At 42.6% G+C, this 67,500-nt stretch overlaps 2 protein-coding genes across 6 annotated transcripts in view; one reads left to right on the top strand and one right to left on the bottom strand.

The window, feature by feature from the left end:
- Positions 1–8,081: 8,081 nt before the first annotated feature.
- abcd3a (ATP-binding cassette, sub-family D (ALD), member 3a) lies at positions 8,082–37,578 on the bottom strand. Of its 4 annotated transcripts, none has more exons than XM_031307791.2 (23): positions 37,355–37,578; positions 36,316–36,352; positions 36,101–36,199; positions 32,640–32,728; positions 30,106–30,175; positions 26,865–26,962; positions 26,045–26,168; positions 23,194–23,250; positions 21,118–21,260; positions 20,958–21,027; positions 18,325–18,394; positions 17,602–17,699; positions 17,063–17,154; positions 16,216–16,304; positions 16,031–16,103; positions 15,871–15,934; positions 15,555–15,632; positions 13,653–13,718; positions 13,051–13,140; positions 12,833–12,952; positions 11,913–12,017; positions 11,097–11,153; positions 8,082–9,861 (listed from the first exon to the last, which is right to left on the bottom strand). In XM_031307791.2, exons 1-23 carry the CDS (start codon positions 37,462–37,464, stop codon positions 9,784–9,786), a joined length of 1,977 nt encoding a protein of 658 aa, XP_031163651.1. In that variant the 5' UTR covers positions 37,465–37,578; the 3' UTR covers positions 8,082–9,783. The 4 variants fall into 4 exon arrangements, with proteins under 4 accessions (XP_031163651.1, XP_031163650.1, XP_035853922.1 ...); XM_031307790.2 differs by lacking the exon at positions 30,106–30,175 and adding an exon at positions 27,922–27,991; XM_035998029.1 differs by lacking the exon at positions 30,106–30,175 and having other exon boundaries at positions 37,355–37,469.
- An 11,674-nt stretch (positions 37,579–49,252) lies between these two features.
- Positions 49,253–67,500, top strand: part of LOC116055780 (glycogen debranching enzyme-like) — a 75,101-nt gene continuing 56,853 nt past the window's right edge. For both annotated transcript variants that reach the window (XM_031307801.2, XM_031307800.2), the window contains exons 1-4: positions 49,253–49,348; positions 49,814–50,024; positions 57,051–57,220; positions 58,476–58,679. In XM_031307801.2, the coding sequence (XP_031163661.1) occupies positions 49,309–49,348; positions 49,814–50,024; positions 57,051–57,220; positions 58,476–58,679 (625 nt within the window). In that variant the 5' untranslated portion in view covers positions 49,253–49,308. The remainder of the gene's footprint in view (positions 49,349–49,813; positions 50,025–57,050; positions 57,221–58,475; positions 58,680–67,500) is intronic.

The raw sequence follows: 67,500 nt of genomic DNA, 5'->3' as shown, positions 1-67,500 counted from the left end.
AAATGTCTGTTATCTTCACATTGGATTACACTCTGCTGCTAGTCTGCATTGCTTTTGCATGGTGACATCTGAATAGTTAATACAATAGCAATTGTAGTTTTGCTTAAGCTCTTTTTGTGTTTGTTTCAGATCAATGGACAGCTTTGTCATTAACACTTTGACAGAGTGGCAGCTGACAGACCTTGTTGAAAGATTTAAAGGTAAGAAATATTTGTTTTCCCATCCACAGCATAGCTGAGCTAGTGACTCTACTATGAGGCTGCGGGGTGTGTTTGTTTGTGTGTGTGTGTGTGTGTGTGTGTGTGCGTGCGTGCGCAGCTCTGCTATTGTCATGTTAACATTGTCAGCCTTGAATATCTTGTACAACTCTGAATATAGCACGGTTAGTTAAGGGTGTGTGTGACACGTTTACTGTCACAGAAAAGCAGTGACTGTACTTAGGTATTCTTTTAAATAGGAGGATTATTTAAACTACAAACCAATCAGCTGCAGGGTGGGAATTAACTGCACGTAACAGCACGGGTTTTATTTTAGTTGGATATTGAATGACAAAATCACAGGTATGCCAGTCCACATCTTATTGGCACCTATGTCTTCCTACAGATGGCGTTGGGGAACTCGCCCTGAGGCAGCTGCCAGGCTTGCTTCCACCTTCAACTTAAAAAGTTGGCCGTGGCCGCGGTGCGAAAGTGGTTCGCCACACCATTCAGGAATGCAGCTTGGCCTTCATCGGCCATAAGCCTGTAAGTCCTCAAGCACGTCTAAATGGGAAACTTTATTCATTTTATCAACATATCTGAGCTCAAGAATGTGTGCACGCACACAAGCATATCCAGGTTTGTTATACTTTTGGGGACAGGGATCAAATATAGCCTGACAGTATTCAGAAAATAGCCGTTCTACAAGCTTACAACGCGTTGGTCACTATCAAAGCATCCTGGGCTCCTAGGACACCTCAGCAGTGCTACAGGCTGATTACCTCTGCACCACACCACACTGATGCAGTAATTTGTTCTAAAACAGGCACCAACAAAGTATTGAGTGCAGAAATTAACAGATTTATCAGAAGGTTGACACTTTTGTATTTTAACCCATTAAATCTACATAGTATTTGCAGCCCACTTATCAGACCACCTAACCTGGCTGCCTATCGGCCAGATAGCATAGTCAGATAGGTGGGCCGCACACATTTTCTGAGCATGTTTATTGTAATGATAGATCATCGATCGATTTATGGCTTTTTAGGTCAATTGAGGTCTGAATCCTTTTTTAAATTGTTTTCTGTAATGTGAGCTATATGCCATAACCATCAAGACTTAATCAAAAAAGGTTTGGAATATTTCGTTATGTGCAATGAAATGTAGACTAGTACAGTTCAACTTTTTGAATTAGAGATGCACTGAATCTTTTCCAAATTGTAAAGCTAACTAGACTTTATCATAAAACAATCATTTCTCTAGTGAGGACCAGGAAAATGGTCTTCACAATGTCTATATTTTAATTCTACTGTAGTAGTCGGTAGACATTTGGTCCTTACTCACTCGCACTCTCTCACTTGCTCTCTTGTATTCTGTCTTTTTTAGCCTGGAATAAACATGGTGGAGTACCTCCATGAGGCCAAGGCATGCAAATCATACCCCTACATCCTGACGCTGGGAAATGATCAGAGTGTATTTCAGGCCTTCGTCATAATAGCTGGACAGGCCCTGGAACAAGAAGCACTGCTTCAGGCCGTTGATGTCTGCTTCAAGGCATTCTTTGTCTTTGACATTAAATACCCGAAGCAGTGTGAACATGTGTGGGAATTCATACAGACTGTAATATATGAAATGCCAGGAGGGGAGTCTAAAATGGTAAAGTTTATTCAAAGTAGAATACTTGCTTGCAAGTAGAGCTAATGGCTCTTATTAACAGCTTTTTAATAGGAATTTGAATTTCTTGAATTTGTTCACTATAGACCTGTTGACTGTTGGCCTACTGAATGTTCAGCCAGTTCATTCGTAATTGTTGTTTTGCTCTGAATGTTTTCCTACCTGAGTGATATGAACTGCACCAGTTCCACTATATTGTTGATATTAATGTAATATAATAATTTTTTTCAAAGATTCCATTATGTTGTTTTGTTTGTGTATTGTTAAAGTGTTTATTGCATAATATATGCATACATCTAGCATGTATTCTGTTGTAGGTTTGTAGTTTAACAGTTTTATAGCTATGGGTAGTCTATTGCAATTTATTTTCTTAAATTGTACTGTAATGTGTTAGAATTAATCTGGCATATGGGTTAATTTTACCCAGAATTTGGGTACACTATATAACAAATATGTAGTTGAATCAACCCAGAATTATATTTAATTTGACCCAGCATTTGGGTAGAATATTTAACTCATCTGTTCGGTCAAAAATGACCAACCCATCTTGCTGGGTCAAATTAACTACTGCTGGTCCGGTGCAATATTGATCCAGCGGTTGGGTTATAAAACAACCCAAGTTGGGTTATTTTTAACCCATCATTTTTCTGTGTGTAGATATCACCAGCGGTGGAAGAAGTATTCAGATCCTTTACTTCAGCAGAAGTAATACTACCACTGTAAAAATACTCGGTTACAAGTAAAAGTCCTGCATTGAATATGTTACTCAAGTATGTATCATCAGGAAAATGTACTTAATGTATTAAAAGTAGTCAAAGCAGAACTCTCCTCCCATTGTAGAAAGTGTAAAGGATCAACCAGTTGTGTGTTTAATGGTCTAATCATCTCAGCTGGACTTGTAGCCGTTATATTATTGGCTAGTTTACTTTAGAATAAAACATCAGATTTTATAAACTACATGTGTTTTGTGTGCAGTAATCTTAATGTGTAAAGTAACTAGTAACTAAAGCTGTAACAGATGAATGTAGTGGAGTAAAAAGTACAATATTTCTCTCTGAAATGTAGTGGAGTAGAAGTAGAAAGTGGCATGAGAAGAAAAGACTCAAGTAAAGTACAAGTACCTCAACATTTGGACTGAAGTACAGTACTGATACGATCCGATGAGTATCACAAAAGTCTGATACCGCCTAAAATGCTGGTATCGGTAAGTACTGGAGTTTATGCACTGATCCGTTACTATGTAATGAAGGACTGAAGAAAATCTACTTTAAAGTAGTTTATTCATGTCCTGCTTCCGTTATGACTCGCTGTCCAACTGCATAGTAAAAGAAAGTTCTATGGCATCCATTGCTTGTGTTTGTTCATGTTTCACAAAAAGCTTAACCTGAGCCAGAACGAACAACAAAGACAGCAATCATATCCCATCCATACAGGGATAGTAGTATCATAGGTGTGATTGGCAAAGGACAAAAAAGCAAGAAAATATACGCCACACCCATGACGCTGCGACAGCACCCCCCCCCCATTTTTTTTTTTCAAATGCTATAAAATTGAATGAAACACCCCAAATTCAATGAAAGAAATCATTAATATTACTTGCATAGAACGTTGTATGCAGGGGTTAAATTGGGATTTGTTATGTGGGGGGGGGCTCTCCCTAGGGGGCACATTTTTTTGAAAAATAAACCATCAAATGGCACTTTCTGGAGAGTTTTGTACAAAGAAATGGAGAAATTGAGTCTTACATGTTATGTGCAAAACTGCAAGGTTAAGAGCCTATACTTTGCATTGTTGTAGTATCAACAGGTATTAGGTATTACTGTTAATCAGTCATCACTTGATTACACATTGCATTACCTTGTTATAATATAAATAATGTGGCACATGAAGAAACAGTGCAGCATATGACAGTAGCAATGGTCTGTGGTGACCAGGTTGCCCGTGTTTCTCTCTGTTGACACTGTACATATTGTCTGTCTGGTTCTCCATGTTTTCATCCGTTTTAACTAACTCTGCAATTTAAATGTTTTTTATGGCTGTCTGTGATGATACTTCAGGATTTTTTCTAGCTCAGAATTTGTCTTTGTGGGAAGACACAAAGCAGGAGGGGAGGGGGTCTGGGGGTCCTCCCCCTGGAAATTTTGAGGGTAAAAGACTTCAATTCCTGCATTCTGATACATTTTAAGCACCAATTTATAGTAAAAATGTCAATATTTATTGCAAGGAAGTAAAATCACAAAATATATATAATTTTTTTTATTTATTATTTTTTTTTTTTAAAAAGGAGCACCTTGTTCAATTGTATTTGTCTGTTCAAAAATATAAAACAATAAAAAGTTGATCTAAAAAAAAAAAAAAAAAAAAAAAAAAAAAAAAAGGCGCACAAAACGACAGTCGGCGTGTTTATTGCTAAAGCCACAGGGTCAAAATTATATGATTTATTAAAAATGTAACAACAATAACTTATTTCACCAGTAAATTCCTGTTAAACAACTACTAGATGGGAAAAGGGTATTTTACAACAACTTTGAATGCACCACGAGGCTGGCGAGGCGAGGCTGTGTTGTTTTTCAGACAGCGGCAGCAGCAGACTGTTGTTGGAGTCCTACACAGTGACATACAGACTAACTTTTACACCGTTTAGCTGTCAGCATTGTAACCGTGTTTACTCCAGCTGCTAGCTAACGGTAGGCTAACGTTAGCTGCTGTCGAGTGTACTGTTAACTAGCTAATGGTAGGCTAACGTTAGCTGCTGTAGAGTGTACTGTTAACTAGCTAACGGTAGGCTAACGTTAGCTGCTGTCGAGTGTAGCGTCCCGTGCGGCGATGTTTCAGTTGCCTCTAACGTCTGTTTGCGGAGCATCAGAGAGAAGCGCAGGCATTTAAGAGGCACCGAAATCCACGGTCCGGTAGATAACGGTCGTTAAGGCACAGAGGTCTCGGATCGGACCCACCCAAATAAAAACAACCTCTTCAGATCTACACGATTCACGTGGATGCCATTTTCCAATTCAAAACGGCGATTTGCGCCAAAAAGCTAGTTTGCAGGTATGCAAGAAGATAGTTCGCCCCCACACGTCCAAAATTCTTATTCAGATAACCTTCCGCAACGATTGCAGGCTCTTTAGTGGAGCTCTGCTCTGAATGAAGTTACATCGTGACAAATGAATGGACCACTTGCGGAGTGATATGAAGACATGAGTCAGAGGCACAAAAAACGTTGACAGCAGTGACTGGTTTTACCGATCGGTTTACCAATACCCCCGACCCGTGCCTTGCGACCCCCCCACACCTCAAAAAAAAAAAAAAAAAAAAAAAAAGTGTATTTGCATGATTTCCGAGAGCTTCATTTTCAGGTCGGAAAAAGCCGGATTTATCCGGAAGAATCACACTCCTGCAGTATACAGCTGGTAAAACATGATCAAATATATGACACACGGGGATCGGTACTCGGTATCGGAATCAGAATCAGGAAGCTAAAAATGGTATCGAACCATCTCTACTTGTAACATAGCATTTTTACAGTGATGTATTGGTACTTTTACTTAAGTAAAGGATCCGAATACTTTTTCGGATATGTGTAAAGTCTAGGTTCACTCACTCACTCAGTCACTCACTAGAAAGAAAGACCTTTTTTCATTACAGGTTATCATTTTAATGCAGAGTGAGATCATTACAGCTTTATTATCCATATAAAAACCTGGTTACAGCTGAGGTTGCTACTTTACAAAATAAAGTTACAGTAGATCAGAGCGAGAGAACAGAGAGGTGGGAGTTAAGGTGGAGGGAGGGGCTGGAGAAGGATCTGGTCTGCATATTCATGTACCAGGGACCAACAGACAGAAAGCAGCATTGCACTTTAGACCCAGTCCCCAGCTTCATAAAGCTTGTGTCGAATCAGTTATCAACAGAATGCTTCAAAATCCAAGAAAACCTTTGAATCCCACCTCCCAAGTCATATAAGATTTTAACCAAGTTCCATAAACGGAAAAGGTTAATAACAAGATTATAATTAGAAGAAAATGCCTAATAATTATAATAATTTGCCATTTGATCGGTGATTTCAGATAATATAATCAACAAGCCAGTTGGAAGAAGTGGAATGGAGCTTAGCAACCAGGGGATATTCTACATGGATGGATAACAACACCCATTCAGTTTTTCATGTGTTGCGTTTCCTTAGCGACTGCCTTGTGTTTTGTGAACTACAGGTATATCCCAGCAGCTACAACCGTACAGCTTTTATCTAAAACAACCTATGGGGAAAAGGCAAAAACAGATGTTTGCTGAACCATTTCATTAACTAATAACTAAGGGCCGGACCGAGTCAAGACCAAGACCAAGGCAGGGCCGGACAGCCAGAGCTTCTTCTGCGGTCTCTCGCATTCACTTTCTTGGGAGTGCGTGTCAAAGGGCCAGGGAGAAGGGATTAACAGCAACAGATTTTGAATTAAAAATAAGTCAAGTTATTGGTTGCATTTGAAGCAGGAAGTTTTACATCCAATTACAGTAACGCACAGACAATTTAGCGATATCCCTGCTGTTTGGGTCTTGAAATAAAATCCAGTTCTCTTTATCCGAGACCTAGACAAGACCAAGTAAATATGCGGTGGGCCTTTTTTTTTTTTTTTAAGAGGTCTAAAATAAGTTTAGCTGCTGCCCCGTCAGACACAGTACATTGCTTAGCTTCTGTATCGGCTTCTCCAAACTGGAGTTGTGCCGACCGCCATCTAGTCTAACTAACCTTTCAAGTCTGGCCTACCGGATGTACAGTGCTGGGATAAAGCCCGACATCCCTCCCCTTCCGCGCTCTCTTTTGCAAGGGTACCGTCACTTCATTCAGGGCTTAGCACCGCCCAGGACGGTTGTGTTTGGTTTCTAGAAATACAAACACTCCTATCTTCACAGCGCTGTATATAACGCAAGACAAGTAATACACTGACCATGGATAAGTATTTATACAACCCCCACTTCAAAAAAATCCAAACAAACAATCTCTTTAACATGAAGGCTTCCTACTTTCTGTATGCTCTGGCATACTTCTGTTCCCACAAATATGCACTTCTTCAACAGTGCCAATTCCCAAAAAGTATCTAACTTAAACTCCACTACAGTACAGTTGTAATATATGGGTTGACTGCCAAAAGCAGCACTAGCACTGACTGCAATGCTGATGAGCAACACTCTAAGTGCATGAGCAGAAAAGATCAGATTGCTTTTTTATGGGTCTCCCGGGAGACAGCCTTCTTTCCGATGACTTCATATTTTCAACACTCTTCTGAGGCTACATTTACATTGCTATGTTTTGGTTTTTAAGCAGAGTTTTGAGCCAAAAGTGATCTCCGTGCACACAAGTGTTTTTATCTCCAGTAGAAGAACTAATCTCTGTTTAAACTAACACGCCCAAACCAAAATATCTCATCAACATTCTGGTATACTGGGCATGCGCGTGCCGGTGTAAACAGGAGGCAGCAATATTTACTCTGCCCACTGCTGGTAGTTGCCATGGTAACGTTAGTAGCTTAGTCTCAGAGAACAAGACGTCATGACCCAATAAGGCGGCGAAACATTTGCGTCAGCGTCGGTGTTGCCAAAGGTCTCCGTTTGCGGCCGTTGCGACTGCAACACAACCCTGCAGATTCCAAACCAAAACGGGTCAGAAGGGTTTCCTAATGTCTCCAGTTTAGGGGCTCGGAAACGCCAGAGCAGGAGGAATGAGAGGGGGAAACGCCAGAGCAGGGGGAATGAGAGGGGGAAACACCAGAGCAGGGGGAATGAGAGGGGGAAACGCCAGAGCAGGGGGAATGAGAGGGGGAAACACCAGAGCAGGGGGAATGAGAGGGGGAAACGCCAGAGGAGGGGGAATGAGAGGGGGAAACACCAGAGCAGGGGGAATGAGAGGGGGAAACGCCAGAGCAGGGGGAATGAGAGGGGGAAACACCAGAGCAGGGGGAATGAGAGGGGGGAACATCAGAGCAGGGGGAATGAGAGGGGGGAACATCAGAGCAGGGGGAATGAGAGGGGGAAACGCCAGAGCAGGGGGAATGAGAGGGGGAAACACCAGAGCAGGGGGAATGAGAGGGGGAAACGCCAGAGCAGGGGGAATGAGAGGGGGAAACACCAGAGCAGGGGGAATGAGAGGGGGGAACATCAGAGCAGGGGGAATGAGAGGGGGAAACATAGCAAAAGATGTTTTTAAACCAAAACGTAGCAATGTAAATGAAGCCTGAAGGCCTGAGTGAATAAGATGTTCCTGTTCCCTCTCAGTCAGACAGAAAGCAGCTGCCCTTCCACCAGATTGCTGTCAGTTGCTGTCAGTTTACTCAAGAGACTTGCTGCCATGTTGTTATGTCAGCACTTGAAAAGCCCTCAAAACCAGCTGGGTCTGGAGTTGCCTCTGAAAAAGTTCATTCAGTTCTAGTGAGCACTGTTCTGTCCTGTAGCTACAGAAGCTGAGAACAGCAAGCAGTGGTTGACTTTTATGTTTTAGGCCCTTTAACATCACAGATGTGATCACAGCTTCATTATTACTTTATCTCGAGATAACCAATGGTGACTCATGTTAAGTCTTTTTAGTTTTAATTTAAAGCCAGTTTTCCCAACACTGATTTAAATTATTACTGGATATATCATACTTGTTTTCTAGATTCTTCTTTAGGCTTTCACTGCATTCGCCTCGAGAAAAAAAGCCAGGAATGAGCAGAGCTAAAATGACAGAGGAGGAAGCAATTAGGCCCCAATGACTAACTTTGGACTATGTTGTAACTGGGGCTTTAAATCAGCTTTTTTGATCACCAGCCAACACGGCTAGTAGATTTTTAAAGTTACCAGCCAATGAGATTTGCCACTAGCCACGTTGTTTTTTTCCTAACTGACTTCCCTTGAATTTCAGCTCCTTTGATTTGTTTGCCGTCGTTCCGTTCGTCTTGTCCTTTTCAACGTAGTTCGTAATGAATACCGCGTACGCTAGGCACGTAGCCAACGGTTTATTGACACGTCAGGACATGGTGTTCATGGGAAATGTAGGATTAGTTTTACAAGCAGTGTTGCCAGATAAAGATTTTCCAAGCCAAAGACACAGAAAGCAGCCCAAATTTCTTGTGGGAAAACATTTCTGCAGCCAGCCGATTCAAACAGACAGAGTTGTTCCCTTCATTCATCACCGGCCAAAATGGCTAGTAACTTTACAATCTTACCTGCCAAAATTAATTTGTACCCCGCATTTCGTGGATTGGCAGGTGTCAATGTAAAGCCCTGGTTGTAATCGTATGATAATAGCTTGATACTTGGAGGTGAGAAGATGATTAACAGTTTCCTTGGAAATAATTATATTTAATATAATTGGAATAATAAAAAAAAAAAAGCCAAAACTCACATTGTTATTTTAAGATATCAAGAGAACAGGCCTCCACCGCTCTTAGCTTCTGTCAGCTGTGGAGAGTTGAGCTACAGGACAGCCAGGAGCATCACGGTGTGCATACAACCCTCCGTTTTATTCTGTGCAGGACAGCTGACAGTGGGACACGCTGCCCCATAGTTCACTGTGGTACCTAGCTTATCTCTACAGGCTAACCTCTGTCACTGTTATAAGAGATGATAAAAACAGTATGGTATATTTCTACCTTCACTCAAACATGTCTTGTGTGTGTAAAACAACCTAGAAGTTGGCAATATAAATTACAAAATAGTTTTGTTTTTTCTTTTTACAATCGCACTGAACAAATAAATGATTAGACAGGACTAAGGTGGTGATTTAAATAACGGATAACATTGAGGAAACAAGGTGATAACGGAGACAAATGATTGAAAACATTATGTTCTAGTTTTAGCTATAACTTCTGTCTTGAGTGCAAAGAATTAGTCGACTGGTTTTTATCAGAGCAGTGCATTGGTGACTGACATCGGCAATCAGTTACGAGCCAAACTCCACCGTTTCCTCTGTGATAGGTTTGAACTCGTAGTTCCCTCTACCGTCCATGTGGAGGTAAAACTTCATGACCGAGATAAAAACATAAAAAAATACAAAGTCAGTCAGAAAGAAAGAAGACCTCTAAAGGCAGCAATGTTCTAACAAATAACAATCAAACAGAAATATGTCAATGCATAGAAATCTGTTGGACTGTCTTACTAACACAATTAACAGAAATTGTATTTGTCACATAGATAATTATACCAAACAATGAAATGTCATAGTCCCATAGAGTGTCTAGTGCAAGTAGATTAAATATACAGAAGCATTAAAGCAGGGGAGTCTGGCCAACCTGGCTAACATTCAGCAATAGAGCTGAGCACATTGAATAGTAAAGAAATTTGGATTAAGAAACAAGCAGTGCATTGTGCTACTCTGCCATGCTACAGTACCTACAACATCCATTTAGGGCGTCAGTATGCTTCAAATGAAGAGCTTGTCAGATATTCCAACGGTGTCCTAAACCAAAGTTTCATAAATTGTTGGATGACAATTTCTGTAACCTTCCGAAACAGACTCGACAATGTTCACTACTGATAATTTGAATAATAGACATTTAGTGGGCAGCCCTGTTGGAACCTAACATGTGTCTGATGATCAGTTGTAGTATGAGACAAAGTAGTGAAAAACCCTACACTTTAAAGGGTAACTACCGTTTTTTGTGTCTAAGTGACTGATGGGAACAAAATCTTTGACATTGGTCCAGTATTAAGAGAGATCGCTGCAGTCGGCAGCAGAGAAACAAGCTGTAATCTAGGTTAATAGGACAATTGTGCAGCTTGTATTTACCTTCACAAAAGTGCTCATTTCGTCACTGACAGGCTCAGATTACTATTCTAAGTGTCTGACAACATTATTAAACATCCGCGAAATTGCGTTCGCTAAACCCACCAGACTTCATGTAAATAAGCAGTCATTTTAGCATCGAAAATAGACTTCATTCAAATTCGACAGAACAAAATAAAACTATAAAAAGACGTTTTGGGTCATCTTTCCACTTTTCCAACCATCACAACTCTAGTTTGGGATTGGATTGTTGTTCCTATCAGTCACTTACACACAAAAACACAGGAAAATAGGGTGCAGGTTGAAAACAAAATTATCCTTTAAACTAAAAGCTAAATCTGCTCAGAGAAGGAAACTTTTGTGACTTTTGTGACAAAACCAGACAGCATTAAAAGAACAGTAAAGGTGGTTGTGGAAATCTGAGGAGTTAATTCAAAGTCATAAGAACATGGGTGACATTCAGTGCTTACCTCGTGGTGCTTCCACAGAGACTTTCTATGGGACACTGTGAACAAGGAGATTCCCACCTGTGGATCAAAGGACACACAACTAGTACTAGGCTCCAGTTTAACAAGGTAGAAACCTAAGGAAACTAACTGTACAATTCTCTGGCTTATCAGTGATGTGTAAGTGTGTTTGAGATTCACTTCACTGCCTTAGTTAGTGATCATTTACACTCTGTTTGTTAGAAGACACTACACACAGGCCTGAAATACACACACATGCTCAGGTCCTATACATGCACAAATAGAGAGATGTCAGAGTGAGGGGGGCTGCTGCTGGACAGGTACCCTGAGCAGTTGGGGGGGGTTCGGTGCCTTGCTCAAGAGGTGAACTGGCAACTCTCCAGTGACCTTCCGGTTCCCAACCCAACTCCCTACGGACTGAGCTACTGCGACCCCCAATAGCATAGAGGACTGGGATGTTTATTGCAACTTCAGTAATATCTGCTGCCTTCGTTTTAACACAGTATAACCCACCAATAGTGCTGTGGGCAGAAAGAGTGGCGACTACAGACAAAAATTAGATACTTACACTTAAACTTATTATAACCGGACATATTGAGCAGATATTTAAATATGTCAGACTAACAGATTTCCACTCAATTACCGAATAACGGAAACAGTGAGCAATATGACATGACTGACATGCTAACTGCCAGGTGATGTTGCTTGAGCCTAAGATGGTGTATTTAAGGGGTTTTCCCAGCTGAGACTAGAGGTAATCCTCGTTTGTCAGAGATGTCCTGTATTTGTGTGTGTGTGTGGTGTGTTTTTGGGTCGTACCGTCCTGCAGTGGCTGTAGATGAAATCCTCCACATCGACACTCACTGCACTGGTGCACTCATCCAGAATGGCAAACTGGGGCTTGTGGTAGAACAGTCTGGCCATCTACATACAGACACAGAAACACCAGAGTCATATCTAAACAGAAAGTAGAACTAGAATTATGGTATGGCATTAAATAATGGCCAGAAAAGCGTTTTTGCAGAACATTATGAAGTCACAGTGAAGTTGACCTTTGGGGTACAAAATGTTATCACTTCATCATTTTATCCTACGAGACATTTGTGTGAAATGTTTTAAATGTTAATTAGTGTACGAATTCTTAAATTATGGCCAAATCACTCAGTCTGAAAAAAACTTTCTTTGTGGAGTTGCATGTTCTTTGCACGACTGTGCAGGTTTTCTCACACAGTTTTAAGACATGCGGGTTAAGTAGATCTCGCAATGTCAGACCTTCCTCCACAGCGCTGCGGAGGAGGGTCTGACTAGTCCACACAGCATTCCGGGATGGGAGAAAAACATGCTCTGGTTTATTGGCATTTCTTTAAACCAATCACAATCGTCTTGGCTAAGCGCAGGACGGAGAAACGGTGCCTCTGCAAAATAGTCTCAGGAAGGAACTTGTTTTGGTGGAACATGTGTACGTTCAAAAGTAGTTTTAGTACAACAGAAAACTCAGATTGGACAGATAGTCTAGCTAGCTGTCTGGATTTACCCTGCAGAGATCTGAGGAGAAGTTAGCCATAGTCCTTCCCAGAAGTGGAACGTCATGGATATAGTTAGTTAATCAGTAACCCCACTTTAGCTATTGGTGATACACTTCGAGCAGAATAATCAGTTTAGAGAATGGATGAACAGTCATTCCTGTGCTTTTAATAATGTAAATCAATCACTGTGTTAGTGAGTTAGTGAGTCCTTACAGCCATCCTCTGCTTCTCCCCTCCACTGAGGACATCCATCCAGTCCTGGACTGTGTCCCAGTTGCCCTCCCTCTCCAGGATGTGGCCCAGCTGAACGTTGTCCAGGTACTCCTTCAATACCTGGACACATGTGACGCATGTAATTAGAAACACACACACACACACACAGACAATGGAGTGTGTGAAGTGAAGTTGTGTGGGAGCGTGTGGTGTCCCACCTGATCAGAGATGCCTTTCCTCCTCTGATCTTCGTAGGTGTCAGGGTAAATGACTTGGTCCCTCAGAGAACCCAGAGTCATGTAGGGCCTCTGGACAAACAACAGCTTTGGATTAATTCTTCCCATTGTAATTAACATTGTAGTTGTTGTAGTTTTGTTTTTATTTAATCTGAGTAGTTGAACTGAGCATGTATAAACTGTGAAAGATACTACCACTAAACATTCCGTACAAGGATACCGTAAAACTTGTGTTATTCTTACAGTAGAAGTATTTGATTGTTAAAATATACATTTCATGTGTATTTTGGATTGCCACCTGAACATGACACTGTCTATTTATATATATGCATTTTCCAACAGATAAGTAAATATACATACAAGTCTCTTAGGCTGAAAGTATAAAAACTGAATAAAAACAGTGTATAATTCTGAGTAAACTTTACTGGTGTGTATGTATCTGCCTCTCAGAAAATGTGCTTTGTTTAGCTAAATTTTCCCAAGCATAGACCAAGTTGCTGCTAAAAACTAGAGCTGGAAGATAGCTGGCACTGAGGGATCTTTTTGTTGTTGAAAAGGAAACAAGGGTTACAAAAGATTTTTACCTGTGGAACATAGAAGAGTTTCCCTCTCTCCGGTTTTGTCAGGTGTCCTCCAAACAGAGGCCACAGCTTGCAAAAAACATATATAACAGCTTAATATAACAAAGGGAAAAACATATATGTAGAACATATGTACATTACAGATGTTGCTGGTTTCATTTGACGCACTTCGCTTAAACGCAGTTATGCTGCAGCGGTAAAAACGGGGTTAAAGGTGGGCTGCCCTTAATAACTGTAGATGCTTCTGTAGGTGGCAGCAGAATGCTTGATAGACTTAAGACCATGTACCATTATTGATGAACCAGACAAAGATTATTATTATTGATTATTCAGGGTTTCCCCCAGAAAAGTGGTTAGGCCCGGTGGCGGACCAGTCACAGACTGATGGTAGACTAATGCAGAGCTCAATAGTTTGTCAGTCAAAGAATAATGAATGGAATTGTGAAATTGAGAATTTAAAAAAGCTATAAGACAGATTTAATTGGGCTCTACAGAAAGTCAGTGCTAAAAGCTAACTGGAGTTAGGAAATATGACTACGTCTAAGTGTCCAAGCCACACCGCTTTAACTGCAGTCTACGTCTTAAAAATACATTCAAATTTTTTCCCCCAGTGGCTTAGGCCTTGTGGGGGGCAAATTAGGCCCAGTGTGCCACCAGGCTTGCAATTCACTGGGGGAAACACTAAGTTAAAATATCAAAAACTGTGTCTAACAGATAAGTCTGAACAGTGTTGACAGATGGTTGGTTTGAATATCATAACAGATGTTAATTATAAAAATAAGGCTGTGTTACGTGCAAGTATACTGTACAGGCCCGGCAGATAATTTAACAGAGTCATGTGACCCATTCTGAGGAGTTCCATGGCGTTTCTCTGATCCTACCAACAGAGACTGCACCTGGACTGCTCACATGTGCCACCTGGTGGCTATTTGTGTGCAATAACTACTGCAGCTGCTGCTGGATGATTTATTTCACCCACCTTCACTTCACTGCTGCACGACAATCACGTGAATTAAAACCAGAGACATCTGTTTTTTTTCTTACAGACAAAATCGATTAACTGTGCTTTCAAATAGGGGCGTTGAAATTAATCATTGCATTGATGCATCGCGATGCGAGCCTAGACGATTCTGCACCGATGCAGTGACAGACCATAATCGACTATGGCCTACCGATGTTACTTGTGGATTTTCCGGACGCTGTTTGTTTTGTTGTTGCCTTTTGTCTGTTGTAGCTGTGTTCAAACTCCGCTACATTCAGGAAGTGTCTTTTTAACAGCAGATATAGGGCTGCAACTAAAGATCATTTTCATAGTCAATTAATCTGTTGATTTTTTTCTTGATTAATCAATTACATGTTTGGTCTCTAAAATGTCAGAAAAAAAGTGAAAAATGTGGATCAGTGTTTCCCAAAGCCCAAGATGATGCCCTCATATGTCTTGTTTTATCCACAACTCAAAGATATTCACAGAGGAGAGAAGAAAAAAAAAATAAAAAATGTATATATATATATATATATATATATATATATATATATATATATATATATATATATATATACATACATACACACACACACACACACACACTCACATTTAAGAAGCTGGAATCAAAGAATTTTTACTTTTGTCAATCAATTTGTTATTCAAACCAACTAATTGATTATCAAAATAGTTGGCGATTAATTTAAGAGTTGACAACTAATCGATTAATATTTGCAGCTCTAAGCAGATACAATAAAAACTGTATATCTGAATGCTTGAATTTGTTGATGTAAACCATGTGTAGCAATAAACGTATATTAATATTGAGGAGGTGACGCATCGTGATCGATTCGAATCGTGAGACCAGTGAAGATTCACACCCAGCTTTCCAAGTAGCCTCCATTAACCGGACACTTTCTCACCTCTCCGAGCACTCTGAACAGAGAGCTCTTTCCACAGCCGTTTGGTCCACACACAAGAACATTGGTGCCAGACCTCACCTTCAGAGAACAGACAAACAATGATTAGTTGGAATACAACAGGACAGAGAAACAGTCGTGGTCTCATTTAATTTAACTACGTTTTGCAAAATCATGCATATGTCTGAATGATAAAAAAAAAAAAAAAAAAACTAAACCAAGGTTCATCTTAATATTCCTAAGATGCATTAATTTTTCCGTGTGTTGTTTGATTGCCTGTCTACATGGATGAGGTATGGCGATAAATGATGAGCTTTACCTCAAATGTGAGATCTCTGATCAAAATGTCTCCATTGGGTGTTGCTAGTGGGGTATGGTCAAACCTGCAAAATATTAAATATTGTTGCTTTAAATCTGGTCTCATGAAAATAGCAAAACAATGGGCCAATGTATATTCGAGTGCAGAATAAGAGACCTACTTGATGATGTTATCTCTGTTGGTAACTTGACCACTTCCGGGCACCAGTACGAGTTTCTCGGCACTGCCTGATTCTAAAGGTCAATGGAAGAAACCACAAATCAGTTAAGCAGTTTGGCTGCACAGCTCCAACTAGCCCAGATGATTTCTGTCACATATTTCTTTGCGATCAGGAATTGTGTTTACCCTTCTCCTGGGAGACCATGGTACGTTCATATTTGCCAGCATTCAGCTCCTTCAGGACTTTCATCAGTTCAGTGATACGAGATGTGAATCTGTGGGGGACGCAGACATTAAGAACAAAATGACATGAACACAGAGTTGTAAGACTTAATGGAGCTCCACCAATGTAACAGTAAAATCTAAAGGGTTATCCATTTTAGAAACGGGAGTAGTTTAAGCTCAATCTACTCCAAAGGTAGTAACCTACAAAGGCCTTTCAAAAAGGTTTGAAGAGAGGTCCAATACAGATTGTTTTCAAATGAGATAGTGGATTAGACAATACAGTTTATTCGATATAAACTGTATTGTCTAATCTATATGGTTTAATGTTGTGTTACATTTCTTATGTAAATCCATCCCCGTGTTAGCATCAGCCCTCTCACTCTCCGTACACAATGTCATTTGTTTATTTATTTATTATTTATAATATGTTCATGTTGGCAAAAAGGTTTCCCTTCTTTTGTTCATTTTTAAAGTTCGGATTGATACCAATCCTGAGTATCTTCTAAGTATGGAAAAGCCCAACCAGTTTTTTCAATGTTACTTTTGAGTGAGCAGTGTTATCAGAATTGTTTTAATTTTAATAACTGTTTTGATTCACAATTACAGTGGAAAATAAAAGTTTTGTGTTTAATGTATTTTTTGATGTTGAAATGGATTTTAAAACATATGGTATCGAAAAAAGTATCGTTAAGGAACCAGCATCGAAACTGAGGTATCGAAATTGGCACCGGATCGAAAGATTTTGAACGATGCCCAGCCCTAGCCATACCTTATATTCACCTTTTTGGTACAATCCTGGAACACTCACCCTGAGAGGCGGGTCATCTCTCGGCCAGCCAGTACAATCCTGCCCAGGGCCTGGGACATTCTCAGGAGCATCCTCCCACTCTGGTAGTAGTCCTACAGACCACACAGGCCCAATCACATCAGTTAAAACAGCAGAGCCCCAAAACGTTACTGCAAAGCATTTTCAAAGTAAGCTGTACTGTTTCATTTGTTTATTCTACCAGGGAGCCTCTGGCGCTTCTTCATTTTACGATGGCATCATTGGAATAAAACGAGCTCATTGCTGTTTGCTCATGCAGTTGTAGGCACAGACTTGTTTGACAAGCATTGACATGCAAGGCCAGACTTCCATGCACTTCTATCCAAAGTCAAAACTGATGTCCCCGCATCATTTTAATACTCCAAAGGCGACAAATCTGTAAGGCTTTTTTATAAAAGATGATTCTATTTAGCCACCAATAACAATGTGAATCCACAATGAAAACACTGTGTGCGTGTGTGTGCGTGTGCGTGTGCGTGTGCGTGTGTGTGTGTGTGTGTGTGTGTGCGTGTGTGTCTGACCTCCAGCAGCTCAGAGTGTGTGCTGTGCAGGTGTCGGGGGTGTGACACGCTTAGGAATGGCCGGCTGACCACCAGGTAGCCTACTACAGTGGCCAGGTCTGCGGAAGGACACACGTGGAGACATAAGGAACACAGAATTATAACATGTTACGTAACAATAAAGTTTTCAAGAGGGCCTAATTCTATACATAATAACTCTATGGTACTCACAAACATTGTACTGCTTGTGTTTAGACAAATTCTAAAAAAAATTCTCATCACATGGCCCAGAGACAAGGAAGTTGTCTCTGGGCCATTATTGCCAACAACTCCATAGGACGTCATATCCGGCATCAAATCTGACTCGCTCGTTGTTACACAGATGTTCTGCTAGATGGAGCAGGTGAAAGAGAGAGAGGATGGCCTTTTCTCTCTGCTGGGGTCTCTAGAAACACCAGGGACACATTCATGTTGAAAAGCCATGAAAAAGTGCATTTTGCACAATATGTCCACTTTAAGGAAAACTCATTTTAAATTATAGGGTCCACTTTTTAGGTTGTGGAAAGGGTTTGTTGAGAAACAAAATTAAAACTACTATTGTCATGTATTTTGTTTTTGTTTCTTTATCATTTGATATATTTATCTTTGTGTTTTTGTTTGCTCACTATTGTGTCCTGATGAAAGTTGTAAATTGTAAAGTAAAGCTAGAACCTAAATTATTTTCAATTAAAAACATCTACTTACACTTGGCAATTATGCTGTCCACAAATCCCATGGAGAAGCGAAAGAAGATAAAGTTATGCAAGTGGTCCACCTGGAAGACAAAATAAATATGTTCACAATCTGAAGTTGGGGGAAACACACAGTAATAAGGACTGTTTTTCCCGTGTGTAGAATGAATAAAAAGAAAATAAAGAAAGTTATCTGAACCACACACAGCTGTCTCTTTCCTCTTGTAGCCGGTGCAGCCAGATCCACTATTGAACATTTCTATCTCTACTAGGCAAAATGATCTGTTTTCAGCCATTTTCAAAGTTTAAAAAAAAGCATCACATGTACCTGTTGCAGGAGTAACACTGCCATTCAGTAAACGGTTCAGGGGCAGGGGATTGTACCTGTTTACAGTAAAGCGAGAATTATACTGGACGCAGGCCAGCTGGCGCGTACAAATGTGACGTCATGGGATCGCCGTGACTATTTATACCCACGCTGGTGCTCGCGACACTAGTTGCAGTCTTCTCCTGAACAGAGGTGGCGCTAATGAGCAAAGGCTACTGACGTTGCTCTTTCTACGGACTAGAAGAAGAAGAAAAAAAGTAAACAACGGCAGAACTGGCAGCAGCATTGCCGTCATGTCATGTTTCGATTTGATTCGATGACCTACTTGGTCGGATCAAGCCTTTCATTCACCATAAAAGAACTCATCTTAACCTAGTAAGTGAGAGAAACTCGTTTAGGCCTCCCGTTTCCGCTTTGTTGCGCGCCGCTGAAAAAAAAAAGAGCCGTGCGCGACAGCTGGGCGCGCGCCATAAATTTGGACGCGCCAGCAGGATATGACATCATTCTGACGTCATGATGGCGCGCGCCACCTTGGATGTGTCTAGTGTAAAACACCTAGTCTTGGACCTGGTTACTGCTGTTGCAGTAAAATTTAAAGAGTAACTTCACACTACCTGAAGAACTTGATTTTGATTTCCTTCCCACCTTGCTGCAGTGATGCATAGGTGTATTTCGGGACACCATGAGATAGGTGCAGGCGCAACAACACACACTCTTGACCCCATTCAACCACACCAATAAGAGATAGTGGCCTGTTAGAGGTGACACCATTCATTCTGCTGTAAATCATTGATTCTTTGGGGACTCTTAACACAGGGGTCTTCAATGTTTTTTAGGCCAAGGACCCCTTAGCTGAAAGAGAGAAGGATCAGGAACCCCCCCCCCCCCTACTTCATATATCGTATAAAATTAAGTTGCAGATTAAGCTGGGCCTACAATAATGTGTAGGGCGGCCTAAAGCCTTTGCATCTACCTTTTTTATGGTGCATACAATACTAAAATATTAATTATTGACACATTCATATACATCATGTTTTAATACTAAAGCTATAGTGTGTAGTTTCTGTCTCCCCCATGAGAAATTAAAAGTAATGACATCAATTCTGTTGGTGCATCCACATGATACAAGCCTTCGGTGATCACGCACCGCCCCCTCCCCTCCTCCACACAGTTGCTAGTAGCCAAAGAGGACACGGAGGATTAAAAAAACATGATGGACTCTTCAGAAGAGGTCATTATCTTCACGCTTTCCGACCAGAGGGATTTTTGCAGTTCCTAGAACATAGCGTTCCAATTTGGGGATTATTAAGTTCCTCTGACCGCAGTTCCTGGAACTCTTTCAGCTCCTACTTCAGGGCAGGGTCTTTTCCCTTTTCTGCATAGTGGTGGGTAGATGGCTGTGTTATAATAACAAAAGGTCAGTTCCTATGGCCACTTGGCCAGTGTGAATGCAAATGGAAAAACGGTTTTGGGGGAGAGTAGTTAGTAGAACTGTTTAGAAGTGGACTGTTCCTAAAACTACGTTCCTGTAACTACTTGGTCGGAAAGAGGCTGTACTAAGCATCCCTTGTTGGCCAACATTTTGGTTTTGTCTATACTACTAGGTACTTATACTATATTGACTGGATTAAATAGAATTGCATTACTAAAAAGAGTATGAACATGACTAAAACTAATAAAAACTAAAATGACAGCTTGACACAAAGTAACTAAATTAAAACAGGCCGCCAAAAACAACACTAGATACAATACAACAAAACAGCGTTAACCGAATCAGCGGCGGGCCGTTGGCAGAAAGCGGTCCATCTGTTTTAGTCCCCGCCGAGGCAGCAGCGGACATCGGGAGATGGCTAGTCAGATTGTCCATCTCCGGGGCTGTCAACGCTGTGTCTCGGCAATAAAGTGGAGGGACCGAGCAGCCCCTGCTGCGGCCGCTGGCTAACGTTAATGTTAGTTAGCTAACGACACTGGTTAGATATAATGAGTTGTCAGTCATCTGGCGAGAACACTGTGCTGTCCTACGCTGTGACAAGAGTGTGTAAATGAAACATTAACTTGTTGAATTTTACTAATTTAGTGGCGGTCGGCGTAATTTTGACATAGGTCAACTGGAAGGAAAAGCCAGTTGTACGTTGGCAGAGCGCCACCTACTGTAGCAGAGGTAGAGTTACTCCTGTCATTCTCCCCATTCTTCCCCGCTCATGTATACGGGGAGAACTGGCAGAACCCGGTTATTCACTTAACCAGGGTAAGACCATACCCTGGTTACTGTCTTAACATTCTCATCTTGTGGGAAACGCTGCTTAACTGTTACTCACCAGTTTCTTGAAGGTGCTGTGAATGGTCTGTTTTTCCCTCATGTTCCCATTGTAGAAGGCAATCTCTTCACTACAGTAAAAAGAAAAAATGAAAGTAAATGCAGTTTTGTAGTAAATAGCTGTACATTAATAGGGTTTGAGCAGTTGATGTTGCGTTTACCTATTGGTGATGAGGCGAGAGTTGACGTAGCGGTACTCTCCCTCGTACCGTTGCTCGGTGACAGTCATCTTGCCAATGGGCCTTCTCAGTCTGGTCAGGAACAGTCCTGAGACCAGTAGGTAGGTCATCATGATGGCTGGGCCCTAGGGAGGTGAGGGGGACGCAACAAAGTCACTTCCTGTTGAGCAGGAGGTGTGATTTACATTCAGCCTAAAATGTGAATTAAATGCAAATGGACTATTTATTATGGGTCGACCGATACTGGTTTTTCAAGGCCAATACTACGGTGACCGACAGGGGCAAACGCATGGTAGACAAAACACAAGCAAATTAAGAAAACATCTTCATTAATTTGACAACACATGCGCAGCATTTAGCAAACTCGCTCCAAATACACACAACACAACCAAATACACAAGTGCGCTGCAAATACAGAAATGATGCAAAAAGAAAAGCACACAATCCCCGAAAACAAATCCAACAAAAAAAAAAAACCCGCTGCATCCAGATTACGCAACGGAAGTTCTCCAGGCCTCCAGGGGGAGCGCTACGTGGAACAGCTTGATTTTTGACCCCACTGAGAGAGAGACAGAGAGAGAGAGAGCCGGGGCACGTTCAATCTCAGAACGGTGTGCACCGTTGTGAAACGGCAATATGGCAGGCGGGGCCCCTTTTTGTTAAAAGCTAAATGTGGGTCAAACCATTCTGAATGAAGTGTTGTGGTGCTGCTGAGACTTCCCAGCCTACAAATCCTATCTAAAAAATCTTTGTTTGGTACAGATCCTCGCAAAAATCACACTATAATCATTTCCATTTTTTAGATTTTAATATTTTTCAATGAAAATGAGAATGATACAAAAAATTATCATTCCCTCCAATATCGTGAATCCTATCGCAATATCAGTCAAAATAATCGCAGTTAGATATTCTCCTCATATTGTGCAGCCCTAGTTTGGTCGGTGTGTCTCTGTGCTTAAAGCAATTATTTAAGAAAACTGAAACTTTAAACTAAATACAGTCATAAAATGAATAAATAAAAACACAAATAGCTTCCTGTAGTTGTAATGTATTTATTTGCAGGGGTTGCAGACTGCTTACAGAGCTGTAGCAGAGCCAAGGTAGCTCACTATTTAATTAATTCACTGTATTGGTTATCGGTCAAATAAAACACTGATACAGATAATCTGCTGATAAATGGCTGATCCCTAGTACTTATACAGCTCTTTTCTAGTCTTAACGACTACTCAAAGTGATTTTACATAGTACAGGAATCCTTCACCATTCACACACATTCATACACTGTGGCCGAGGCTGCCGTACAAGGCGCCGCCTGTTCCTCAGATAAACACACACACATTTACACTCACACAATTCAGGGTTCAGTGTCTTGCCTGAGGACACTTCGACATGGGACAGCAGGGCCAGGAATCAAACCACCAACCTTCCAATTGGTAGGAGAGCGCTCTACCACCGGAGCCACAGCTGCCCCATATGTAGATTTGCACTGTAGATTGAAGTTCAGCCAACTTTTCAATCCAACTGAACCTATTTTGAAAATGCTGCCATCCTGAATGTAGCCACAGCTTATTATTATAATAATTATTATTTGTTTGAACTAGTCGTTTTTTTAAACCCACTTGGAGTCGGAACAGATCACAGTAAACCAACAACCGCTATCATTAGATCTCTGAGGGCAGCATTCCGCTCACAAGTTTGTTCATAATGTTTTTTTTCTTCTAATGGTTCTAAATAGTTTTATCTGGTTAAAGTATTCATAAAAAGCAGAGCTTGTTTTGTGCTCACTAAAATCGGACGTCCCCACAGCTGACTTGGGCAGGATGAATTTACCTCCACTGTCCAAGAGTGGAACACAACTTTTCAGTTTTCTAATTTAAATTAAATGGAAAGCAAATAATGATATTTGACATGTATTCTATTAATTCTGATGCAGTATATGTAGAAAACTTAACGTATATGAAACAACAGGTACCCTTATGTCTTTGTGTGGTGTGGTATATACAGTATGTACTGTATTTCCATAGACTAAAGAGAACATGCGGGAGATAACCTGCTTACCTGAGCACCGATGGCACTTGTCAGCTTGAAGATGTACAGACCGATATCCAACAGAGGCTGCAGGACAGACAAAGGACAGATAAATTAACAAATAATATTCCACGATGTTCCGATCAGAGGAGCACTAACAATGATCCTGTACCAGCAAAGCAGCTGGGCTTCTAGCAGTTTGCTTTTTTCTTTCATTTGGGGAAAACAGGGCCCGTATTTATCAAGCCTCTAAGAATTACTTACAAGAACACTGCTAAGAAGTGACTTAAGAGTAAAACAAATTCTTGGCTCAAAGCTGTGCTTAAAAGTTAGTTATCAAGCATCTCAGTCGTAATTTAAGTGGAGTGTAGGACTATGGGCCCTATTTTAATAATCTAAGCGCACGGCGTGTAGGAATCCACTTTTGCTAGTTTAACGCTGGAAAAAAGGGTCTGTGTGCCAGGTGCATGGTTCTAAAGGGCAGATCATATCATAATACTATTTCACATTGTAATATTTTTAATCTTCTGCATGTTTGTGTGCTGCTGCGCTTCCCTGTGTGTGTAACAAGCATAGTGTGCGTGCTGTGCATAAGCCTAGGCGCATTTTACTAATTACTAAATGTTAAAATATCAATGAAATGCAGCGTTATTGACTTTAGACCAGGTTTTTGTTGGTCAATGGCGCGATCACTTTCCACTGCCCCAAGATAGAATACGACCTGAATGCACCTGAACCTGCGCCGGGTGCAAGATAGGGCTCTATATCTTAAAGGAACAAGCCGACCTATTGGGACTTTAGCTTATTCACCGTATCCCCCAGAGTTAGATAAGTCATACATACCCTTCTCATCTCCATGCGTGCTGTAACGCTGTCTGACAGCTCCACCGGTAGCTTAGCCCAGCACATGCAGGTGAATGGTTCCACTAATCCTACTGCTCCGAATTGTGACAAAAGTGACAAAATAAACGCCAACATTTCCTATTTACATGTTGTGATTTGTAGAGTCACAGCGTGTACAAAAAACAACGTAACATGAGACACAGCCATCTTCTAACCGTAAACAAACAGGGGACTATATTCACAGACAGGTTTGCTGCAAAGCAAATCATTCCGTCCAAGTACTATATTCTTCTGCCTGAGAATATAGTTCCCGGTTTGTTTACGGTTAGAAGATGGCTGTGCCATGCAGGTACCATTCACCTGCATGTTCTGTGCTGGCCTGATGCCGCTGGAACCGTCAGACAGCCTTACAACACGCACGGAGATGAGAAGGGTATGTATCGACTTGTCTAACTCTGGGGGTTACGGTGAATAAGCTAAATTTCCAATAAGTCGGCGTGTTCCTTTAAGTGTCAGTCTTCTGGCGCTTACCCACTGCTAGTACCAGCTCTGCTCAGCCGCGGTGCCCCGTCCTCCATTTTCCATTGCAGATTTAGCACCGCCTCATGCATGAGGCGAGTGTGGCTAGTTGTCATAGCAACGCCGCAGGAAACTGCCGTGACCTAACGCGACACACACAGAACGTGGAATGTGTGTTGTTTTTGATTCTCAGCATGTGGCTGTTTGCCAGAAGACACATTTAGTTTCTACAGAAGCTGGAGGCAGCAAAAAAACACAGCTGGCTAAACTATTTAAAAATGGCGGGTTTGATCAGGACACCGCCCCCCCCCCCGTCGCTAGCAATGATAATGCAGTGATTAGTGACGATTCTCTCCAACCAATCAGTAGTCTGCATGTTTTCACGTCACCTGTTGGTATCGCCTCAGCTCGCTTGGAACCTCGACGGAGGTGATACTAAAAAAAGTACCTGTTGGCAGGTACCAGGGACTATTTTTTTTTTTTTTAATAATGGAAAAAGGCGAGTAGAGTCGAGTCGAGCAGGTACCATGTAATGGAAAATCGCCGTTAGAGATGATTCACGGCACTTTGCTGTGCCACGAACGGGATTTTGAACGACGACATAGGCATGGACCAATCACTGAATAGATTTCCTTATTTAAGAATATTCTCAGATACATTCACATTGAATGGTGAAATTCCTAACCCGAGTTTACTGTACATTCAACACACATTTGACAATAACGAATTTAGAGAATCCATTATGATATACACATTGGAAATGAAAGATAAACATGTTTTCCACCACGTCTTAATTACAAATTTTAAACCGGTGTGCTGTTAACTGACCTGCCTATACATAGCCTAGATTTTAATATTTTATGCCTGCTCTGTCCAAACGATACCGCTTGATTATTACTATTATGATTGTCGCCAAACATTTCAAAAACAATCCTCTCCTGAAAGATTGGCGCACGTCTTTGTCTCCTCAGTGCCATCACAAGCCCCTACTGGCAACTGCTAACCACTTGAGAGACCTCTCAAGCTGTCTTAAATAACTTTAAGAAATGTGATAACTTGCCTTTATACTTAAGTTTGAAAGTAGTACATTTCATGAATTCTCAGCACTGAAGACTAAAATGGCACTTTGAGAAGCTTGATAAATACGGGCCTGGTTTCAGATTAGAGTTTGCTGGGTAGGCCTGGTACAATGCCCAGCAGCAGGAAGGTGAGGGCAACGACCCAATGTAACCTCTAACTCGTACAAAAAGAGCTTCTGTAATTATCCAATGTCCGAATATAATACACCTCTACTGCCCTGTTGGAGTTGGATTTATCATTGATGGACACATGGATGAAGGTAGTTCTAACATTTCCAACACAAAAATATCTGAATGCCTACGGTGCATTGAAATCATGCCATACATGATGCAGAAGACTTGCACAGCACTCCAATCTATTCATTCTAAATGTCCCAATCATTGTGAATGCTAGAAGATTGTTGAACATTATTCATTTGAGAGCCAACAAAGTTTGGTACCTTGCTGAGGTTCGAGTAAAGGTCCACCACACTGTTGCAGAATTTCTCCACATCCTGTGTCAGTAGCTGGTCTGCATTGGCTATCCGGTTGTCCAGGTTTCCCATTTTGTAGTAGGTGAAACCCCTGAAGAGCCAGAACACAGGGTTACGTACCACTCAAAGAAGCCAGGAGACACCCATGAACACATGGTCCCCCCCGTGACTGGAAGATGGGAGAACCAATTAATCCCCCAATGTGTGTCACCGGTTCCAGATAAGTCAAAACACAAGGTCAAGGTTTTTCTTAGAACCACTTGTTCCTTCTTTTCCTCGCTCATGGTATAAGTCATTATCTTGCAATTTGCTGCTAAATTGCATTTGAATATGAAAGGTTATCAAACCGGAGTTATGGTTTATAGCCGACACTTCAGTTTTCTCTAAAACATGACCAGTTTTCTACAACATAAATATTACCATCACTACTGTAACGTTACACAAATCATAACCACACACAGATAACCCTTAATTCTTTCTTTTCTGTTATATTACTTATTTGTTACCATTTTATTTTGTAACATTTGGAGGAGGGAGGGAGGGGACCAGCTCCCTCCTACAGGTCTGTGGGGGGGGGGAACCAAGGCAAGGATACCCAAAAGATAAAGTTAAGAAAACGACATACACTAGACCTCCCTGGCTCAACTGAACCTCCATTTTTTTTTAATCGTTATTTTATTTTTTTCCTCTCCATCACACATACAATTAGACAATTGTGTAATAATTGTTACAGGCCTAATGTTTACCAGAAGATCCCATATGATGGGAAAGTGGCTTTAGTACTTACTCCAGGTACTGGTCGTACAAGTGCTTAGTGAGCCTCTCCCGGAACCTCAGCTTCAGCTCGTATAGACCCAACTTCAGGAAGTTGTTCACCAAGGCTATCTGAAATGACCCAGTCACACAGAACATAAAACAAATCCATCTCTCACTATCAGCTCTTTGCTTAAAGGAGAATTCTGGCAAATGTTTACATTAATCTTGATTACTATAAATATGCGAGTACTTCCGAGTGGAAAAAACCCCCGACCTGAATCGTTCCTAGCAAACTGGAGTAGCTGCAGCTACCTCTACGAGCTTCCACTGAGCTAAAACGGCAGTTGTCGGGGCAAGTTTTAGAGGGCCTTTGTGCCTCTTAACAGACACAAAATGCAATTAAAATGTTTGTGCCACATGAACAGGGCCCTTACGTGACAACAAGATGTGTTTTCAACTCAGACATTGTTTAAATTCACCTACCCTGTCTCTATCCTGCCGGTAGCTAGCTCGCCCTGCTAGCTGTTAGCTGCTAGCTGCAGCTACTCCGTGTTGACCGCACCGATTCGGCTCGTTTTTTTTTGTTTTTTTTCCTATCGACTGTACTCGCATATTTATAGCGATCAAGATTAACGTAAAAATTGGAATTCTCCTTTAAGTACGGCTTAGCAAGTGACAGGGTTTTAGAAACTGAATAGTATTCATGCTGATTGTTGTTTGTTTTTTTCAATTAGAAGCATAGGATATGGGAAAGAAGAAAACATGCAATAGCAGAATATTTACACTTCAGTCATTGACTGCTAATGTTAGATCTAAATAATGACCATGCTAAATGGCAGTTCTTGTAAGTGCATGAAATGATTCAATGAAAATAGTCCACCATCACCAGGAAATTAGTAATTACACAGCAGAAGATGTCAGTGTTTTTCATATCAGGTCTCCATTGTAGACGTATCAGAAAATTAAACTATGAACTAAACGACAGATGTGTTAAAGAATAATATATAGCATAGAAAATTAAGATCACACTTAAGAGTGTGACCAAAAAAAAAAAAAGTTAAAAAAAAGTTAACAAAAGACACACTTACAAGTGGCATGAATTTGATAAAGCTGAACAAGTAGGCCTTGAAATCTTTTGTCGAGCGACCGATAATTGCACTGCAAACCACAACATGCACAAATATCAGCAAGCATTGCCAAAAGAGTCAGTGGGACAAATAGTGATGCTTGATAGACTTCTTTTTCCTTTGAAACCAATGCGGCTTTGCTAAACAGCTTTAAAAATAAGAAAAAAGAGAGCGAGACAGTAACAGTGGAGTCCTGACATAGATAAAGTCAAGAAAACCATTCAATTTATGTACGTCCATGTTATTTTTATGGTGCACACATTGACTTTTTGGACAGCTGTGGAGCCATATATTTGTGTGCCTTTAAAAATCCTTTCATAATAAACTGTCATATCTGATACCGTGTCTGTATGCTCGTATTCTTTTCCCAAATCTCTTACTTATTGTGTCAGCGGCACTGTAGTGTGACATAAATAGAGAGGGAATAGTTTGAGCAAATATGACAAGAATTTTTTTTATTGTCAAACTATCACTACATCCTGACAGTACTACATGAGACTGATGAGAAATCTTGTTCCTCTCTGCCACAACAACCAATTAGAGCCAAGGAGGCTCTAACACAGTGTCAATCACTGCTCGTGGACTCCGATCAAACTGATAAACTAGGCAGTGCTGATCAGATATTAATCAATATTCTGTTACTGCATTGCCTATTCTACGGGAAAAGTTTGCCATCGCCAGTTGGCCGGGGGCACTGCTAGGATTTGGCTCGACTTGGGCATAAACTTTTCTCATTTTACAGCTAAATAGTACACCAAAAGATGTTTCTGAAACATTTGAGTGTAGAGCGGGGCGATATGGAATAAAATCAAATAAAGATAATTTTTGCATCGATGTCGATATTGTAGGGTTGAGAATTGGTGGTTTCACAAAATATTAACACAATAAGAGTTTTGATAAATAATCACTAATAATGTGGATTACAATGACTAAGTGGGTAAAGGCAAATAATAGAACAGCTAGTTAGTCTGGTAAGTTCAGAAAATGACATCACTTTACTGTAATGTAGCCTTTAAGACCAGGAAAAGACACTTTTGTCATATCACAATATTACGATATCCAAAATCTAAGATGATATCTAGTCTCATGTATCGATGTCAATATAATATCGATATATCGCCCAGCCCTGATTTGAGGCGATAAAATAGGCAGTGCAGAGTACTTTCTTGTTTTATGAACCAAGCGGTCGGCGAGCTCGAAGCAGCTGTGTGCGTTTGACCAATCAGCGACTGTCATCCCTGCAAACCCCACCCCCAAGGTTCCTGTACTTTCAGGAAGTACTACCCCCCCATGATCACAGGCTTTTTTTAAAGCTCCCAGGACTTAATTTTTACCCTGGTCCCTGCGGTGGAAACGCAACGAGTTCCACAGAAGGTTATTTATTTATCTCATGTGCTACGGTCAGGATATAGTGACAGTTTCGGCAAATATGACAAAAAGTTGTTGTTGTTTTTTTTTAAACGTTACCTAGCATGTAAACACGTTCTAGTAAAAACCCCAAATACAAGTATGAACATGAAAATAAGCATGCCTCCTTTAGGCAAAAATGTAAGCTGGTTTATGCATATTCATTAAATAGTTATATTATTGGTACTGTTATACAACTGCATTGTTTATTCATATGAATATATTTGCAGTAAAACATTCAGGTTTTTGGCTTTGAATGGATGCAATACAGGCTCCAACTTTCAAGCTGATAAAAGTTACTATGTAACACTTTTTTTATTCTGCTAGGAAGCTATCTGTAATGGACAAAAGGGTTTCTCCCATTACTTAACTGTATTTATTATTTTATTTTTTTGCATTGCTCTGATGGGTTTCATTATATAGTTAGACAATAAAAAGATAAATCCTGAAATAGGCTGCTTTCTAATGTCAGCAGAACTTTTGTAGTTACAGGAAAATAAATGTCAGTTATGATAAACACATAAATTGAATGGAATTCCATGTGTAAATGTGTTCTAGTAAGTGTATGCCAACAGTTATTAAGTTCACCACCTGGGAAGGAAATGTAGACTGCAGACAGTAAGTGATGAAAAAGCACAACACAACTACAAAGCAAGATGTTAAAACCACAGTGCTAGTTGTTTTTTTTTTAAAAGCTTGGTTTTCCACTTCTGCGAGAACCATGTGGTGGACAGTTACCCCCGGTATGACTGATATGTAGGAATAAAAGTGCTTCTTGAATAGATTGATGTCTCTGCCTATAATACCACTGTGGAGAATCAAAACAAAGTCATCAGTTTCTTGCAGAGAATCAAACAGCAACACATGATGGAACACCCCACCCATTCCCATTACAATCTTCAAAAGAAAACGAGAGCGAGCTTGTTTCAGATGCATTGGCTTTTCAAGGGATTGACACTGTGACTAGGGATCGACCAATTATCGGCCTGGGATTCCCTGGGCCGATATTTGGCAATTTGCAGATTATCTGTATCGGTGAATTATTTTACAGATAAAGTAAAGGATTAAAAAGTGCGCTACTTCGGCTCCACTACAGCTCTGTAAGCAGTCTGCAACACTTGCATAAACTGCATGTTTAGACTTCAGGAAGCTATTTTTGTTTTTATTTATTGATTTTTGATTTTTGATTTGTGTATTATGTTTACAATTTCAGTTGTATTACATACTTGCTTAAAGCATTTACACAAACTTTTGTGTTGGAGTTTGTAGCATTCCAAAATGTTAATTTTGACTAAAAGATTTTCATTTTTACTGTAAATGCATATCGGTTTTTATTAACTACTAATAATGGGTATCGATATCGGCCCTGAAAAACCAGTATCGGTTGACCCCTAACTGTGACTGTCTTCAAACCTGCGTAAGCAAAGACAATTATAAGATCATTTGAATGCTAACCACAAAAGCCAATTGATAAGGGTAAACAGTGACCTGATCAAATGTTTGGTATTTGGCAAGAACTGCTTAAAATATGTTATCTTTCTAAGAACTGATGTCATAAACTATGCCCACATAGTTTGCATTGATATAATTCTGCACTGATTATGCGCTGACAGTGACAGCAAACATTGCTGGAAACATAATTTGGGTTACAATCTACACAGAAAAGTCAGATGAATTTTTTTTTCTTAAATTTTCAATTGAAAGAAAAAAAAATACTATCTCCCTTATATTAAAAATGCTAAAACCTGGATTAAGCAGAGGGGGGAAAACAGCTTACCAATGACCAACATGAACATGATAAAGTTATTAGTTATCAGACAATATATCAATATTGTGCATCCCTGCATTCTTTACAGTGAAGACTACTGAAAAAAGCAGCGGATTTCTGATTGAACACAGCTAAACTCTTTCTGCATATTCAAACTGTGGCCCACGTACAACAGCCACATTTAAATGTGGATCATGAACACTTTTCTACATGGGCCTTGACTGAAATGTGAACCATGTAGACTAGCATGACTTGGTAGAGACAGCACTATATACAAAGCCCAATTGGAGACTTAAGTTCCAACTATGCAAAGCAGGTAAAATGTACAGCGCAGTCCCTAAGCAGCAGCACAGTGACACATTTTTTGTTTTGGACAGTTTTCATTGGACCTACTGTACTTTACAACTACATTTCAGGAGCCACATCACCAATATAACAAACACTGACTTTTTATCAGAATAATAATAATAATAGCTGGAATTTCAAGGGACCCAAGTACGCTTCACTTACAGTATATCAGTGTTTCACCCAGTGTAATGTAAGTCTGGTGGCCCACCAGGCCTAAGTCTCTGGGAGTAATCTTTTTAAGACGTTTATTAAACTACAGTTACAGTGGGGCGCCTCGGTTGGAAACTTAGATGTAGTCATATTTTCAAATCTCCAGTCAGCGTTTAGCACTGACTTAATTAAGGCCCCTATGGAATCTGTCTTATAGCTTTTTTAAAGTCTAAGGGCCCTATTTTAACAATTTTACTAATGCGCTGTTAAAATAACAATGAAATGCTGCGTTATTGACTTTAGACATATAAAGCTCTACATGGCCTTGCTGTCTGACCTGCTTATCCAATAGAAACCCGTCTCTAAGGTCATGTGGCTCTTCTGGATGTCCAAAGGTTAAATCTAAAGTTTGTGAAGAGGCTTTTGGTTTTAATGGGCCTGGAATGCCTTCACGATGGCATTAGGTGTGCTGTTGCAGAAAATCGGCAGTGAGCGGTGTGAATTATCCTGAGGAACGAGTGCATTGTTTCTACTAAAATTACTGTTTCACACATTTTTTTAATGTTTTTAGTAACGCAAGTTGTATTCACCTCCATTGTATTGGAGAGGAGGCACAACTTTCAAAAAGGTGTAAGAAATCCATAACTTTCCACACAAAGGCAGAACATATTTGAATGGCTATATACCACACTACCTTCACTTGTTTGATAGTTTGTTTGTCTTGGGGCGAACAGACATTTTAAAATCCAATATGCTGGAGTATTGAGCCAAAACTCGAATCAATGTGTCACTGTCCCAATACTCACAGACTGTACTGTATTGTATATGGGTCTAGTTCTCCTGTTACTCAGGTGCGGATTTATTCAACATCAAGGATCGATAAGGTTGTCATGGCTGCTACATGGCGACAACATAATACCCCCCAATATACTTTTAGGGTCATGAATTTTAAAAACCTTTATCTTAAACTTTAAATAATAATGTAAGCATGAAGGCTGAGTCTGACCTTTCGATCATGGTGCCGTTCTGGATCATCCATACGTCACAGTAGGTCCTGGCCACCAACATGGCAGCGATAAGGATAAGGTAGCCAGTCTGTGGCGATGACAGCAACAACAGAGAACAGTTAGTAGAGCATGTGAAACATTGCTGATCATTAAGGCCTTTATCATTCTGCCCTTGACTCTGCTCATATCTCCCAAACTGATCGGATAAGACTAAATGGAAGTAGAGAAGCCGTGTGGAAAGGGCCTTGGCTTATGGAGCTGATGTGTCTGTGTCAAAGGGCTCTGCTGTCTGTACACAGGCTCAGACAGATTCATTATGACATTTGGAATAATGTTCAACTCCTGGTTGCTAAATTACATGTTTGACTAACACTGAATAGCATGCTTAAATGTTTTGTAATCTTTATTTTTAAAGTAGCTTTTCAAAGTGGACCTACTGGCCTCTGCCGGTAAATCGGATGCAGTACAGATGCCATTCTAACATTATATTAGTATTACAGTATTACAAGAAAACATCATCTTAAATCACCTGCTGTATTTTTGGGCAAATCCCAAGAGAAGTTTTCAACAGCTCTGTTGAAATGAAAGAGCATACAGTACATAACTTCAGCCTAGGGCTGCACAATGTCACTTTGTTTCCCATCATTGTGACATCAACTGCCACAATTAACACATCACGAAAGGCTGCGACACATCGTGAAAGACACTCAAGAGATTTTTCGTTAATTGAAAATATCAGTAGAAAACTTAAAAATGTTAACTCTCTAACACCTTTTTAGAGGTGCCTTTAATATTTACTTCCATGTTCAATTTGTTCGATAAAAGAATGTTTGAAATGATTTCCTTTCATTCGTTTTAAATTCAACAAGCACTTTGTTGTATTTAAGCAGAACGGAGTACAATGTAATATCTGTTTATTTATATCCAGTAATATCGTTATCGTGATATTCAACAACGTTATCGCATATTTTCCTCATCTCTTGCAGCCATACTTCAGCCAATCAATTTCTTTTAGAATCCTTGTGATCCTAGAAAACCTCCAAATAGGTCTCTCAGATCTGCTGGGTTAGGCCTGCTAGCGGTTCCAGAGTCCAGGTCAAAGTCAAAGGGTGAGTGAGTGTTTGCTGTACTGGCACCTTGGCTGTGGAACAGTCTTGCAAACCGTTTATAAAGACATTTTTTCAAACGCTGCTACTCTAACCATATTATAAGCCCACTCCTGGATAGACAGCAGCCCTTCATTCTTCCATCCTCTTAAAAGAATCTGTCTGGCTATCATTAAACTAGTCTGGACCCAGCTTCTTATGTGTCATCCATCCTGTTTAGGATTGACCCATCTCCCAGAACAAATAATCTTGAGCTGAATAGAGCCTGGCTCCTTGCTATCCGACATAAGTTATCATGTATCCCGCTCCAAAACTCCTGGACCTTATTACAGGACCATAGGACATGAAGTAATTGGCCGTCCTCTCTCTTACATCTCCAACAATTTGGTGTGTCTTTCAGGCCGAGTCTAAACAATCTGGAGGGAGTCCAATAGAAGTGATCCATAATCTTGAACTGAATGAGGTGCACCCTCACACCGCGTGACACAGTTTTAATACTCCTCCATCCCCCAGGTTCTGCATGAGCATAGAATAATACCCTGAAGCCTCTTGACTTTTTACATAATTCATCAACACCTTATCTAAACATTCTGGTGCCTTCGCGGCTAAAGAACTGGATCCAAAAAATCCCCACTAACAGATGGGGAAGTTGCAAATTGATGAAAAATTGAGACCTGGGGATTCCAAATGGCTGTACCACACAACTTTAAAGCTATAGTGCGTAGTTTGTGTCTCCCCCATGAGGAATTCTAAGTAATGACAACCAAACTGTTGGCGCGTCCGCATGATACAAGCCTTCCGTGATTGCACACCACCCCCACCCCTCCTCCACACAGTTACTAGTAGCCAAGGAGGACACGGAGGATTAAAAAACATGATGGACTCTTCAGAAGAGGTCATTATCTTCACTTGAGTTTCTGCGCGGGAAAGTCCCCGGACGCCACAATCTTCTGAACATAGTCACACTGAGAAATCCAGAGAGAGTTGTGTGGAGCTGATAGTCTGAATTAGCTTTGTAGCAACTCATTTGGCAATGGCTTGAATGTAACGGACGTTCATTGATATCAAAAAAGTTCCGCACTAAAGATTTAACTAGGTATTTTAAGTGGGGAGGGAATAACATACCCAGGTATATGATACCTTGCTTGGGCCACTAAAATGCACCTGAATGGAAGGCTGTTACGGTGCACTGAGCTGTAACGCTTCTGACTTGGACCAATTTACCCTATAATGCAAATTTTTCAAAAAGAGTCCTGATTGGTCTGGTTCCCCTAATGGAGGACTTTACTACTGAAACCACACAACCTTTAGCTACCACTGAGATCTCTTCAGTCAGTCTAACTTTCCTAAACTGACGTAGAGCTGCAAAGATTAAGCGATTGGTTATTATTAAATCAATTGCCAACTATTTTGATTATGGATTAATTAATTTTTTCAAGAAAAAAAAAAAAAATTCTGTGATTCCAATTTTGGATTCAGTTTTTTAAGTTTTCCTATAACCGTAAACTAAATATCTTTGAGTTGTGGACAAAACAAGACATTTGAGGACGTCATCTTGGGATTTGGAAGACGCTCATTGACGTTTATAGACCAAACAACTAATCGATTAATCAAGATAAAAAAATGAATCAATTGTGAAAATAATAGTTAGTTGCGGACCTAAACTGATGGGTTTAATTTGCGGAACTGTTTTAAACATCTGGATGATTGAAGGAAATATAAGCAACAAGTTAAAAGGAAATAGACCAGTACAGAACAGTCCCGCCCACAGCCAACTCCGGAAGTAAAAATCCCATTGATTTTCTCCATAAGGATTTAGAATATCAGTCATGTCTAAACCATCCCATAATGTCTACGTGGTTGTGAAACGAAGGTTTCTGCTCCTGTAGAAGCTAGAAGTCTGTATGAAATCAACCTTGTTTTAAGAAAAATGTATCCGTGATTTAATGGAGAAAAACTACACTACCCACAATCCTAGGCGTAACAGCAACGTCTCTGATTGGTCCAACTCGCTGTTACCATAGAAGCGTTTACCGTACCCGCGAAACCGCGAACAGCTAGAGCGAGCTTCTACCATTGAAGTCTCTGATAGTTTCTCTACACGGTCTGGGACCTTTTGCCTTCTTTGCCGTTTTCAAAATGTTTTTTTGCGCCGAATCATCATGTGTTATATGCTCACTATTTATCTCGTAGCTGGTTGGCTTGGTTCCAGACTTAAAACTCTATATATCAGCAATTTTCGAAACGTCAATGAAACAATTGAATGGGGAAAAACACTTCCGGAGACAGAGCCAAAAACAGTGGGCGGTCACTGTTGAGCTCTATACCAGCCTAACAGCAGATCGATGTCTTACCTCCTTGCAGAAAAGTCGAGGTACCATGATCCGCACAATCCGGAAGACTCGGAGGAAGAAAACCTTGTCCACTGCTGCACGGTCTTTTTTGCCATCTTTCTGAATGAAGAAACATAAAGGTAGACTGTGATACAACTACAATTAACCATTGATGAAAATGTTTGGAGATTTCATAGAAGGGTTTTTATAGACAAAAGAAAACCAGATTGACATACCTCATTGTTCAGTACTAGATCGGAGCCTTCTTTTTTACTGCAAAGAAAGATTAATAATTAAACCACACAGAGAAAATCCAGGCAGAGGGCAGGCTCTCTGCAGATACAGACACCGCAACACACTTCTAGTGGGTCAGAAGTGATGTTTGATGAGCACACAAATGACATTAAAATTAACAATTGGTCATTGTTATGTCTGTTTGTGCAACAGGTAACGTTCCCAGTGCCTGACTAATTTCCCTTGCCACGCATGATTGCAATTCATTTGTTTTAATTCGGCTATGTTGTGGACATGGTACATGCTTTTAGTGCCAGTAGTTCAACAAATAGTATTTAGATAACTTCAGGGTCAGAGGCAGCTGTGTCAATCTAAGCGACTTTTTTTTCCTCTCTTGAATTCCTATTTTAAACGTATTTTTATAGCATAGCATTTACAAACTTTTTTATTTATTATGTTACGTTCAATAGTATTTACAAGTGGCTTATAAGAATTCCTAATTGAGTTTTCTACGGTAAAATGAACTTTTACTGATAAGAAAGGGACACTTCAACTAGCTATTTTCAAAATTTTGTTTGGCGTGTCTATTCTCTATTTTATCACTTTTTTAGAGCAATGTCAGGGATTAGAATAACTACCTAACCTATCGACAGCTCAACACTGAGACACGATACTTCAGAAATTGAGTTTTTACCAAATTAGTCACACAAAGTTACACCAAACGGTCATTCATGGAGCAATCCGTTAGCGTTCGTGATTTCTGTAGAACAAAGACGTTCGTTGTTTGGCCGTTTTACTGGCATTTGAGCTGCTCGGATCAGTGAGCAAAGCGACCAAACTATGCCTGCCCACAACAAAAATGGAAGTGAATTCAGGAGCGTCCCAGCGGCAGGTCGCCTCCACCTGTCAGAAAACAGGTCAGACTGGGAAGCTAGCAGCTGCTAGCTAACTAACGTTAGCATCATGACAGGTAGCCGACACAAACTAACGCTTTCTGCGTTTCAAAGCAAACCTCAAAATTCCACACTGCCGCCCACTTACCCGTCCCGTTTGAGCGTCCGTCTTCTGTGTTTCAGCAGGTACAAAACCAGCAAAACACCGCCTGCTATTGAGGAGTTTTTCGCTGTCAGATATTTACTGAAAGTCGCCATGTTTCCGACACAACGACCCGTCCCGTTGGTGGGTTGGTTTACTCGAGTTTGCTACAGTTCAACCAATGGCATTCTGGGAGTCTCACGCCATTTCTTCTTCTCCGTTTTTCTTCATAACATACATGATAACATATCATATCTGCCCCTAGTGGACCAGATGGAGATATTCTCCAGGTTGTGTTTTTAACCCTTGTGTTGTCTTCTGGTCGACTCTGCACTTGTTATTTTTCAAAGATTATTTTTTTGGGCATTTTTAGCCTTTATTGACAGGACAGCTGAAGAAATGAAAGAGGAGAGAGAGAGAGGGAATGACATGCAGCAAAGGGCCGCAGGGCGGAGTCGAACCCGCGGCCGCTGCGCCGAGGAGTAAACCTCTACATGTGGGCGCCCCTCTACCAGCTGACCAGCCGGGCGCCAGGCCATGCACTTGTTGTCCTTCTGTGTCAAAATTAATACTTTTATATATAAAAAAAAATATAATATAATATAATATATACCTAATTATATATACCTATTATACCTAATTTTGAAATGATGAATTATTTTGACTAATATTAGAGGAACGTATGTTGATGGAGAATCACAGACATGTGTATGTCAAAGTTTAGTCAGGTTTTGAAACCATTTCAATTTTTTCAAATGCTATACAATTGAATACCCACAATTCAATGAAAGTAGTGATCGAGTACTTGCAATTGTACTTCATTTTTTTTGAGTCATTTGGTTAAAAAGAAACCCATATTTCTGATATATATCTAGATATCTATATACTGTATATAGAAGTTTGTCAAATTTGACCCGAGGACAACAGGAGGGTTAACTGATTTCCAGTTAGAAGCGTGTTTCAGTGGGATTAATTTAATACCTAAGATATGATAAGATAAGATAGACTTTATTAATCCCACACTGGGGAAATTCCTGTGCTACAGCAGCTCAAAAGAAAAAAAAAAAAATGGACACACATCATCATAATAACACATTCAACACAAATACACATTAAATAGACATAGGAGAAAAAAATATAGAGAAAGTATTATAAGAAATAGAAAAAATTTAATTAGTTATAATAATAATAGAAATAATACAAACACATTTACACAATAAACACCCTTAAATAAACAGACAGTATACTGTATACAGAGATATACAGATGAGTACAGTGCGGATGAATAGAAATGACATATTGCACAGTTGGAGATGACATAGAGTAATAAATAAATAAATAAGCATAGTGCAGGATATTTTCCAGTGATGGCTCATGTTGCAGAACCAGCTAGCAGTGCTACATTATGATGTTGCTGCTGCTGGAATGAAGAAGCTGCAGTAGCACTGAGCTGCTGCTGAAGAACCTGCTCAGGGAACTCCCAGTCTCATGTCTCATGTAGGGGGGGGGGGGGGGTTGGCCATGATTGATGTCAGCCTGGCTAACATCCTTCCTCCTCTCTGGTATCCAGAGGGCAGACCAGAACAGAGCTAGCCCTCTTCACCAGTCTGTTGAGTCTCTTCCTGTCCCTCTCTGTGCTCCCAGCTCCCCAGCAGGCTACTGCAGAAAAGATTTCAGACGCAACCACAGAGTCATACAGTGTTTTTAACAGAGTCCTGCACACACCACAACTTGTTATTGTTTGTGTCATTTTATTCAACAATCCTAATATTTCCAACAATAACCAATATGTGGTTAATTTACTCAGTATTCTCGCCCAAAATTGGGGGGGGGCACATTATAACCAGAGGGTCTGGGTGATCCTCCCCTGGAACATTTTGTACGTCAAATAGCTCATTTCCTGCATTATGCTGAATTTTTATTTTTGTTCCTTTTCTGCATCAATTTGTGGTGCAAATGTCTTTATTCATGTAAAGGAAATAATGATTCTCCTGTATTGTTCAAAACTTTCTGCATATTCAAAACATCACATGTTTCGCAATGTTTTTTTTTTTAGGAATCATGTTGCCTACACCTTGACAACAAATCTGTTAGAGAATAAAACAGTTAAAGTCAGAAGCTCCAAAGTTTACATAAATCACACCTTTATTTTTCACGCTCCTGTTTTCCGTACATGTCCCTTGAACGGCTATTTTTACCTCTTTTGGGGAGTGGGTTGTCTATTTTGTAAAGGGGGGACAAATCTACCGCTTCTAAATATTAGGGGGGGTATCCCCTGCACCCCCCTAAATCTACGCCTATGATTCTAGCCATTCAAACAAACAGAGCTAAGCATTTTCAAACGCTATCACATCTAAAAACCTGTAATAACAAATGACTGTGAACAAAACTATTGCTTTATGCAAACTCTTCAATATTATACCTTAGGGAGTAAATTTCTTTTACTTTATCTCTTCATGCATTTGCCTGTATTTGAATCATATGCATTGCACTTTTTTAAAACATATGTTATGATTATGAAATGTTTTGTGCAAAAAAAAAAAAAAAAGGTATTAGCCTACCAAAAATCATTAAAAGAGAAGAAAAAGACAACATGTCCGAGACCCTGTCAGTAAGCAGATTATGAGCTCAATAGCTAAACAGTTGGAGTTTACAATGAATACGGCAGCCCATAACCGAGCTAAATGGTGTAGTGCAAAGTCCAACCCGGGGGCCAATCACGGCGCGCGGCCAGATGTCATACGGTCCGCAGCCTCGGTTTGTGAAGGACAAGAGCAAAGTCATATGTTGTAAGCTTAAATGTTAACAAACTTTGCATTACTTATAATAAGTCATGTTTAAAATGAACATGAGGTTAAGATATTTATCAACTTCAAGTTTAAGGTATTCCATACAGTATGTTTGGTTATCTGACTACAGACGTAAAAGTAAGGCAGAACTGTTTTTTTTTTTTTAGATTTGTTCACATCTGAGTGGTGTTGATTTGGTTACATTACCATTTAAAAAAAAGATAATTGAGACAATGAAAATAAAAATTGTTATGGATCAGTGCATTTGTATGTAACTTTTATTGTTAAAAAAATGTCAGAAGGACCCATTATCAAATCTCTTTAAGAAAAGTTTGGACACCCTTGGTGTAGCCCATTATGAATAGCAACAATGTAGAAGGAGTGCAATCTTCATTTTATCAACTACTCTTCCACCTTTATATGTATAAAAGCCCAAAGTGGCATCTTCTTTTAAACCTTGCATTGTTTTTAAGACAGTGGAGATGGTTGTGGACCATAGGAAGGATGCAGCCCCACCCGCCCCCCATCACCCTGGATGACTCCACAGTCAACACTGTGGAGTCCTTTTGCTTCCTGGGCTCCATCATCTCCCAGAACCTCAAGTGGGAGCTGAACATCAGCTCCCTCATCAAAAAAGCACAGCAGAGGATGTACTTCCTGCGCCAGCTGAAGAAGTTCAACCTATCAAAGATGATGGTGCACTTCTACACTGCCATCATCGAGTCCATCCTCACCTGCTCCATCTCCATCTGGTACGCTGTTGCCACTGCCAAGGACACGGGTAGGGTCGCCAACCACAGGTACCTGGGTGTGCAGCTTGACAGTAAGCTGGACTGGAGGAGCCATATGGAGGCGGTGTACCGTAAGGAACAAAGCCGACTTTATTTTCTAAGGAGGCTAAGGTCATTTAACATCTACCAACTCAAGCTGATCAAGAAGGCCGGCTCGGTGGTTTGGGTCTGAACCACAGACGGTCCAGCAGGTGGCAGAGGTCAGAACATTCAACAAACTGGGAACAATAATGACCAACCATGCACACCCACTCCACGATCTGAAGGTGATTAACAGCAGCACCTTCAGTCAGAGACTGATTACACTATGGTGCAAGTCTGAGAGATACAGGAAGTCCTTCTTACCGGCTAGAAGGTTTTATAATGCACAGAAATAACTATGCACTTATGGTAGTAGTATTTATGTATTGTATTTGAACTTACAGTTTTAGGAATGGAAGATATTTAAGGAAATGTGTAGTGTTATGTTTGTCTTGAAGCTGCTGTTGCACTGTAATTTCCTGTAAAGGATTAACCCTTGTGTTGTCTTCCAGTCGACCAGGAACTTGTTGTTTTCCTTCTGGTTCAAAATTTTAAAAAAAATTATCAATAAACCTTATATAAATGACATATTACCTGATTTTTGAGTGACTAATAGTTTACTTTAGAGGATGTTGAGTAAAATCACAGACAATGTGTTTTCAAATGTTTTCAAATTGAATAAAACACCCAAAATTCAATGGAAGTAATCATTCATTTTACCTGCAAAGAACATTGTATGGGTTCAATACAACGTACATCCATGCATCCATGTTATTTTTAGGCAGTTTGGTTGAAAGAAACCCATATTTGTGATATAAAAAAACATTGAAAACACGTCAAATTTGACCCGAGGACAACACAAGGGTTAATAAAGGATCCATCTGTATCTGTGTCTGTAAAGACTGCAGTGCAGGCTCCAAAATTAGCACCATTGACTGGCTGGTAGATTTGCTTCACTCACCAGTTAAAAAAAACAATGGTAATCTATTGAGTGGCTGGTCAAATTTGAACATTCACTAGCCATTTGGCTGCTGGACGAAAAAGTTAATTTTGGACCCTGCTGCAGTGTATCATCCACTCTGCTGAGAAGGTGATTGGCTGCAATCTGCCGTCCTTCCAGGACCTGTATGCCTCCAGGACGCTGAGGTGGGCAAGAAAGATTGTAGCTGATCCCTTTCTCCCCCTGGACATAAACTTTTTGAACCCCTCCCCTCTGGCAGGAGGCTGCCACCCATCAGGACCAAAACCTCTCGACATAAAAACAGTTTCTTCCCCTTTGCAGTCAGCCTCATTAACAAGACCCAGGACCACCACTGACATTGACTCTATACCCCCCCCCCCTCATTCCTAGTCACTACATTTGCACCAACCTCCATCTGCCCATTCCACTTACTATATATTCTTTGCAAATTCTGCACTCAACCCATTCAGCCTTTTTTCTTATGCAAGTTACTTTGTATTCAATTCAATTTCAATTCAATTTTATTTATAGTATCAAATCATAACAAGAGTTATCTCGAGACACTTTACAGATAGAGTAGGTCTAGACCACACTATAATTTACAAAGCCCCAACAATTCCAATAGTTCCCCCAAGAGCAAGCATTAGCAGTGGCTATTGCGACAGTGGCGAGGAAAAACTCCCTTTTAGGAAGAAACCTCGGCAGACCCAGACTCTTGGTGGGCGGTGTCTGACGGTTGGGGTTATTACGGTACGGGATGTAGCGTGGCACAGCAGAGCATGGGTGGACGCGGTGGACGCAGCAGGACGTAGCCGGGCATTGCAGGGAATCGCAGAGTGTAGCAGGGTGTAGCAGGTCCATAGCCACAGCTGCACCCAAGACCCAGGTCTTGGTGTCGCCCTAATCCGAGGCGATGTTCTGGGCGAAGAAGAAACATAAGGACTCCGGGGAGTAAACTCCCCAGAGCTAGGTGAGTAACAAGCACTTCTGGGACAGGATGTGCATAAAAGGAAACAAAAGAAAAGAGCGTGTCATAAGAAGGAACTTCCTCGGCAGTCTAGAATTTTAACAGCATAACTAGGAGAGGCACTATATTATTGATTATACGATAGGTAAATCTGATGACTGTAAAGAGAAGCAGAGAAAAGCAGGGGTGCTGTGTCTGCAGCTATACACCCTGCCCCGCCGGTCTAGGCGTTCACTGCAACTACTCACTCCCTAACTATAAGCTTTATCAAAGAGGAGAGTTTTCAGTTTAGTCTTAAATGTAGCGATGGTGTCTGCCCCCCGAACCCAGATTGAGAGCTGGTTCCACAGGAGAGGAGCCTGATAGCTGAAGGCTCTGCCTCCCATTCTACTTTTAGAGACTCTAGGAACCACAAGTAACTCTGCATTCTGGGAGCGTAGTGCTCTAGTGGGACAATAAGGTACTAAGAGGTCCTCAAGATATGAAGGAGCTTGACCATTTAGAGCTTTATAGGTCAGAAGAAGGATTTTAAATTCAATCCTGGATTTTACAGGAAGCCAATGGAGAGAAGCTAATACAGGAGAAATATGATCTCTTTTCTTAGTTCTTGTCAGAACACGCGCTGCAGCATTCTGGATCAGCTGGAGAGTCCTAAGGGACTTATTTGAGCATCCTGATAATAAGGAATTGCAGTAGTCCAGCCTGGAAGTAACGAATGCATGGACTAGTTTTTCTGCATCGTTTTGAGATAGGATGTTCCTAATTTTAGCAATGTTACGAAGGTGAAAAAAGGCTGTTCTAGAGGTTTGTTTTAGATGGGCGTTAAAGGATAGATCCTGATCAAAAATAACTCCTAGATTTCTGACAGTAGTACTGGAGGCCAGGGCAATGCCATCCAGAGTAATTATATCTTCGGCTAATGAGGTTCGTAGGTGTTTCGGGCCCAGCACAATAACTTTGGTTTTGTTTAATTTTAACATCAGGAAATTGTAGGCCATCCATGATTTTATATCTTTAATGCAAGCTTGAAGTTTAGCTAGCTGGCTGGTTTCGTCTGGCTTAATTGACAGATATAATTGGGTGTCATCCGCATAACAGTGAAAGTTAATTGAGTGTTTCCTAATAATATTGCCTAGAGGAAGCATATATAAGGAGAATAGAATTGGTCCAAGCACTGAGCCTTGAGGAACGCCATGGTTAATTTTAGCGTAATTGGAGGGTTTATTGTTAACATTAACAAATTGCGATCGATCAGAGAAGTAGGACTTAAACCAGTTTAGTGCGATTCCTTTAATGCCAACTAAATGTTCCAGTCTCTGTAAGAGGATGGTATGGTCAATAGTATCGAATGCAGCACTAAGATCTAATAAGACAAGTATGGACACAGCAGTTAGAAGGTCGTTAGTAATTTTCACCAGTGCCGTCTCTGTGCTATGATGCATTCTAAATCCTGACTGAAAGTCCTCAAATAAGCTATTGCTATGTAGATAATCACATAACTGATTAGCGACTACTTTCTCAAGGATCTTGGAGAGAAAGGGAAGGTTAGATATAGGTCTATAGTTGGCTAAGACCTCAGGATCGAGGGTGGGTTTTTTCAGTAGAGGTTTTATCACAGCTACTTTAAATGACTGCGGTACATAACCTGTCAATAAAGACATATTTATCATATCTAGCAATGAAGTGTTAACCACGGGTAACGCTTCTTTAAGTAGCCTCGTTGGGATGGGGTCCAAGAGACAGGTAGATGGCTTTGCTGAAGAGACCTTTAGCATTAATTGTTGAGGGTTTATAGGATAAAAGCAGTCTAAGTTTATGTCAGGTCTAGTCGTTCTTTCTAGCAGTCTGTCAGTTAAAGGTGACCCATTAGAGGTTGGGGGCAAGAGGTGATGAATAGTATCTCTAATTGTTATAATTTTATCGTAAAAGAAACTCATGAAGTCATCACTACTCAGAGCTATAGGAATAGATGGCTCTATAGAGCTGTGGCTATCTGTCAGCCTGGCTACAGTGCTGAAAAGAAACCTTGGGTTGTTCTTATTTTCTTCTATTAGTGATGAATAATAGTCTGATCTGGCCTTTCTTAGGGTCTTCCTATAGGTTTTCAGACTGTCTTGCCAGTCTAAACGAGATTCTTCCAGTTTGGTGGAACGCCATTTACTTTCAAGTTTGCGCGAGATTTGCTTTAATTTACGAGTTTGGGAGTTATACCAAGGTGCTAGTTTCCTTTGCTTCATCGTCTTCTTTTTAAGGGGAGCAACAGAGTCTAAAGTAGTCCGTAGGCAAGCCGTAGCACCGTCTACGAAATTATCAATTTGAGAGGGACTAAAGTTTACATAAAGATCCTCTGTTATATTACGGCACGGTAATGAGTTTAGTGCTGTTGGAATATCTTCCTTAAATTTAGCTATAGCACTGTCAGATAGGCTTCTAGTGTAGAAGCTTTTATCTAATTTCGTATAGTCGGGTAGTAAGAATTCGAAAGTTATTAAGAAGTGGTCTGATAATAAAGGATTTTGCGGGAATACTATTACGTCTTCAATTTTGATGCCATATGCCAGCACAAGGTCAAGGGTGTGGTTAAAACAGTGCGTGGCCTCGTGCACACTCTGACTGAAACCAATTGAATCTAGTAGTGAGTTGAAAGCAGTACTAACGCTATTGCTGTCAACGTCCACATGGATATTAAAATCACCTACAATAAGTACTTTGTCTGATTTTAGGACTACACATGATAAAAACTCTGAGAATTCAGATAAAAACTCAGAATATGGACCTGGTGCTCGGTAGACAACAACAAATATAATAGGCTGTACTGTTTTCCATGTTGGATGCTGAAGATTAAGAATGAGATTTTCAAAAGAGTTATAATTTAGTTTAGGTTTAGGATTAATTAACAGGTTTGAGTCAAATATGGCTGCAACCCCCCCCCCCCCCCCCCCCTCGGCCTGAGCCTCTAGGAATTTGAGTATTAATATGAGTGGGAGGAGTGGCTTCATTTAGACTGACATACTCTTCATGGCCCAGCCAGGTTTCAGTTAGACAGAATAGATCAATTTGATTATCGGATATCAATTTGTTTACTAGTATTGCTTTAGAAGACAGAGATCTGATATTTAGTAGACCGCATCTAATTTTCCTATCCTGTTCTATCATTGCAGTGGTAGTTGTAATTCCAATTAGGTTGTTAAGTATTGCCCCTCTTTTGGTTACCTGTGATTTAACTGATCTGAGTCGAGTTACAGACACTGTCTCGTTTTTTGGGGCAGGTTGTGGCTGACGTGAACTGGATGCTAAATTGACTATGTTTGCAGTCAACTTCTTATTACTTAGGGGATTCAACACTTTGTATGGTCTATTGTTGATTATAACTGGAATAGTACTAGTACTACATGTTACCCTGCAGAAAACATTTTCAGATTCATTCACTTGTAAAGTGCCATTAGGATCAATACCTTACATACAATACACGCCGTTCTCTGAACTTCTTCCTCCTCGATGTGGCTTCCTCAGTTCCCCTCGGACCACAGGTAGAGGTGGAGGACTAGCCGCTGCGTTTAAGTGTGCCTTTCAGTGTCGGGAGATTCTGTTTGACAGCTGCTCTAGCTTTGAGCTGCAGCTGTTTGAGGCGAATCTTCCAGTGATTGTATTATGTGCGGTGGTGTATCGACCTCCAAAGTTTAACAAGGATTTTATTCAGGACTTTGCTGACTTTGTGGCTGGGATTGCGTTAAAATATGATCGCTTTTTAATCGTTGGTGATTTTAATATACATGTGTGCTGCGAATCCAGACCTATGTCTAAGGATTTTCTTAATCTTATTGACTCTTTTAATCTTACGCAGTCTGTCTCTGGCCCGACACATGAAAAAGGACATACTTTGGATCTCATACTGTCATATGGCTTAGATGTTGCCATTGATGAAATATGTGACACTTGTATGTCGGATCATCTGCCCGTTGTATTTACTATAGTTGTCCCCTGCTCGGACACTTCAACTGTTGCTCCCGCACGCAGTGTGCGTGCAATTAATCCTCTAACTGCCTCACAGTTTTCTGCTGCCTTTAAAGACTCAGTGCTGTACAGTATTGAAGATTGTAATCTTAATGTGGAGGAACTCACCAACCTTTTTGACTCTACTTGTACTAAGATACTCGACTCTATTGCTCCATGGAGGGAGAAACGCACTAAAGCGCTTACAGAACCTTGGCTAAATGACTATACCCGCTCTCTCAGACGTACCTGCAGAACTGCTGAGAGAAAGTGGAAGAAGGACAAACTTCAAGTGTCGTTTCACATTTTAAAGGACACCTTACATAAATACCAGGGAGCAGTAAAATCGGCTAAAACTCATTTTTATCTCACCTGGTTGCTAGTAACACCCAGAGGCCTCAGGTTCTCTTTAAAGTGTTCAACTCTCTTGTTAACCCTTGTGAAACTGACCGTGCTGTGCCATCCATATTGTTGTGTGAAAACTTCCTGAAACACTTCATAGATAAAATTGTTAGCCTGAGCTTTTTATCCCCTGCTTTTACCAGTGACCCCTCTGTTCCTTCGTTATGCCCAGCTGTCTTCCAGCAGTTTGAGCCAGTTACATTACACGTTCTCTCGGACGTAGTTAAGCAGCTTCGTCCTGCAAACTGCCTGCTGGACAGTATCCCTGCCCGCTTACTCAAAGATGTCTTTAACACTGTTGGGTCTAGTATTTTTTCCCTGGTTAACACATCTCTCAGCTCAGGGTGTGTTCCAGCTGCTTTTAAACATGCTGTCGTGCAACCACTTTTAAAAAAGAAAAATCTGGATCCTTCAGTTTTGTCTAATTTTAGACCTATTTCTAAACTTCCCTTTTTATCTAAAATATTGGAGAAGGTTGTTTTTAATCAACTACAATCATTTTTAGATGATTTTAGTATTTATGAAAAGTTCCAGTCTGGTTTTAAGCCCCGCCACAGTACTGAAACTGCCCTTCTAAGAGTCCATAACGACCTTCTCTTAGCGGTTGACTCAGGAAACTCCGCTGTTTTAGTGCTCTTAGATTTGACTGCTGCCTTTGACACTGTCAACCACTCTATCCTCTTATCCCGACTCAAACAAAGTGTTGGCATTACGGGCATAGCCCTAAAATGGTTTGAATCTTACTTGGCAGATAGGAGTTTTGCTGTCCACCTTGGGAATTGCTCTTCATCTGCTGCCCCTCTTTCTTGTGGGGTCCCCCAAGGTTCCATTTTGGGACCCATGCTCTTTTCTCTGTACATGCTGCCCTTAGGGTCCATTTTAGATTACTGTAACTCTTTGTATGTTGGATTGGATCAGTCATCCCTTCGTCGGTTACAGTTAGTCCAGAACGCAGCAGCTCGACTTTTAACTGGGACAAAAAAGTGCGACCACATCACACCGGTTTTGGCCACGCTCCACTGGCTTCCTGTTTGTTTCAGGATCAAATTTAAAATTGTATTAATTGTTTTCAAGATCTTAAATGGGTTGTCGCCTTCTTATTTATCAGAGCTTTTACATGTCCACACACCTGTCAGAGCACTGAGGTCTTCCAATCAGATGCTCCTCGATGTGCCCAGATCCAGGTTAAAAAACAAAGGTGACCGAGCCTTTGCAGTGGCTGCTCCAAACCTCTGGAATGGTCTACCTATTAATGTAAGAACAGCTCAGACCATTGAAACATTCAAGTCCTTGCTTAAGACCCATTACTATGCTTTGGCTTTCAAATCAAGTTGAGCTTTGATATCTTGACCTTGTTGTTGTGCTGTTGGTTATTTTGTATTGTATACTGTGTATTGTTTGTGTATATTATCTAATTGATTTTGAACTTTGTTAAGCACTTTGGTCAACTATGGTTGTTTTTAAACGTGCTATATAAATAAAAAAATTGAACTGAACTGAACTGAATACCTGGGGGGCATGAATCTGGGATATTTTCAACAGAATGTCAATACTTAACTTTCAGTGTGGTCGTTATGTTGTCAGATAGCAGCCTGGCTCCATGTCGGTTTGGGTGGAGACCATCATGTTTCAGCAGGCTGGGCCTCTCCCAGAACAAGTTGAAGTTGTCTATATATTTGTTTGTTTTTTCTGTATTTATTGTTTATTTCATATTAATGTTAAATATGTGTGTTTGTTTGTTTATGTGTGCACCGTTCACCAAGGCAAATTCCACATAAGTGCACTTATTGTGGCATATTATATTATGTGAAGCATAAAGGCTTGTTCATGGGAAGGCAGTTTTAGTAACAAAAAAATCAATTTACTTTTTATTATGTATCAATAGTTTGTCAGACGAGGTCCTCCATAAAGTGTGCAGAGCTGTCTCATGTTACCAGGCTATGTCAGTGCTGTCTCTCTCTCCAGCCTAAATAGAACAGGACAGCATAGAGGTCAGCTGACCGAGCACAGGTCCGCTGCTGCTGCTGCTCATTGCCATGGAGAGACTGGAGCGAGCTCTGTTCCGTCTGGAACAAGGTAGGACTACTATGCACTTAAAGCGAAGCATGTGCTGCACACACTACACCACAAATATATAGCACCGCTATATTTTCAGCTAGAAGTACAATGCAACTGTACTAAACCTAAATAATACAACACACTCACCATGTCTTACATGTTTAACCTTTCAAAGTGTGGTCCTGCAACTGGGTCACTTTTTTCCAGTCTGGTCTTTTCAATGCAAGGCTATCTGATTATGCCATTAATTCATCTTTTCAACCTGTTATTCAGTCAGGAAGTTTCACAGGGAGCAAGGCTCTTTATTTTAGATTTAACATAAATGAGGAAAGGAATGGTTATACTCATACCCAATGCTGCTTTCAAATTGAATTAATTAGTCATTTTAAAGAACCCTTATTGTAAACAGGTGAAATACAGCCTGACTTGCACCATGGGTTAACAGTGTATTCTGGTAGTCCTCATTTCTCCTGCTGTTTTCAGGCTTTGAGTTGCAGTTCCGTCTTGGCCCTACCCTCCAGGGTACGGAAGTCCAGGTCTACACCAACTACCCTGCAAAAGGCCACAAGTTTGATCGCCTAAAGTTCCGTCCTTTGGACTGGGTCTACCCAAATGGCTGGGAGGATGACTGTGATAAATACTGCAGACTGGACCTAATGGTGGCTGGATCCTACCAGTACTACTTCTCCTGTGGGTAAGTTGCTTTGTCACCACTACTGCATTATTATATATTCAATAATTCGTGTATATCATATACTTGATATTTTATTACTACTGTTTAGTACTTCTGTACTGTCACTTCCCTTTATTACTTATTTACTTAAAGGTGCTCTAAGCGATGTCACACGTTTTTAGGCTACAACATTTATTGTCACATACAGCAAACATCTCCTCACTATCCCCTAGCTGCCTGTCCCCTGAACACACTGTAAAAAAACATCTCAATATCTGCTAGCTGCCTGTCCCCTGAACACACTGTAAAAAACATCTCTTCACTATCTGCTAGCTGCCTGTCCCCTGAACACACTGTAAAAAAACGCGGTCTCTGCAGACAGCCCAGGCTCCACAAATGGCAACAAAAACAAACTGCGCCAACCTGCACCACCAAACATAACAACCAGTGTTCCAGGCAATAACCGACAAGAAGGATTTGGGGGTGGGGGTTGGGGGGGTTACTGCACAGAGGGGAGGGGAAGGGGACGGGGTGAGGAGGAGGGAGGGGCGAGCTAGCCTCCGTTTTGTTTGACAATACTTTGAACGTCAACAAGAAGTGACATCACCCAACATCGCTTAGAGCACCTTTAAAGTGGCTATATGTAACTTTCAGTGTGTGTTGATTTTAGTGGCCGCTTTGGACAAAAGCGGTAATGTTTTTTTAAACATTACAGAAGCATCGTTGCATTTCAAGTGTTGCATATGGTAATTTAGCCTACTTGTGTCTCGTGAGCTAAACCGGGTATCACTGTCACTGTGTCACGAGCTAAAGCATTAATAGATTGTTGTAGCAACCAACGTAATAATAACTTAGATTAATATAGTGCATTTCATAAAACCCAAGGACGCTTTACACAAGTACAGGGGGACAAGGGCAAAGAAAATAGTAGGCCAACACAAACACGGACTAAAAGGAATAACACGTCCGCTCTAAATGGAAGGAGGGACGTAATTTAATGTTGGCTACTGACGTACAACTACATCGCGCATTGTAAAGTCATTTTATGAATGAAATAGAAATATTACGTACCTGAGGGCCAATTTGGGGTGGGTTTTGAATAATTTACAATCCCCCGAAGTTGATTTGCATTTTCACCTGTCGTCTTTCACTTTCTCTGTTAGCTTTTAGTTCATTTAATTTCCTTCTTTCCTGTGATGGTCCTGCCCCAGTATCAGCCATAACTACAACAGATAACTTCTGAAATAATAAAATACAATTAGGCCTAGCCTAGAAATCTCTTGCTACCTTTTACCTGGCTGGATATGCTAACACAGGCTTTTCTGGTGTTACAAAGAAATCTGTGACCCTTCAGAATGTGTTACTGTAGCGCTGTCTGTCGTAAAAGATTCTGTGACTTTGCGGGAAAAATTGGACCCGGGCAACGGCATCAATAAAACTACGTTAAAATAGCGATCTTTTCACTGTTATTCTCACATGCTAGTATGTGCACATGCTACAGTACTACTGATCATGATCGCATCTTAGCAGCAAACTAAACTCCCCTTAATATTGACAGGACAGAAACACATATTTTGACTAACCAGAGGAAATTGCATTTGGAGACTGCTTATTAAAAATAAAAGTCCCAACAGCTCTAATGGACTATGGGATTCTTGAGGAAGGTAGCTATATTATTCCAAAAGAGAAGCTACTGTACAAGCTCAGAAACTGGAGACTTCAGAGGAAGTATCATTCGCCACCCATTCGTAGACTTAAAAGTGGACAATTGAATATATGCTACATAAATTAAGTTTATAACAAAGTGAATGAGGGCAAACTCTTCAGTCATACATTACGGGGGGTCCAGTGTTGCAATCAGCAGGGGAAAAAGGACCCAAATGCAGAGAGAGACAGGCAGGCAGGAGCAGTGTTGAAACCAAAAAAAAAAAAAAAAAAAACAATACCGGGGAGAAAAAGGAGACACGGAAAACTGACTGACGCGGACACACACAAACTGACACAAGGGGATACAAAACGATCTGACAAGAGACAAAGGGAACACAGGGGTTAAATACATGAGGTAATGAACAAATGAGGGACAGGTGACACGACAGGTGAAACACATCAGGGCGGGGCAGGACAATCAACAAAGGCGGGAACACAAAAAGTAAAACTAGACATGACAGGACAGAAAACAGACTATCAAAATAAAACAGGAAACAGGAACCACCGACAAAAACCTGAAATCAACTAAACACAGAAACTTAACACAGAACACAGAAATTAACCAAAACATACACAATAAACCAGGAGATAAGTAAACAGAAATATACAGAATATACAAACACAGGGAACATGCACAAATAAACAATAAAGACGACAGAAATGAACAAACTGGTAACAGAAATATCCCTAAACCGTAACAGAGCCCCCCCCTCAAGGGCGGATATCAGACGTCCAAAAAAGAAACTAACAACCCAGGGAGGGCGAAAGAGAGTTCGGGGGAGGCAGAAAGTCGCTGGGGACCAGGAAGCAGAAAATCACTGGCACACAGGGAACAGAGAGTCACTGGGGCACAGGAAACAGAGGGCCGGTGAGGCCTGGGGGAAACAGAGGGGCCACTTGGGACAGGGAACAGAGAGTCACTGGGGAAAACAGAGCGGGGCCACTCGGGGGAACACAGAGCGGGGCCACTCGGAGGAACACCGAGGGGGATTCTGGCCACCGGCGACAAAGGCAGAATCCCTCTGGCGGCCTGCGACTGAGGCAGAAACCTTCTGGCCACCGCCGGCGAAGGCAGAATCTCTCAGGTGGCTGTACTGGACGTCGAGGGCACTCAGGCGGCCAGGCAGGATGTCGAGGGCAGCACCCCTCTGGGGGCCTTGCAGGTCGGCCAAGGCGGAGCCCCTTGGGAGGCTGCGCAGGTGAAGGGGCAGCTGGGCCGGGACCAGGCGACGGGTCAGCTGGGCCGGGGCCTGGCGACGGGTCAGCTGGGCCGGAGTCAGGCGACAGGTCAGCTGGGCCGGAGTCAGGTGGCCAGGCAACCGGGGCAGAGGTTGACTGGGGTGCCAACAGGACACGAGAGGCAGGAGTCAGTCTGGCCGCCGACAGGGCACGAGGGGCAGGAGTGGGCCTGACCGCCGACAATGCACGAGGGGCAGGAGTGGGCCTGACCGCCGACAGGGCACGAGGGGCAGGAGTGGGCCTGACCGCCGACAGGGCACGAGGGGCAGGAGTGGGCCTGACCGCCGACAGGACACGAGGGGCAGGAGTCGGCCTGACCACCACAGGCAAAGTCTCAGGGGCGCAGAACAAAGGCAAAGTCCTAGGGGTGGTCTCAAGGGCGGTCTCAGGGGTGGTCACAGGGGTGCCGGAGACCGGCAAAGTCTCAGAGGCGGTCTCAGGGGCTATAGCCAGTTCAGGGGGGCTGGACACCAGCCAGGATTCAGGAGAGTGGCCAGCCAGCCGGGGACTAGAGAGGCTGCTAGCTAACCTAGGCTCAGGTGGGTTGTTAGCTAGCTTGGATTCAGGGAGGCTGCTAGCCAGCCGGGGATCAGGAAAGCTGCTAGTATCCCTGATCAAGGACCGCCTTGGGACACAAGGAAACTCGGGGACACTAGGAAACTCGGGGACACTAGGAAACTCTAGGACACTCTCGGGGACACTAGGAAGCTCGGGGAAGCTGGGCAGTGCTGGGACACTGGGCAGCTTGGGGACACTAGGAAGCTCAGGGACACTAGGAAGCTCGGGGACACTGGGCAGCTCGGGGACACTGGGAAGCTTGGGGACACTGGGAAGCTTGGGGACACTAGGAAGCTCGGGGACACTAGGAAGCTCGGGGACACTAGGAAGGCTGCTAGCAAGCCTGGAGTCAGGGGGGTTACTAGGTGGCCTGGATTCGGGGAGGTTGCTAGCTAGCTGGGGCTCTGAGAGGCTGCTAGCCAGCCTAAATTCAGGGGGGCTGCTAGCTAGCCTGGGATCTGGGAGAGTGCTAGCTAGCCTGGACTCAGGGGGGTTGCTAACTAGCCTGGGCTCAGGAAGGCTGCTAGCTCGCTGGGGCTCAGAGAGGCTGCTAGCCAGCCGGGGATCAAGAAGGCTGCTAGCTAGCCTGGATTCAGGGGAGCTGCTAGCTAGCTGGGGCTCAGGGAGGTTGCTAGCTAGCTGGGGCTCAGGAAGGCTGCTAGCTAGCCTGGATTCAGGGGAGATGCTAGCTAGCAGAGAATCAGGGGGGTTGCTAGCTAGCCGGGGCTCAAGAAAGTTGCTAGCTAGCCTGGATTCAGGGGGTTTGCTAGCTAGCCTGGATTTAGGGAGGTTGCTAGCTAACCGGGGCTCAGGGAGGTTGCTAGCTAGCCCGGATTCAGGGAGGTTGCTAGCTAGCCTGGATTCTGGGGAGATGCTAGCTAGCGGGGAATCAGGGGGATCGCTAGCTAGCAGGGGCTTAGGGGGATCGCTAGCTAGCAGGGGCTCAGGGAGGTTGCTAGCCAGCTTGGATTCAGGTGGGCTGCTAGCTAGCCGGGGATTAGGGAGGCTGCTAACTAGCTCGGGGTCAGGAGAGCTGCACGCCAGCTCGGAGTCAGGAGAGCTGCACGCCAGCCCAGGGTCAGGAGAGCTGCACGCCAGCCCAGGGTCAGGAGAGCTGCACGCCAGCCCAGGGTCAGGAGAGCTGCACGCCAGCCCAGGGTCAGGAGAGCTGCACGCCAGCCCAGGGTCAGGAGAGCTGCACGCCAGCCCGGGAACAGAAGGGTTGCACGTCAGCTCGGGAACAGAAGGGTTGCACGTCAGCTCGGGAACAGAAGGGTTGCACGTCAGTTCGGGAACAGAAGGGTTGCACGTCAGTTCGGGGACGCTAGGGAACGAGGACTCTGGGGTGAAGAGCGGGGCATTGTGACGGGAGCCATGTCTTCCTCTTCCCCGTCTGCGACCTCCGCGGGTCCCAGAGAAAACAGCCAGGCGGGTACCCTCATAGGACGGCTGGTGGTTGGGGGCATACGCTGACTGGGCCTCTGAGTAATCCAACAAGCGTTCTGGGGAAGCCGGAGGGGAAGTGGGCGGATCGACAATACATGCCCCGACTGCCACAGCGTTTGCCGACTGGGGAGGAAGCAGGCTGGTGGGTGAGTCACTGGAGGTGGCTTGAAAAAAGTGATTTAGCCAGTGCTTAATAACCTCCAACTGGGGAACAAAGTGACTCACCCACGGTCTCTCCGACAACCACTGCTGCTGGATGGTGAACTTCTCCAGGAGAGGGGGGTGCGGTCCAGCCGAACTCCAAAACCTTCTTCTTAAAGAGAAGCTTCTCCGCTGGGTCCATGTCTGGTCAGATCGTTCTGTTGCAATCAGCAGGGGAAAAAGGACCCAAACGCAGAGAGAGACAGGCAGGCAGGAGCAGTGTTGAAACTCAAAGATTTATTTCCTCCAGAAAACAAAAACAAATCTAGGGAGTCCTGTGAGCTGTAGGCAAAAACCAATACCGGGGAGAAAAAGGAGACACGGAAAACTTTCTGACGCGGACACACACAAACTGACACAAGGGAATACAAATGATCTGACAAGAGACAAAGGGAACACAGGGGTTAAATACATGAGGTAATGAACAAATGAGGGACAGGTGACACGACAGGTGAAACACATCAGGGCGGGGCAGGACAGTCAACAAACACAAAAAGTAAAACTAGACATGACAGGACAGAAAACAGACTATCAAAATAAAACAGGAAACAGGAACCACCGACAAAAACCTGAAATCAACTAAATACAGAAACTGAACACAGAACACAGAAATTAACCAAAAAATACACAATAAACCAGGAGATAACTAAACAGAAATATACAGAATATACAAACACAGGGAACATGCACAAATAAACAATAAAGACGACAGAAATGAACAAACTGGTAACAGAAATATCCCTAAACCGTAACATCCAGCATCTTAAGGGCCTTTCAGACCAAACACGGTTTGCGCCGCGCTTGCTGCTCGGTTCAACGCACATCTAGAGCATGCTGCGCCGAAAGTTCAACCAGGTTGAATTTTGCCCGCAGTTTGCTTAACGCAGCGAAACACTGTCGTGGCGCGGCGCTAGCCATTGGAAACAATAGCTTTCAGAGCGCAGCGGTGTGCTGCCACCTTTGGTCTGAAAGGCCCTTTAGGTAGTAGGTGGAACCCTATAAAAAAAATAAAAAATAGATATAAAATATAACTTAACAAATTATCTACAACTATTTTACAGCCACAAATTTAAAATGAAGCGCTAATAGTCAATGTTGCTGATCTGGGAATGTAGGAAATACTCTGCCACACCAGGATCAGCAGGTTGGTGTGGCACCTTATACAGGCAGCCGGACATAATCACACCTGGCACAAAGTCTGTATAAAAGCTTGTTTTGTAAAAACAAATGATGAGTAATTTTTCAGTATCCAGCAGACACTTGTTGGATGTTCGGCAAAACACAGAACACACGGTAAACAGAACGATAAGGGCCGTGGGCCAGACACAATGCGCCCCCCGATGCACATACAAGTTTCAGAATCGCCAACCACAAACGTGCATTTTGAGCATCAACAATGTGATTAACCTGGTTGGTTCACAGTGACAGTTACAGTAAGTGACAATTATCTCCACACCTAGTTTACAAAAGGACTGAGTGAAACAGATCACCCTCCAGACTGTTGCACTGAAAAACATCAGTCCAGATGTAGTGAACAGCAGCAGTAACCCATTGGTTTATATTTAACATGTGCATCAGTGATGCTGCGGTTTAAACAGACTGTGCTTACGTGTGTACAAGTGAACAACTTGTGCATCAGAGATCTGTGCATGACACACTCTCCTGTGTTGATGTGTTTACTGTTGCTCGGAAGCTTGGAACATGGAAATTAACAAACAAGTGCAAGCGCAATAAATGGACTACAGTGCCTGGTCAATTTACACTGTAACCATTGCACTGACCATCATTTAGAGCTACTTCTTTACATGTACAGGCATGCATGTCCAATCCATTTGGTGTTCATGCATTAACTGATATGTGTCAATTGTGAGTGTTTATTTTTTGTTTGTTTTACAGGGATAAAGAGAAAGTGGGTGGAGGTTACATCATAGTAGATCCAGTGCTAAGGGTGGGAGCCAATGATGTCATCCTTCCACTGGACTGCATCTGCAGCCAAACATACTTGGCCAAGTGCCTCGGCCCGCTGGACAAATGGCTTGACAGGGTCAGGGTCGCAAAGGAGACTGGTAAGTGGGCCAGCAAACAAACAAACTGATGAACCAACACAGAGCAATTTTCCTATAAAAAAAAGTTTCAATACAATACAAGTATTTTACATTTACGATTCAGATATTTGGATATTTTGTCAATATATTTAATATATTGTTGACCAGCAGTGAAGCACAATTGATTATTATTCCCTCCAATGAATCACATTTTTAAGGAGTTAAGGTGCATGAAAACTCATCAATATTTGCACATGCATCCGAACTGGCGAAAACTTGCTTTTTTGCTTGGGTATATATGGCTCAATAGCACCCCTTACAAATGTTCAAAGTTGAAGCCCCCTCCTTTAAATTTCATATGCACAAAAGGAAATTGGTACGGATATGTAACATTGAGACATATTAAAAATACTATTGGGGCTGTACCCTAAACTCAATAGGAAGTCAGCCACTCTGAGTTTACAGTTCAATTAAAGTGCATTTTTTGCCATTTCTAGGAGTCATACTTTAACAAACTCTTTCTATAGATTAAACCAGATCGACTTAAAAAAAAATCGGTGCAATCTACAGACCTTAAAGGAACACGCCGACTTATTGGGACTTTAGCGTATTCCCCGTATCCCCCAGAGTTAGATAAGTCCATACATACCCTTCTCATCTCCGTGCGTGTCGTAACTCACCGACTGCACCCACCGCTAGCCTAGCTTAGCACAGATCCTGGAGGTTACCGGCTCCAACTAGCCTACTGCTCCCAATAAGTGCCAAAATAACGCCAACATTTTCCTATTTACATGTTGTGATTTGTATAGTCAGAGCGTGTACAAATAACAAGATCACATGAGACACAGCCATCTTCTAACCGTATACATACTGGGAACTATATTCTCAGAAGGCGAAGCACTGCTACTTGGGAAGAGTGATTAGCGCAACACCTGAAAAACACTGTTGTTACTATCTGCTCCTCACCACAGGGCTTCTCAGGTGCAGTGATTTCTCTCCCAAATGATTTGCCCAAAATGTGTCAATCAAACTTCAGTAATGGTGTAAGATCTGCCCCCAGAGACAGATTAACCTATCTGATTTATTTTCCGTGCATTGATCTCTTATGGGACTTTTTTCTGTGCTTTGTTTGTATGAACTCTGGCAGGTGCCTCTATGACTGACCTATCCAACCCAGTGACCTTAACCCATGACTTTAAGCTATATCTAAAATGTTACTATTATATATAATATATACACACACAAATAATCACTCTCTTGGCTCTGTTCTGTGTAGGTTACAACATGATCCACTTCACCCCGCTGCAGAAGCTTGGTGTGTCTGGCTTCTGCTACTCCATGGCTGATCAGCTGGAGTTAAACCCTGACTTCTCGCCTGAGGGGAAGCACTATACCTGGGGAGATGTCGGTAATCTGGTGGAGACGCTGAGGAAAGACTGGAACATGGTCTGCATCAGTGATGTGGTCTATAATCACACAGGTAATGTCGCAGTTAGATTACTGAACGACGGCTGTGTCGTTTGGAGTCGTTTTGATTCCCTTTTCATACTGGATATCTTGTTCCTATGTAAGAGGAGAGGGGGGCCTTTAGGGCTGCAACTAACAATTATTTTCATTGTTGATTAAAGTGGCTATATGTTATGTGGCTATACAGTTTGTGTTGATTCTAGTGACTGCTTTGCACAAAAGCGGCAAAGGCAGGCTCTGGGGACGTGGAATGTCACCTCTCTGTGTGCTGTGGGGGAAGGAGCCAGAACTTGTGCGGGAGGTGGAGATCTGGTGGGGCTTACCTCAATGCACAGTCTCAGTTCTGGATAGGGGTGTGAGGTGCCGGGGGGGTGTGGGGATACTCACAAGCCCCCGGCTGAGCGCAGCTAAAAACTCTCAAACTCAAACTGTTGTTTGTGCATATGCACCAAACAAAAGCTCAGAGTATTCAGCCTTCTTGGAGACCTTGAGTGAAGTCCTGCATGGGGCTCCAGTGGGGGACTTGAACGCGCACGTGGGCAATGATGGAGTCACCTGGAGAGGTGTGATTGGGAGGAAAGGCCTCCCTGATCTAAACCCTAATGGTTGTTCGTTGTTGGACTTCTGTGCTAGTCATGGATTGTCCAGAACGAACACCATGTTCGAACATAGGGATGCTCATAAGTGTACTTGGTACCAGAGCACCCTAGGCCAAAGGTCAATGATCGATTTTATAATCGTATCATCTGATCTGATGCCGTATGTTTTGAACACTCGGGTGAAGAGAGGGGCAGAGCTGTCAACTGATCACCATCTGGTGGTGAGTTGGGTCAGGGGATGGGGGAAGACTCTGGACAGACTTGGTAAGCCCAAATGGGGTAGTGTGGGTAAACTGGGAATGTCTGGAGGAGGCTCCTGTCCGACAGACTTTAAACTTACACCTCCGGCGGAGCTTTTCGTTCATCCCATGTTCAAAGTTTCCATTGCTGAAGCTGCGGCAGGGAGCTGTGGTTGTAGGGTCTTAGGTGCCTCAAGGGGAGGTAACCCTCGAACTCCGTGGTGGACACCGGTGGTCAGGGAAGCCGTCCGACTAAAGAAGGAGTCTTTCCGGGATATGTTATCCCAGAGGACTCCAGAGGCAGTTGCAGGGTACCGAAGGGCCCTAAGGGCTGCAGCCTATGCCGTGAAAGAGGCAAAGTAGTAGAGTAGACATGGAGAAGGACTTTCGGTCGGCACCAAGATGCTTCTGGAAAACCGTTCGCCACTTTAGGAGGGGGAAGCGGGGAACCATCAAAGCTGTGTACAGTAAGGATGGGACGCTATTGACCTCAACTGAGGAGGTAATAGGGCGGTGGAAGGAGCACTTTGAGGAACTCCTAAATCCAACAAATACGCCCTCTATGTTAGAGGCAGAGCTGGAGGATGATGGGGGATTGTCGTCAATTCCCTGGTGGAAGTCACTGAGGTAGTCAAACAACTTCACAGTGGCAAAGCCCCAGGGATTGATGAGATCCGTCCAGAAATACTGAAAGCTCTGGGGAATATCCTGTTTGTGATATTCATGAACAGGATATCGAGGTGTAGTCAGGGTGGGGAGAGGTTGCAGTTCGGTGGGCTGGGGATCTCATCGCTGCTTTTTGCAGATGATGTGGTCCTGATGGCATCATCGGCCTGTGACCTTCAGCACTCACTGGATCGGTTCGCAGCCAAGTGTGAAGCGGCTGGGATGAGGATCAGCACCTCTAAATCTGAGGCTATGGTTCTCAGCAGGAAACCGATGGAGTGCCTTCTCCAGGTAGGGAAAGAGTCCTTACCCCAAGTGAAGGAGTTTAAATACCTTTGGGTCTTGTTCGCGAGTGAGGGGACAATGGAGCGGGAGATTGGTCGGAGAATCGGCGCGGTATCGGGGGCGGCATTACATTCACTTTATCGCACCGTTGTGACGAAAAGAGAGCTGAGCCAGAAGGCAAAGCTCTCAATCTACCAGTTAATTTTCGTTCCTACCCTCACCTATGGTCATGAAGTCTGGGTCATGACCGAAAGAACAAGATCCAGGGTACATGCGGCCAAAATGGGTTTCCTCAGGAGGGTAGCTGGCGTCTCCCTTAGAGATAGGGTGAGAAGCTCAGTCATCCGTGAAGATCTTGGAGTAGATCTGCTGCTCCTTTGCTTCGGCGCCTCCCTAGGGAGGTGTTCCAGGCACGTCCAGCTGGGAGGAGGCCTCAGGACTAGGTGGAGGGATTATATCTCCAACCTGGCCTAGGAACGCCTCAGGATCCCCCAGTCGGAGCTGGTTAATGTGGCTTGGGAAAGGAAAGTTTGGGATCCCCTGCTGGAGCTGCTGCCCCCGTGACCCGACCAATCCTGTAATTGTCTCCCCGACCGATTGTGACTCACGTTATCACCGATTGTCTTTCACTTTCCCTTTCAGCTTTTAGTTGTTCTTCGTTTAATTTCCTTCTTTCCTGTGATGGTTGTGCCCCAGTATATCAGCCATAACTAAAGCAGATAACTTCTAAAATAACATTAAAAAACAATTAGGCCTATATAAAGAAATCTCCTTTCCTTTTACCTGGCTCAAAAGGCTGGATATGCTAACACTGGCTTTCCAGTGTTAGAAAGAAATCTGTGACCCGTTAGCATGTGTTACTGTAGCTCTGTCTACCTACCGCAAATCATTCTGTGAGTTTCAGAATCATTAAAAACTTACATATAGTCACTTTAATCTGTTGATTATTTTCTCGATTAATCGATTAGTTGTTTGGTCTGTAAAATGCCAGAAAATGGTGAAACATGTCGATCAGTGTTTCCCAAAGCCCAAGCCTCAAATGTCTTGTCCACAACTCAAAGATCTTCAGTTTAGTGTCACAGAGGAATGAAAAACTGGAAAATATTCCCATTTAAGAAACTGGAATCAGAGGACTTTTTTTCATAATAAATGACATGTCTGTGCCCAGAGGCCCATTGTCTCATAATCGTTCGTGATTATACAGTAGTTTTGATTCATGGTACTGATTTGATTTTTGGATAACAGTTGAGTCGCTGAAAATTTGTAACAACAAATGTTTTGAGAGCTCCATACTGTGCATTTGCTTTCTAGTCTCACCTTATGTCCAGGCTGGTCTTTTTGAGTTGAGGCAGAAGGTGTCAGGAGTTTCAGGGGATGTAGGACCCAAATGCAAGATGGCAGAAAACAAGAGTAATCTGAAGGATTTATTAAAATGAAATCCAATGAACAAAAGGTGTCCTGGAACAGCAGGCAAAAATCCAACAAAAACAGAAACAGGCAGAATCCAAAACAGGAACAGGCAAAACATCAGGAACACCGAGACCAACAGGGTAGATGACACACAGACACTCCAAACAACATACAATGATCTGACAACAGACAAGGGAAAGACAGAGACTAAATACAAGAGGTAACAAGGACTAACAAGGGACAGGTGATACAACAGGTGGAACACATCAGGGCGGGGCAGAACAATCAGACAGGCGGGAAAACAGAAAACAGGAAGTAAATTGGACAAGACAAGTGAGAACAAACAGATTACAAAATAAAACAGGAAACACAAAGTCACAAGCGTGACAGAACCCCCCTCTTAAGGGACGGCTCCCAGACGGCCCAAAAACCAAAACATTTTTATCAATGTCCACAAAGGATCAAAGAGCCCAGAAAGGACGAACAAAAACGGGAGCGGGACTTGGGGCCCGGGGAACAGAGAGTCACAGGGGCACAGGGAACAGAGAGTCACTGGGGCTCAGGGAACAGAGAGTCACTGGGGCAAAACGCCCTGGGTCACAGGGAACAGAGAGAGACCGTCAACAGGGGCAGAGAGGCCTCGGCAACAGGGGGCAGAGAGGCCTCGGCAACAGGGGGCAGAGAGGCCTCGGCAACAGGGGGCAGAGAGCAGAAACGAAGGTAGAATCCCTCTGGCGGCCTGCGACGGAGGCAGAAACCTTCTGGCCACCGGCGACGAAGGCAGAATCTCTCAGGTGGCCGTACAGGTTGGCGAAGGTAGAACCCCTCAGGCGGCCAAGCAGGACGGCGAGGACTCCGAGGTGGCCGTCGACGAAGGTAAAACCCCTCTGGAGGGCAGCGGTGAAGGCCAATCCCCTCAGGCGGCTGTCCGCGAAGGCGAAACCCCTCTGGAGGCCGTCCGCAAAGGCGAAATCCATCAGAAGGCCGGCGGCGAAGGCAAATCCCTTCTGAAGACTGGCGGCGAAGGCGAATCCCTTCTGAAGACTGGCGGCGAAGGCGAATCCCTTCTGGTGGCCAGGCAGGCTCCGCAGATGAAGGGGCAGCTGGGCTGAAGACAGACGACGGGTCAGCTGGGCTGGAGACAGGCGACGGGTCAGCTGGGCCAGTGTCTGCCAACAAGGTAACAGGATCAGTAACAGACAACAAGGCAACAGGGTCAGGAGTCGGCAACTCCGCCGACAGGGTAACTGGAGCATTAGTCGGCCGGACCACCGACAAAACACGGGGAGCAGGAGTCGGCCGGACTGCCGACAGGACACGGGGGGCAGGAGTCGGCCTGACCGCCGACAGGACACGAGGGGCAGGAGTCGGCCTGACCGCCACAGGCAAAGTCTCATGGGGGCAGAACAAAGGCAAAGTCACTAGGGAGGTCTCTGGGACTCCGGAGACCAACAAAGCCTCAGGGACAGTCTCTGGGACGCCGGAGACCAGCAAGGCCTCTGGCTTGCCCGTAGACGTGGACTCTGGGCGGTCTGTCGACGTAGACTCTGGGAGGGTGGTCATCGAAGACTCTGGACGACTGGAAGACTCCAGCAGAGCAGTCAACGGAGACTCTGGAAGGCTGCACGTCAGCAGCGGTTCTGGGCGGCTGCACGTCAGCGGCGGTTCTGGAAGGCTGCACATCAGCGGCGGTTCTGGAAGGCTGCACATCAGCGGCGGTTCTGGAAGGCTGCACATCAGCGGCGGTTCTGGGAGGCTGCACGTCAGCGGAGATTCTGGGAAGCTGCTAGCCAGCCAGGGATCTGTGAGGCTGCTAGCCAGCCGGGAATCAGGGATGCTGCGAACCAGCTGGGGATCTAAGAGGCTGCTAGCCCGCCGGGGTTCAGAGAAGCTGCTAGCCAGCTGAAGCTCAGGGCGGCTGCTAGCCAGCCGGGATTCTGGGATCAAGGACAACCTGGGGACACGAGGGAACTCAGGAACACTAGGAAGCTTGGGGAAGCTAGGAAGCTCGGGGAAGCTGGGCAGTGCTGGGGAACTGGGCAGCTTGGGGACACTAGGAAGGCTGCTAGCAAGCCTGGGGTCTGGGAGAGTGCTAACTAGCCTGGACTCAGGAGGGCTGCTAGCTAGCTTGGGCTCAAGAAGGCTGCTAGCTAGCCTGGATTCAGAAGAGCTGCTAACTAGCCTGGACTCAGGGAGGTTGCTAGCTAGCTTGAATTCAGGAGGGCTGCTAGCTAGTTTGGGCTCCAGGGGGCTGCTAGCTAGCCTGGATTCAGAAGAGCTGCTAACTAGCCTGGGCTCAGGAAGGCTACTAGCTAGCCGGGACTCAAGAAAGTTGCTAGCTAGCCTGGATTCAGGGGGTTTGCTAGCTAGCCTGGATTTAGGAAGGTTACTAGCTAGCCGGGGCTCAGGGAGGTTGCTAGCTAGCTTGAATTCAGGAGAGCTGCACGTCAACCCGGAGTCAGGAGAGCTGCACGTCAACCCAGGGTCAGGAGAGCTGCACGCCAGCCCGGGAACAGAAGGGTTGCACGTCAGCTCGGGAACAGAAGGGTTGCACGTCAGCTCAGGCTCAGAAACACAGGTTAGCTCAGGCACACAGGTTAGCTCAGGCTCAGGAACACAGGTCAGCTCAGGCTCAGGAACACAGGTCAGCTCAGGCTCTGGCTCGCTGGACAGCACAGGCTCGAGGCCGCTGGACAGCGAGGACTCTGGGCTGAAGAGAGGATGAAGCAGGGCATGGCGTCGGGAGCTATGTTGTCTTCTACCCCATCTCCGGCCTCCACGGTTCCCAGGGAATATGGCTAGGCGAGTTCCCTCAAAGGATTGCTTGCAGTTGAGGGTATCTGCTGAACGGGTAGCTGATGAGCTGACAGATAGGAGGTCAGGGGAGCTGCTAGTAGCTGTACTAGACTTTTCCCTTCCAGCTGAAAGGCTGGCTGCTTTGGCCTCCTCAGTCTTTTTAACCGACATGGCAAAATATTGAAACAAAGTCATATGGGTCTCTGGCTCTCCTCCAGGTAGAGAGACAGGACTGGGCGAAGCGGGCAAAGGAACAGACGGGGTCAAAAACAGAGAACCAGTAGCCACACTGCTAGCAGCCCAAAAAGCAGGCAGGCTAGTGGGTGCTAGCTGGCACTGGAGTAGACCGAAAACTTGAGAAGCCTTGGTGGAGCTAACAGGCGTAGACAAACACAACTCATTTGCAGGTGGAGGAGTTGGAGTGGAAAGAAAACGTTTAGCCCATGCAGGAATAGAGTCATTAAGCCAGGGTTTCTTTGACACCTTCTCACGAGCTTCCAACAAAATTGACTCCTTAAGGTACTCACTGGTAGCCTCCTTCCACAAGGTCTTCAGCTCAACTAGGTCAAAAAGTAAGTCACATAGTTCTTCTGACATAGCGTGTGCAGGCTCCATGTCCAGATCGGTTTGGAGCGGCAAAACAGTAGGACAGAAAAAACAAAAACTGGGAACCCACCGGAAAATAAGCCTCTTTGCTGGGTGCAATGTGGTCAGATCATTCTGTCAGGAGTTTCAGGGGATGTAGGACCCAAATGCAAGATGGCAGAAAACAAGAGTAATCTGAAGGATTTATTAAAATGAAATCCAATGAACAAAAGGTGTCCTGGAACAGCAGGCAAAAATCCAACAAAAACAGAAACAGGCAGAATCCAAAACAGGAACAGGCAAAACATCAGGAACACCGAGACCAACAGGGTAGATGACACATAGACACTCCAAACAACATACAATGATCTGACAACAGACAAGGGAAAGACAGAGACTAAATACAAGAGGTAACAAGGACTAACAAGGGACAGGTGATACAACAGGTGGAACACATCAGGGCGGGGCAGAACAATCAGACAGGCGGGAAAACAGAAAACAGGAAGTAAATTGGACAAGACAAGTGAGAACAAACAGATTACAAAATAAAACAGGAAACACAAAGTCACAAGCGTGACAGAAGGTTCGAAACCATTCGAACGTGGAGAATTGGAGGAGCTTATTGGAGGCGATGCAGATATGTACAATATTTATAAAGTTTAAGCAGTGTAATTTAATGGGTGACAGATTTGAAGACATTCTTCATATTTAAACACACTTCCCGAAATATACCGCCCTTATCCAACTTTGACTCAAATGTAGTAGTTCCGTTCCACAGGCATTCTACAAAAGTAGTTTACTGTCTCAGTTAAACAATTACTCCTGAACCCAAATTGTAATGAAAAGAAGAGCTTAATCTGATTAAGATAATCAATAGGCTGGTCAGTTACCCATCTCCTAACCATCTTAAAGGTAGGAGAAGGACTTAAGGTGATTGTGTGCTGACTGTATTGTTCTTGGGGTTATATATATATATATTATGTCTAGTTTGGATGGGTTATTATTTGGTTTGATTTAACTGACAGATGAAACATGAACAAGGGTAGGTGATAGCTAAAAAAGAAAAAACAAATGTGTATATGTATTTAAATACACAAGTAGAAAAAATAGGTAGGACCAGAAAGGTTCTTTTAACTTCTTCCTTCACTTTTTTGAACATGGGAATCCTTATTTGAATCATTTACAATTATTTTAAAAGATATGTTTGCTGAGTATTTAGTTTTTGTTGGTTTTTCTTGCTTGTTCTGAAATGTACATGCTCTTATTATGATTATTTGTTCAAAATAAAGTAAACTACTACTACAAAAGGTAAACAAATTAATATACAACCTTATTTGGGCCATATGAATTTATGAATTTGAGAATTTTAATGAGTTGTTTTATTAATTGCTGTGTTTGAGGAACTATTGCAAAGGTTGAACACACTGTGGGGGGTACAATGTGATATAGAGTGACTGTTGTTTTCTTCTGTGCTGTATCCTATTTTTATCTGCTGCTGCAGTGACTCAGTATGATGAGTGAAAAGTTATCCTGTCTTATTTTTAACAAGGATAGTGGCAGTGCTGCGGTGGAAACATACCACAGTTGGCCTTTCCAGCAGGCAGCTGTGGCTGTTGCATCACCGTCTCAGTTCCCTCATTGACATTTTGTCTCTATTCATGCTGAAGGTCATATACATAGATAGACTGCTAATAGAAACAGGGTGCACTTTGTCAAGACATGACAGCTAACTTCACGTAGAAAACCTACCCTCACGCAGAATTTTTATCATCAATATAGTTTGAATTCTGCTTATATTGTCAAGCAACTCAAAATTCAATTGTCAAGTCAAAGTCAAGTCAAAGCAATTTTATTTATATAGCCGGATATATCACAAATCACAAATTTGTCTCAAGGGGCTTTACAATATGTATAGCATACGACACCCTCTGTCCTAAGACCCTTGATTCCCAAAAAAAAAGAAAAGAAAAAGAAAAATTCTTACAGGAAAAAAAAGGACTACACCTCAGGAAGAGGTACTGAGGAGGGATCACTCTACCAGGACACACAGATATCATTTACAGAATATAACAACAAGTAAAATTACAGTATAGCCAATCAGGATGACATAATTATAGAATAGATTGTAAATAAAAATAAGCAAAGGGAAGGATGTCAAGCAACTCCCAGGTGTTGCAAAACAGGTAGAACCTGAGCCACACAACCAGTGTTATAGTATTCGAGATCGGTCTTGGTCTCAAGACCAGTCTCAAGA

The sequence above is a fragment of the Sander lucioperca genome, chromosome 23 (genome assembly GCF_008315115.2).
Source record: "Sander lucioperca isolate FBNREF2018 chromosome 23, SLUC_FBN_1.2, whole genome shotgun sequence".
NCBI lineage: Eukaryota > Metazoa > Chordata > Actinopteri > Perciformes > Percidae > Sander > Sander lucioperca.
This window is presented reverse-complemented; position numbering and strand designations above follow the sequence as displayed.

What these genes read in the sequence shown, in the direction of transcription:
- abcd3a (XM_031307791.2), bottom strand. Translation starts at nt 37,464, where the DNA reads ATGGCGACTTTCAGTAAATATCTGACAGCGAAAAACTCCTCAATAGCA. An exon ending in TCTCGCCTCATCACCAATAG is followed by an intron (nt 21,028 to 21,117) that starts GTAAACGCAACA and finishes TTTTTACTGTAG; the next exon opens with TGAAGAGATTGCCTTCTACA. An exon ending in GGAAAGGCATCTCTGATCAG is followed by an intron (nt 12,953 to 13,050) that starts GTGGGACACCAC and finishes ACATGTGTCCAG; the next exon opens with GTATTGAAGGAGTACCTGGA.